The 71545-nt window shown below is 33.9% G+C and overlaps 8 protein-coding genes, 1 long non-coding RNA gene and 1 other non-coding gene across 11 annotated transcripts in view; 6 read left to right on the top strand and 4 right to left on the bottom strand.

Moving 5' to 3' along the window:
- Positions 1-32087: 32087 nt before the first annotated feature.
- On the bottom strand, positions 32088-32560 carry LOC133329822 (uncharacterized). The gene is made up of 2 exons (XR_009754323.1): positions 32265-32560; positions 32088-32225 (listed from the first exon to the last, which is right to left on the bottom strand). It is a non-coding gene; the product is annotated as an uncharacterized LOC133329822 (long non-coding RNA).
- Positions 32561-37338: 4778 nt separating this feature from the next.
- Positions 37339-40936, top strand: LOC133329817 (replication factor C subunit 1). Its single transcript, XM_061538280.1, has 9 exons — positions 37339-37347; positions 37406-38048; positions 38163-38275; positions 38343-38974; positions 39037-39170; positions 39236-39813; positions 39870-40021; positions 40076-40754; positions 40829-40936. Exons 1-9 carry the CDS (start codon positions 37339-37341, stop codon positions 40934-40936), a joined length of 3048 nt encoding a protein of 1015 aa, XP_061394264.1.
- Positions 40937-41113: 177 nt separating this feature from the next.
- LOC133329816 (queuine tRNA-ribosyltransferase catalytic subunit) lies at positions 41114-42414 on the bottom strand. The gene is made up of 2 exons (XM_061538279.1): positions 41825-42414; positions 41114-41766 (listed from the first exon to the last, which is right to left on the bottom strand). The coding sequence occupies exons 1-2, from the start codon at positions 42411-42413 to the stop codon at positions 41114-41116; spliced, it is 1242 nt and encodes a 413-aa protein (XP_061394263.1). The 5' UTR covers position 42414.
- A 649-nt stretch (positions 42415-43063) lies between these two features.
- On the top strand, positions 43064-47258 carry LOC133329811 (protein CLEC16A homolog). The gene is made up of 11 exons (XM_061538275.1): positions 43064-43286; positions 43417-43556; positions 43621-43769; positions 43825-43967; positions 44030-44116; positions 44178-45031; positions 45306-45419; positions 45492-45959; positions 46028-46607; positions 46667-46864; positions 46925-47258. Exons 1-11 carry the CDS (start codon positions 43084-43086, stop codon positions 47256-47258), a joined length of 3270 nt encoding a protein of 1089 aa, XP_061394259.1. The 5' UTR covers positions 43064-43083.
- A 1229-nt stretch (positions 47259-48487) lies between these two features.
- On the top strand, positions 48488-49002 carry LOC133329809 (small ribosomal subunit protein mS33). The gene is made up of 2 exons (XM_061538272.1): positions 48488-48613; positions 48680-49002. Exons 1-2 carry the CDS (start codon positions 48491-48493, stop codon positions 48896-48898), a joined length of 342 nt encoding a protein of 113 aa, XP_061394256.1. The 5' UTR covers positions 48488-48490; the 3' UTR covers positions 48899-49002.
- Positions 48902-50005, bottom strand: LOC133329815 (uncharacterized). Its single transcript, XM_061538278.1, has 3 exons — positions 49897-50005; positions 49663-49830; positions 48902-49353 (listed from the first exon to the last, which is right to left on the bottom strand). Exons 1-3 carry the CDS (start codon positions 50003-50005, stop codon positions 48908-48910), a joined length of 723 nt encoding a protein of 240 aa, XP_061394262.1. The 3' UTR covers positions 48902-48907.
- Positions 50006-51185: 1180 nt separating this feature from the next.
- LOC133329824 (large ribosomal subunit protein uL3) lies at positions 51186-54334 on the top strand. Its single transcript, XM_061538287.1, has 6 exons — positions 51186-51315; positions 51700-51892; positions 52105-52273; positions 52889-53024; positions 53369-53758; positions 53965-54334. The coding sequence occupies exons 1-6, from the start codon at positions 51313-51315 to the stop codon at positions 54310-54312; spliced, it is 1239 nt and encodes a 412-aa protein (XP_061394271.1). The 5' UTR covers positions 51186-51312; the 3' UTR covers positions 54313-54334.
- On the top strand, positions 51948-52028 carry LOC133329830 (small nucleolar RNA U43). The gene has a single exon (XR_009754326.1). It is a non-coding gene; the product is annotated as a small nucleolar RNA U43 (small nucleolar RNA).
- Positions 54335-59284: 4950 nt separating the features above from the next.
- LOC133329810 (HIG1 domain family member 1A, mitochondrial) lies at positions 59285-62846 on the bottom strand. 2 transcript variants are annotated; one of them, XM_061538273.1, is made up of 3 exons: positions 62729-62846; positions 59507-59693; positions 59285-59376 (listed from the first exon to the last, which is right to left on the bottom strand). In XM_061538273.1, exons 1-3 carry the CDS (start codon positions 62814-62816, stop codon positions 59358-59360), a joined length of 294 nt encoding a protein of 97 aa, XP_061394257.1. In that variant the 5' UTR covers positions 62817-62846; the 3' UTR covers positions 59285-59357. The 2 variants fall into 2 exon arrangements, with proteins under 2 accessions (XP_061394257.1, XP_061394258.1); XM_061538274.1 differs by lacking the exon at positions 59285-59376 and having other exon boundaries at positions 59503-59693.
- Positions 62847-64691: 1845 nt separating this feature from the next.
- Positions 64692-71545, top strand: part of LOC133329813 (ATP-dependent DNA helicase 2 subunit 1) — a 13801-nt gene continuing 6947 nt past the window's right edge. The window contains exon 1 of the mRNA XM_061538277.1: positions 64692-66507. Within this exon, the coding sequence (XP_061394261.1) occupies positions 64692-66507 (1816 nt within the window). The remainder of the gene's footprint in view (positions 66508-71545) is intronic.

The raw sequence follows: 71545 nt of genomic DNA, 5'->3' as shown, positions 1-71545 counted from the left end.
CACGCTCACATCAAACAGCACAATAAGACAATCAGCATTGTTCCATAATGAATTTACAATAATACATAAAAAAGAATTGTATCTCAAAAAAAAAAATGAGTAGAAGATGAACAATATTGAGGCACAGAACACCAAAGAAACATTGCGTTATTAATAATGCTGGCGAAACCATTCCTTAATAATTAATCAATAAAATTCAATAGCAATGCCAAAACATTTAGGGTTGTCGATCGAAGATCGCTTAGAAATACTTATGGATATAGAAAACTTCCAAAAGATCTTTTGACTATATAAATTTGGAAAAAGTCTTAAAGAATTTTTTTCCAAAAAAATTTTTTTTCTCTCATAAAACAAAAAGAAAAAAACCTAAAATAAAATAAATATTTATAAAAGATATTCTGTGCAAGCATGGGAACTAGTGCCCTTGTTTACATACATCAATAAACTCGAGTCATTTAATATGACTATATAAACACCTTTATATTTCCTGGTAAAAGCAATAAAAATTACATCCTTTTCGGTTGGAAAGAAATTTTTTCAAAAAAAAATTTTTTTCTCTCATAATTTCCTTAAATGTATGCAAGAATTCAAATACCTGGTATGCTATATTAAGGTCCTTTATGTTGAAAAATTTACTTAAAACCTTTAAAATAACAAAAATTTCGCGGTACCGTCATATGGGATCTACAGCAAAATTTGAACCGATATACAGTGCAAATTTTCAATGATCTATCTTAAGTGTAACAATCTCTAACGCGATTTCAATGGATAGACGGACATAGAATTTATTCTATTATGGGGGAATGACAAATTTAATATACACATCACCTTATGTTGAAGGCTATAAAAACGTATTATGTTCGGCCGGACCGAACTTATTATATTATTATATCAATATGAGGAGCGCATTAAAATTACTTCAAATCTGTGGTTCCTGTATTAGAACTTTATTTTAAATTGTCGTAATGGAGGTTTTTCTGTCCTCTAATAAAATTAAATATCACATTAATAACACCCCTTCATTGGAGACTGTGTAAAAATATGATCTATATTGGCAATTTTTGTATGCATCAGGAACCCGGAATGTTAAATGATAGCGACTAAAATCTTCAAAATACCGAAAATGGTGTGTAACCTTCGTGTGGGTGCTATGTTGAAAAATTTCACTTTTGGTTGTAAAGTGTGACCAAAAATCTACAAAATACCCAAAAAAACACAGGACCTTTATATGGGACCCTTATTAAAATGTGGACTAATATTAATTATGTTGTTGATCTTTCAAGATCCTGAAATGCCGAATTTTATTGTGAATATTGCGGGGTTTATCAAACGGATTAAGAAATCGAATATACAATCCAGCTTCTGTCATAGACGCCTTCTTATAGAAGTCCACAAAAAGAGCCCTTAAGGTTATTTTATTTTTGAATAGAATACTACAGCAACGTACACAGGATTTCATTTCGAGTGGGGGGGGCCGAGACCCCCGGGCCTCCCCCCCTGCGTTCGTCCCTGGAATACCACATACAGGTATTTAATATATAGAAGATAACATAAGGACCTTATATTTTTATAGGACCTCAATTTTTGATAGACGTCTATAAACAATATTTGATAGACGCCTTCTTCATCTAAAAGACTTTAAGAGGTATCCTATTTCTAAAAGATCTCATAAAAGTGATATATCTGCAGAAGTCATCGTAAAGGTCTTCACATGGGTATTCTAACTCTTAAAGAACTAATACAAATATTGTTGTGCAGATCTTTACACGCACTTCTATCTATTCTATTGGATACCCCATTAAAAAAAATCAAATTTTAATATACCCCCAAAATTCCTTCGAACGACATCCCATGTGTTCAACGCAAAAATCCCCATTACATTTCACCAACAAGTTTTGATATTTTACAATTACAATGCAACTCTGTAACTAATACGTTTCACATTGTCATTCATTACAAATGTCAAATTTCGCAAACCTACCGCAGCCGAACATTAATAAAAAATATCTGTCTGTGTGTGTGTTTTTTTATTTCTCTTCCAAAACGTATCCTTTTCAATTGCCTTTTGTATGTCTCTGTTGTTGTTATTGTTTTCATTCTTAAGCTGTCAAAGTTCGGCAGGTTTCAATCAGAAACCCGAGACAAAGAATTGTTTTGTGTTGGTTTTTTGTGCTCTCTCCCTCTCGACCACAATGATCAGACAATTCGAAATGAGTGAATGGCAAAGCAAGTGTAAACTGAGAAAAAAAACCCAAAGATATTGAACAGCATCATTTATATTTTCACGAGATACAACAGCAACAAAAACAGAAAACAAATCAAAACTCAATGTTATAAATGGTTGTAACAACAAAAAATGTGTGTTTGTGAATAATAATAAAAAACACAACTCTCTTTGAAAAGGATTGTTGTATTGATTTGTTTGATGGTTTGTGTTTTGTTCGCATTGAGGAGCCACCATTTATGGCGCTTGAAAAAAAATGAACTCTAACCTAAGAAACGGGTTGAGCATGCGCTCATGTGTGTCTTCAAATCAATTTCAATTCGATCGAAAAACTGAAAAATCATTATTGCCTTTTAATTAGCCAGTACTCTACAAGGGGTCATGGTGATGAGACTCAACATAGGGGTGCCGTCGATGAATACTCCGAGTTCAATAACATTGTCTATATTTTGTATATTTTTATATATTTTTAAATAGAATGAGAACAATTGAAATTCGATTTTAATTGGCTTTCTCTCTTTTCATGTTCATAATCCAAGCCTGGATAATATTTGAAGATACCTCTGCCAACATTTTAGAGTAAAATCCTTTCGTTCTCTACCAATCTTCAAACATCATTACTTCCTTACTCCACAAACATATACTTTGTGATGATCATTACAGTGATGACCATTTGTGTACGCCTGGATTTTATGTTTTGATTTAATTTCAATTCGGCGTGTTTTTTATGTTGTGGTAAGTTTGTCAAGTCGTATTGTTTTTTGTCACCATTCAAGCGACTGACTTCGGTGATATATTGCTAAAAATGTCGTTACCAATGTTGTTTGGTTGTTGGTGGCATACGTTTGTTGAATGACTGACTGACTGGTTGGTTGGCTGGATGGCAGACTTTTGACTACCGGCTTTATCGCTTTATTGTTGAACATTCTGCCAACAGACATGATCAATATTTAATTGCTTCATCAGATGTCGTAGAATTGCCAAAGGAAATCCAAAAGTCCATTTGATGAGAGGATTTGGTGAAGAGTTACCATATTTCTATAAAAGTAAGTGGATCAAATTGGGAAAGTAAAATCTAATGGTCAGGACCTTTATATGAAACCTCTGTCGGGATTAAACACCTATGAAAAATATAAAAGAAACTCCTGTTAACAATTTACTTTGGAACAGCTGCCTGAGATTTATTTGTTCTGCGAGAAAACGAAATTATTGTTTCCGGGGGGGTTATGGCAAAACATTGACCTATTCTGACACATTTCTGCGTAGAAATTTGTCACTTCGGTTAGAAAAAGGTCGAAACGATTTATTCACCAAAAGTTATTATGCCAAACTGCAGCCACTTGGGTTAAAAATTTCATTTATAACAATCAAAAATACAGAGAATGGGGATGAACCGTTAAATTTTGGCCTATACAACAATGTGGACCAGTATACCTAATTTTCAACAGATAAGTAGAAGACTGTGAAGCCTCTGAAGAAGATTATTTTTCGGAATCTCATTTTTCTGGGTAAACATCTTCAATAGGGTTCCTAAGTCAAAAATGTCTGGGAATCTGCTATAATGTTTATGAAATTCACAAGAAATCCCATATTTCTCTCTCATTTGCAAAAACAATGAAGAATGGATGAATACGAATAATAAAACAACACCACCATTCGTTGTTCGGCTGTGTTTTGTTTTGGTATTGCCCTCCCCCTCCACTCATTTAGTGGTAGTTAGTTTTGTTAGACAACCATTTATCTTGTGTTAGTTTTTAGTTTTTCATTCCATTGTTTCCTGCTCTGTGCATTTGTGTTATAAAATTCACATATGCACTTTTCAAATTATTTTGATACAATGTATCAAACAAGCATGTGTATCCTCGATACTGGGTTATTCGATTTTCTTTAATCAAGAATAAATACAATGTTGAATTTCGTGATCGAATTTAGACTTTCTTTATAAGTGTTTGGTTTATCATTTTTTAAGATAGGAAAGTGCCTCCAAATATATTATTCAAATCCCAGTTGATAGCATCAGTCGTTCTAGATAAATGTCGTTTATAAGTTCAACTTCCTATATGTTATTACATTACGAAATCCGTATCCATCTGGCATCATGCGTAGATCACTTCTATTTCTTATTCGTAAAATATAACTTTTGTGTTGCCAGCTAAACGATTAGTACCGCAATCTGGCCATACAAACTCGTTACGCTTCGACCAACGACCAACATATCAAAAAATTACATCTAGTCCAACTGCCGAGCGTAGAGCCGACATAATATGACATATCATTTGGCGTTTCTGACATTCATTGCGTTTGTCGCATGTCTAAGCGTTACTGAATGTGATGTGTGTTTGGTTGGTTGGTTGTTGTTTCTTTTTTTTTCGTGCCTCTGTCCGACGATCGACCCATGCATCCATCAATCCCAACCAGAGCATTGATCAGTTGACCAAGTTTAAAATTGTTGTGTCACACTGGCAATTGGGGGGAGGGGGATCGTGAAGTTGTCGAAGATTTATGCTCTTCATTTGATAATAAATTGTGTTTTCAATTTTGATTTCGTTTTGGTTTTTTTACTTCGTTTTCCTTTATGCTATACAGTGTTCCGCAAAGGGGCGAGCTATCGCAATCGCAGTAGTGCTTTGATTATGTCCTGTCATGTCGTTTCAACGTTGCGATAGCCGGCAGTGTATCTTTTTCTTAAATGCTGGTAAAATGTTTATCAAAAGCCGCCACCGGTGTTTCTTTTCGTCCAATTGGGAGCTGCCACAGTTCGTGTTCTTTTTGCCAAACGACATTTGGCTAATTATGTTTGCGTATTGTTGGTATTCTACTTTCTTAATTAGTTGTTAATTAACACACTTTTTATGAGGTAGCTAAGAATTGTGGCGTACGTGGCGTACAGATCAAAGGTTGTTCGGAATAAGTGTTTTTGTTTTTTAAAGTATCGATGGTGGCGAAGAATTTTAAAAATATGGAATGTTATCACCTTGCTTAACCCCTAATTAGATTATTGCGAAGATAATTTGGATACAACAAAATTATGCACAAAAGAAAAGATTAAAACAAATAAAAAAAATTATTATATTATTTTATAGAGTCCACGTCCATATATCCCATATATCTTGATAAAAAAACACTCATATTTTCTGAAATATGCACACCTACAGCTCCCATAGTTCTTGAAAAGTACTCTGTACAAAATTCAGAATCTGATTGTCCCAAACAGAATGATTTATTTAAAAAAGCCTTAAAAATATTCAAAAAATCACGTCCCGACAAATTTTAGAACTTAAAAACTTTCTATAATAAAAATTTTTCTTAAAAATTCCAAATTTTTCCATAAAAAAATTCCAATTGTTCCAATAAGGTATAATAGTCCTTCAAGTAAATACTTAAAAATCCATGTTTTTAACACCAAATCCTCCGATAAAATATATATTAAAACATAGGCGTTTAATCTCGGATGGCCATAAGACCTGCAAACGTCCTTCGAAAATATGTTTTTGTTAATCCATGCTTATAATTCTAAAAGCTTTAAATCTGTAACAAATTTTAATCTCTGTGAAAAAATAGCAAAGAATATCGTATTCATTTGTGTGGGGAAGGGGTGGTGAATGATGATATGTATCTCATTAGAATTTCCTCGATTTCTCTTTTTTTTTTGACAAACTAATATGACATGTGACCCAATTAGCTCGTCAAGTCATAACATTTTCATATCAAGAAAACAAAATCTTATAAATCTGGAAAAATAAATAACAACATAAATTCTAAAGAAAATCACAATAATAACAAATCCAAATACACACACACAGCCACATACACTGTTGGTAAATTGGGAAACAGAATACAACAGAAATTCTAATCAAGTCATTTACAAAAGATGGATGTTACAGCCAACAATAATATAAGGGAGCAGCAATGAAATGAGGTGTGGTGGGGTAGCACAATGAAGGAGGATATAAAGTCAAAATAATCATAACAATAAAAATAGAAATGTCAGTTGCAAGTATATATATGATGACAAGTACCACCGTTCAAGTTAAGAGCAAAATATGCCAACAACCTACCAACCACCCACCCGCAAATCTTCATTTCAAAATGTGTGTAGGAGAAAATATGCCTAAATGGGGGAGCAAAAATAAATACAACAAGAAAAATAACATTCAAGGAAACAGCGAATAGTAAAAAATTTCAAATAAGTAAACCAATGGGAAATGTGCTACTGACAGCCTGAAATCATTTTTTTTTTTTTTTTTTTGGATGATGAAAGCGACCAGGAAACAAGCCAGGCAACAACACCAAAACTCCCACAGCATTCAACACACTCACATCATGTTTTCGAAAATTATCTCTTACACAAATAGAAACATATATATTTTTTGCAATATGGTCATCGTTGTCATAACTACCTTGGGTTATGCCCGGCAACCTTAGCGACAGCTTCCCAGACCTTTTGGTTTAGTTTCGCACGTTGTCGTTGATTATCATGAGTTATACAGCTGGGGACAAAATAATAATATGAAAATAATATTTTGTCAAGAATTTTTGTTCGATTTTTTTAATACTATTTATTAAAGCGCTATCTGGGCTATAAGCGTGTACATTTAAATGAATATTTTGGAGGGCAATTCGTGATAGATGTGTGGAGTTTAACAGAATATATATTCACTAATTTAGAGCTCTAAGCATGGAGTATTTAAAGAATATTTCCTCACGAACTGAGTGCTTTAAACATGGAGTTTTTAACGAATATTTTCTTTTATCGACTTTGACAGCTATAAGCGTAAATTTTTAAACTACTATTTTCGAAGGACTATTAGACCTATAAGCGTGGATTTTTTTTCTAATATTTTTAAGGACTATTAGAACTATACTTTTAAGCACTATTAGAACTATAAGCATGGATTAAACCAAGGAATATCAGAGCTAGAAGTATATATTTCTTAAGAAAAAAACTGCAAGGACTATCCGAGCTAGAAGCATAGATTTCCAAAGAAAATAAACAAGGACCATCAAAGCTAAAACCGTAGATTAAAAAATAGTAAGAACTATATAATCTTATGCCTTGGGTTTTATAACAAAACTGTCAAGGGCTTTATCAACTATAAGCGGCTGTAAAATTGGATGTTTAAACAATATAAATTCATAGTTACTTTTGATGATATACATGGAATTATATTCTATGTCAACATATGTCGCTAGTTGACCTGTTCACGAAATATTGTAAACAAGTAACAGGTCTCTTAAAATCTGAATGAGATAAAATTTGACTCAACTCGTTTAACTGACCCAAGGACGAGCCCTATTGAAATTGGCGAAAAATCGTTTCAGATTTGTATCTAGTTCACAAAAGTATTTGTTCGATTAAAACGTAATTGTTTCTTTTCAATGACTATCTGAGATATAATCGTGGATTTTTGGACACTATCAGAGCCACAAACGAGGACAATAAAATATTATAGACAAATGTGTGACGGACTTTCTGAGCTATAAGCAAGGACTCTCTGAGCTATCAGATTAATTTCTTTAAAGATAACACTATTGCGGCCTCTCTGAGCTATAAGCTTGAATGTTTAAAGGAAAAATTCAAGGACTAAAAGTGCATTTTTAAGAAAAACAATTTTTGAGGATTCTCTGAGCAACACGCATCGATTTTTAAAGAAAACCAGCTAAGGGTACTCAGAGCTATAAGCGCGGATTTTTAAAGAAAAATCAAGATCTCTCTACTATTTCAAGGATTCTCAGAGATACACTCGTGGATTTTTGAATAAGAGAATTTCTAGGATTATAAGCGTGGATTTTTAAAGAAACAAATTTGAAGGACACTCAGAGCTATAAACGTGGATTTTTAAAGAAACAAATTTGAAGGACACTCTAAGCTATAAACGTGGATTTTTAAAGAACAAAATTTCAACGACTGTAAGCGTGGATTTTTAAAGAAACAATTTTGAAGGACAGCCTGGATTTTTAAAGAAACAATTTTAAAAGACAGCGTGGATTTTTAAAGAAATAATTTTAAAAGACAGCGTGGATTTTTAAAGAAACAATTTCAAAGGACACTCTAAGCTATAGGCGTGGATTTTTAAATAAACCATTTTAAAGGACAGCGTGGATTTTTAAATAAACCATTTTAAAGGACAGCGTGGATTTTTAAAGAAACAATTTCAAAGGACACTCTGAGGTATAAGCGTGGATTTTTAAAGAAACAATTTTAGAGGACACTCTAAGCTATAAGTGTGGATTTTTAAAGAAACAATTTTGAAGGACACTCTAAGCTTTAAGCGTGGATTTTTAAAGAAACAATTTTGAAGGACACTCTAAGCTATAAGCGTGGATTTTTAAAGAAACAATTTTGAAGGACACTCTAAGCTATAAGCGTGGATTTTTAAAGAAACAATTTTGAAGGACAGCGTGGATTTTTAAAGAAACAATTTTAAAGGACAGCGTGGATTTTTAAAGAAACAATTTTAAAGGACACTCTGAGCTATAAGCATGGATTTTTAAAGAAACAATTTTAAAGGACAGCGTGGATTTTTAAAGAAACAATTTTAAAGGACAGCGTGGATTTTTAAAGAAACAATTTTAAAGGACAGCGTGGATTTTTAAAGAAACAATTTTTAAGGACAGCGTGGATTTTTAATGAAACAATTTTGAAGGACAGCGAGGATTTTTAAAGAAACAATTTTAAAGGACACTCTGAGCTATAAGCGTGGATTTTTAAAGAAACAATTTTAAAGGACAGCGTGGATTTTTAAAGAAACAATTTTAAAGGACAGCATGGATTTTTAAAGAAACAATTTTAAAGGACAGCGTGGATTTTTAAAGAAACAATTTTAAAGGACAGCATGGATTTTTAAAGAAACAATTTTAAAGGACAGCGTGGATTTTTAAAGAAACAATTTTAAAGGACACAAAGTCTACCTCAACTATAAAAATATTTCTAATGACTATGAAAAATTGTTTTAAACAAAAGTTTTTTTTAGATATTTTAAAGATTATTTTTAAGGACTATCATAGACCACATATATGACTAGCACAATTTGTATTTATTGAAGCCTGGATTGTTTAAATTATTTATTATCAAGGACTACACAGCTACAAGACTTATGTAAAGGACACTATTATTAAAATACTATAGACTTTAACGTGCAAGTATTACTTTTCAAGATATCTATAAAAAAATAAGACTTCCCCCAGGGGGTAGTCTCATTACTATATAACTACCCACTACTGTATTTCCTTCCTTCGCTCATTTAACCACAATTTGTTTTGTGCTGTTAAAGATCCTTGTTGCAGATAATTTGAAATGCACTTCAGATTAAGATAGTCTGTGTAATCAGTGTGACAACAAAATTAACAATAGTTCAAGTGTTGTTGTTGCTGTTGTTGGAACATGGACAACAACAACCACAACAATAGGTTAAATGATAATTGAAACGATACTTCTGTCCACCACATTGAATCGAAACAAAATACAATACAACTATGACATAAAATTGTTTATTTAATTCGTAGGACAATTGTTGTAAATTTGATCACATAATTATGTTGTTGTTTGTCTGGGTCTGTGTTAATGCTGGCTACTGTAAAAAATAACTCCCAGAGTATTTTCGGTACCGAGTGCAGTTCTTTATCAAACACAAGCTTTCATTGTGTGCATTATCTTCAAATGAATTGTTGGAATTCTAACAATTGTTGCTACACACTCAGAAAAAAATATTACAAATGTTCCTATTTTTCCAATTTCTGAAAAATAAATAGTAGATTATTTCCCGTAGAAAAAATTTCACTTCCAAATTAGTCTCTTATTACTCGAGTGTACTCGCCAAAAAGTCATTGCCAAAATAGACAATGGAGCTTAGCTTTGTGGAACTTAAAATAACTATTCATTGTGATGAATAGTAGTGAACCAAGCTAGTTGTGCTGAAGTCCTCATTGTGTTCCTTTTGTTTGCGTTGCCTGGATTACCTCACATTCAATGAGGTATTGTTGTTGGTATTGAAATTAGTTGAGTGGTTTTTCGCCAGCAAATTATGGCCTTTGTTAACATAATTCACAAATTATTTAATGAAAGGAAAAACTATTGTGGGACACATTGATGTCGGAAGTCGGAGAACGCCTCACAACCTCTTGGTGTTAACAAGGAATCTATTGAATTTCCATGTAGATCAAATGTTTACAAGATGTTTGTAAAGTGGTTTAAGGTTAAGATGGGACACATGGCAAATAGGTTTAGAAAAAAAATCATCCCTATAGAGACCTTAAAACATAATATTCAAAGGAACATATTTACGGGGACGTAAATATGTTCACAATTATAACTGTGGAAGTGCTTAATATTTTTTCAAGACCTATTGGAATTAAAAATAGGATTTATATATATACCAAGTTTATGCACCTAAAAGTCCTTAAAATATTTATAAAAATGCATTTTTAATAATCTGTATATTCTACAGTTCCCGCGTAGTCCTTGTCCTTTCGAAGTCCTTGAATATTATTATTTTAAATAAATCATGTTTATGGCTCTCAAAAGTAGTTTTAATAAATCCACGTTCTTTAAAATATCCACGCTTATAGTTCTCCAAGAGCATCAATTTCTTCAATTGAAGCAAACTAAAAAATAGATCCACTCTTATAGTTCTAAATGTCTTTAATTTTTTAGGTCATTTATAGATCCTCAAAATTGTTTTATAAATCCTGACTGGCAAAAATTCGCTTTTATAGCTCAGATGGTCCTGAAAAAATCTTAAAAAAAGCCAAGCTTATAGATCTTATAATCCCTCAAAAAATCTTTAAAAATCCACTCTTACTTTCTCCAAAAAAGTTCTTTAATCAATGGTGATTTAATAAAAATACGACATACGAAAGAACTCTCATATGTTCCAAAATCTACTCCGATATTCCTTGAAAAAACAAATCTAATGAAGGTAACAGCTTAAGCAAACCTGTGCCAAAACAATTACTGAACTTTTACCACAATCATTCTATCACTAACTTCTGAGACGAAGACGAAGAAAAAAATAGATTAAACTTTCAATTAAAGCAACAATTGCCAAAACATAAATCATAACCGAAAAAGTTTAGCCCGGGCCGAACCCAATGAAACAGAAACGAATTCCATTCACATTTGTGTTTGTGAAACTTCTAAAGCACATGAAAAGTAATATCACGTGGCAAGGATAACCTAAATTGTAACAATCACATGCATGGCCCAAGCAGTTCACTACGCACACACAGATATATCCTTACGACTGCGGTATCGTTATGAAAAATATGCCCATAAACTAATATTCCTTGCAATGGACCATAACTTCCCTTATTGTTTTTTTTTTTTTTTGCCAATGAAGAAGAGGAAAACAGATCTAAATGTAACAAATGTAGTGAAACAACCTTCGTATTCAGTGTACGAAGTGAAGACGCACCGACAGACAAAGGGAAAAAAGGTCGAAAGGAGGTCGTTGTCGGTCGTCTGTTGGTCTACAGCTAACTACTTGGCAAGTGAATGCGTAATAAAGGCGCTAAAGCCCTCTGCTATTATCCTTTCACACGCAGACTACAAAAACAAACAAAGCTACAACAACACCAACACGAGAAAAAGAAAACTTTGCTAAAAGAGCCTGCCTTTAACACTCTGGCAAACACGCAAGTACACCCATGTAAACGCTTACACACGCACACACACACCACCACTGATATAGTTGCTTCCTTTTTTGAGTATGTGGTCATGACATTATGACGTTGGAGGGAATACAATTATTTCAGTTTTTCTTAAAATTTTAGAGCTTTTGTAAAAAAATGGGTAACAAAAAATGCGAATTTTTGAGATTATGGGAGTGAATTAGTTTCTTATTGATTGTAAAACAGCGTGTGTCAAATGACATCCTCTTCTTTTAGAAGTTCACGCATACAACTCTGATTGTCCTTCAAAAATATTTTAACAATTTCAAATTTGTACTTTGATCACCTTAAGAATATATATTATTGCTTTCTTGGCCAGTAAAAGCAATATTTTTGAAATCCACTCGTCTCTGCCGGTCTTTGGACATAATGGAACATTTTTCATCTATCTGTACAACAATTATAATTCCATGACCCAAGACTGTATTTAATGTTAGTAAATAATAAAATCAGCCTACTGAAGATGATTTGCTTTCCGTTTTGTACGGCGTTATTTTCTTTTTTGGAAGTACTACCAATCTAGTCAGTAGTCAGACGGCAAGGGGTGGGAAGTAGTGGAAGTGCGCAAAGGAAAAAGTCAATTAAAAAAGTTAAATAAATCATAACCTTGGCAGTTCAGCACTCACTCACCACGTCCGCTCATTCACTTCATAGATATACTGCCAGGCAAGTCTCCTTGACTTGGTTCATTCAAACGTATGATTTGATTGCGGCGTGTGTAGTTCATATTTTTTAAAAACCAAAAAAAAAAAATTAAAAAAATAATACGCTAAGGTCCAAGAAGTAGAAAAAGAAGAACTTATTTTAGGGGAGGCTATTTTTTTTTTGCCTTGTGGTTTATTTTTTCTTTCTTCCCATGCAGACAATTGTGCGGCAAGTGTTATCATTACATTTTATGCCATGATATTCCATTTAAGAATTTTTAGCCTGGTTTTAGCCAGTAGTGTTCGACATCATAAGGTGGAGTGTATATTAAATTTTACATTCCATTTGCAACACCTCGAACTATTCACCGGAGACCCTATAATTCATATATATTCATGTTCAGAATAAAATTCTGTATCGATTAACGAAAGTCCGTCTGTTTCAATCACGATAAACATCGCAATATTTAAGATAGAGCTCTCTCTACCAGTACTCCTCAGAGTAGCGCCCACATAACGGTACTTCCCAAAACTTAGCATTTGGGGATTTTAAACAGGTTCTTCAATATAATTGGCTGTCATTTGGTATTTGGGTTCATATTGTACCATACCTCTCTTTGGGTATATATGGTACATATGTATCCTTACAATTGCATGTCAATGTTCCATTGAAGGAACATACTCATCTCTTTCTGCAACCAATGATAAATTTAATTTCATTTGGACAGATTTGGAGTCGTCTGCGTACCATGGGGCAAATTTATGGAAAACGATTTATAGGAAAATTGATACATGCTATTCCGTACGCCGAACTGTTTAAAATTTTATTTCAATGAGACACCCGTTCGAAATGCATGTGGAAGCTATGACTGCATCTGCACCAATTTAAACAAAACGCAATAACGTCATTTAAGTCTCGTGTTAATCGGACAAACATTAGGAGTTTGGTGGACCATTTACATAAAATCGGACGAAAATGTATATAGGAGCTATATCTTGATCTGAACCGATTTTTACGAAACTTAACACACATCACTCTAGACTTCATTCAGTACACAATGCCAAATTTCATGCAAATCCAAGGATATATAGGGACTTTAATTCACCATTTACATAAAATCGGACGAAAATATATATGGGAGCTATATCTAAACCGATTTTCACGAAACCTAACACACATCACTCTACACTTCTTTCAGTACGATATGCTAAATTTCATTTAAATCGAAGTATGTAGGGGCTCTGGTGCTCCATTAACATAAAATCGGACGAAAATATATATGGCAACTATATCTATATCTGAACTGATTTTCACGAAACTTCACACACATCATTCTAGGCGTAATTCAATACGCTATGCCAAAATTCGTGCAAATTGAAATATATATAGGGACTTTGGTGTATCATAAAATCGGACGAAAATATATATGGGTGCTATATCTAAATCTGAACCGATTTCCAATAGTGTTTGTCCTTGGGCCAAATAAATGAGCTGCACCAAATTTCATCCAAATCGGATTATAAATGCGACCTGTACGTTGATTACAATTAAACATCAACAGACGGACATGCATAAATCGACTCAGAATGTGATTCTATGCATATTCTCAAAATGAGCCATGCGTCTATCACGATTCTTTTTGCCTGTTACAAACATATGCACAAATACATAATACCCTGTAGTACAGAGTGGTGAAGGGTATAAAAACAATATAGCCCATATTGTTTGCGGTTTTTCCGCCAATCTATTTTTTTTTTCATTGTGCTTACCCTGTACGTTTTACAAAGTTTGTTTTTCGACTCACACAAATTCACACTCACTCTCATTGTTTTAGTAATAATAGCAACAATAGTAGCAGTTAAAGTTTCATTTCCAAAAAAAATACAAAACAAAAATACCAACAACATGCCAAGGATCTCTTCATAATGATTATGGGTTTAACTTCCGTAAGACAAGCAACTTAAACAACCATCAAAGCCAACATCATCATCTGCTGCTGCCACTGCAGCCAAAAATTGGACTAGACAAGATGACATAGGAAGGCACAGTGGTTGGATTTTTTGAGCAAGAAAACAAATATTGAATTCATTTTAGGGAAATTTTTCTTCGTGGCAGAAAACATATTTTTTTCTACGACATATCTTGTTATGAAATATTTTAGCAATATTTTAAGGGATGGATTCCCCGTAATCTACTCCTCCTGAAAGTCCTTTTACAATTATATTAACCCATTCTGGCCCAATGTTGTCTACAGGCAAAAAAAGGTTTTAGAGCTTATATTTAATATGCAGCTAGGTGATACATTTTCTTTTCGACGACACATATCAAAAGAAATATCTAAAAAATTAAATTTTTTCGTAGTCATGAGCTTTTCGGTAACAAGATTTTAGATTAGACTATTTTCCGTAATCAATACTCAGATATGTTATTAATACTAATACACAAAACTATGTTCTGAATTCAGAGGTAAGATCGGTAAGACTTGCTTACCTCTGATCACACGGATTCGACTATTAGAGTATTTAGATGTTCACCAGCTCAGCCACTGCCGATAGTACACATTTTCAAAAAAAAAAAAAAAAAAAAAAAAACTAAACCCACATACCATACCAGTAGTACCAAGAACATCTGCTGTCAGGGTGTTACTGAAAAATTAATACATCGTCAGCTCTGAAATATCGTATGTTTACATATTTCAATTTCTTTTCCTCTTTTTGCAAAAATCTCCCACTGTTCGCCATATTCCCCTTTTGGGAACATTTAATATTTCGGTATGTTTCACGGCTTGTAATCACAGTGTAAATAAAAACACGATGAGGCGTAGGATGGATGGATGGATGGCAACAATTGCAACTTAGCCAGCGCGGTTGCCACTTTCATAGGCCAAAACAACCCCAGTGACAGGAAACGAACTTTTGACTTCATTTCTTTTTCCTGTTCACTTTCAGTGGTGAGTTGCCGGCTATGATGAATTCTAGTGCGGGTGTTTGTGGGTTGGTTGGTTGGTATCATCCGCAACAGATTTAAATCGTAACACTAAAGTAATAATAACAACAATAATAATAACTGTTTCTGTATTCGAACAACACTTCATCATGAGGCATGGTGTACCTTCGTGCCAAACGACGTTCGGTCACGTGCTTTGGGTCTACACACATCCCACAATAGATATAGTACACAGATCAAGCAAGTAAGCCAACCAACCACACCGTAAATGCCATGAATATTTTACAGTATTATCCTGCTCAATAGCTAGTGTCTATGATTTTGACTTTTTCGGAGGGGTGGGGGAGAATGGATTTCATCATCGTAGGTCTAATGGTTTTACGCGCAAACTAAAAGTATGAGATTTAACGGAAAACGCTTTCTTTGACATGATTGTATTTATGATTTTGATTTGTTATTTATAAATATTTAAATAAATATCATCAGTGTGTATTTGTCTGTCTGTGGCTACGAGTGTGTGTGTGGGTGGCGAGTGAGTGAGTGTGGTTGGCAGTGTGAATGTTTAGACCTGTTGTAGAGGCGTAACATACGTCTGGTACTGCAACGATGAATACAGTTTCGAAAAATATGGCTGGCTATAGCTGTTTGGACAATAAATGTTATTCGTGGATAAGAAGGGAGACAACAACGCGTGTGTGTGTGCGTGTGGATGGAAGAAATATGGATGGCGGTTACTGCAATTGATTTGACAAACGTTGTCATCATTGTTCTGCAATATAATTTCTATTTCATATTATCTTGGGAGTCATTTATCATTTTTTATAATTCATTATTAAAAAAATGGAATTTTTGTAAATTATTTTCAGTGGCTGATTTTTTGAAGCAGAAGGAAATGTCTCGGGGGATAGAAAAAAGTAAATATCTGCTTTAAAATTTAACACAATTTAATGTTGGATAATATGTGTGGTACACCAAAACCACTATTGGTTAGCGGTTATGACCCTCTGAGGTCATAAGCAAACTGATTCCAACTATATTTTGTTATCGCGACGTTGTTTTAATCAAAATAGAAAAATCACAAATCCAAAAGGCGTTGAAAGCAAATCAGCTTTAATTTTTTCTCCGTTGGGTGTTTTTTTACCCTCTACGGATTCTTGATAGGAAAAAAATTTCGCACACAATTTTCTATGTAGGTCCACTTTTTGGTTTTGTTTTTATTCTAAAAACATTATTTTCAGGAAAATTTCAATACAAATCCAAGTTTTGACATAGCCCCGATATACAGACGTCATCTTCATTTCAAAGTCTTTAAATTATTTTAGCTGCATTTTAAACCGATAGGTAAAAAACTTAGCCTGGATTTCAGTCCTGTCTAGACTGGCGTCCATCATCTCTTTGAAACATGTTCACACAAATGTTGGCCTACTCCTTTCGTTGATTAATTAAATAGATGAAACACCACTTGGTCTAGGTATACCCATAATCTAAACACATAACTGCACCTCCCCAACCTTTAGTGAAAATCAATAATCGTTATTACAAAATGCAGTTATTTATGTTGGCCATAATGGTTTTAGTCCAGCTCATGAAAATCAATATAAATATTGCAAAAATATACATTTTTTTCTGTCATAAACTACACATCAAATATCAAAGAGCAGCCACAAAATCGGAAATATTATTGACACAACAACAGCAAAAAAAAGGATTCACAATCTACCACTTTATTAACAAATTTAGTGAACAACAACACCACCAACAACAACATCAGCATCAACCACAATAATAATAACAATGATAAACCAAGAGGCCTTGGCGTCAACAGAAAACCGAAAACTATTACAATTTGTAAAGTGTCGTCTGTCCCAATGGCAAACATTTAACGTAAAGGTGATTCGGTTGGTTTTGTTGTGTGACTGATCGTAATGATAATCCTAATAAACGACAATAAAAGATCATGTAAAACATGATCTTCAACATCATTAACAAGCCACCACACAAACACACCGCACAGCCGACACCGTCCTCAGACACGGCATCCATCCGTCCATCCAATTTCCATTCGATTGTCCGTCCATCGAGCCAACACTCATTGATATTCTAAATATCAAACCGAAAAAAATCAGGAGTTGGATGGAAAGCAGACGACAATACAAATTAAAAACCGAGACGACACCATCACCAGCACCACCCGTCCACCATGCGCCACTTTTGAAGATAATCATCTCAAATCAGATAACTCGAAAATAAAAAAAAAAAAAACAAAAAATGAAAAGAATAAAACCGAATGAAGATCAGAAAATATGTTAATGATTCTGGATCGTTTTGAAATAAAAATGCATTCAAATGGGTTTTTGTTGCTGCTGCTGATGTTATTGGTGTTGTTTTGCTGCCGGGAAGCTATATATAGACGAAATAGAAACAGAACAGTGGTTATGAAGAATAATCGTAATAATTTAATGTAATGTTATATTTTGGATTCTCATTGGGTAGGAGGGAGATTCCCTACTAAATATTATATGTTCATTATAGGTCCAAGTTTTGGGATAGTCCCCATATATCGGTATTATTGGGAATTTTAGTCACATTTTTCAATAGAATGGACTCTAATGTTTGAGGATTAATTTGGAGAATTACAAAGTACTTTCCTTAGTAGATGAACAACTACATCATTGAAGATAATCAATATACAGTTTCAATGTTTCTAGATGTTCCCTATACAAATGAGGATTGGCACAAAATTTGGCACAACGTACTGAAGTTAGTATAATCTACTGCGTGAAAATTTTCACTGAAATCGGTTCAGATTTAGATATATCTCCCATATATAGTATCGTCCGATTTTCAGCAAATGGTGCACCAAAATATGACTGATTAACACAACATTTTGCATAACTTACTGAAGTAGGTATAGGCTAACGTATGTCAACTTTTGTAAAAAACGGTTCAGATTGATTGATTTAGGTCGGTTCACATTTAGATAAAGATCACATATTTAGTTCATCCAATTTTATTATAAAAAACTCCATTATAGATCTGCTAGTGCTTGGAAAATATTACTATTATATACAAAATCCATTCTTATAGATTTAAGAGTCCTTCTAAAAATATTCAAAAAATTCCATGATTATTCTTTTTAAAAAACTTTAAAAAACTCTGAAAATAAATTTAAAAAATCATAAAACAATATTTATTTTCCCATAGCACCACAGTGAATAATAGTATTGAAAAAAATACCCATGCACGTGATTTGATGCCATAGAATTGTCTAAAATTGTCATTAATTGGTCTCAGCTATAAAAGCTAAAGAAGAACAGCCGACAGATTTTAATCAAATGATAAGAAACAATTTGAAGATCACCAACATTTGAGATAAGGTTGTAATATAATTATAGGTCATCATAAATTTAATATAATTTTAATGTCAATGTCGTAAGACAAAGCAAAAAAGAAGTTTCGACATATAATGTATGTGTGTGTGTGTGTAATTAAGAAAATGTCTACAGAGTCCCTAAGAACTTGGGTCACCTCCTAGTTTTCATTTCAATTTTTTTTTTTTTTTTTTGTATTTTCAACAGCTTAATTATTTTTTATGAGACAAAAAAAAAAACAAAAGAGTTAAGCTGAAGGTGTTGACTACCAAACAAAAAATCCTCCAAACTTTGCAAGAAAAAATTATTTTGATCTTCTTTTCTTCACAACTCCAATACAACTTTGTCACCTTTACAAATCTCTGTCTAAAGCAAATTACTTTTTTCCCCCAAAAATTAGTTTTGCATCTGAACAACAAAAATACCGCCACAACACAACGAAACAAAAACAAAGTAAATAAAAAAAATATGAATACAAAACGGACTATAAAAAGGAATCGATTTCATAAAATATTCGACATTAATTGACTATCAAAAATTTTGCATGAAAAATGTTTCCACTAACGAAGAAAAGTTGCTGCATTACTCCAACTGGCAACTGGTTGCAGTTTCAGTTGACGTTATGCTCCATGCAAATGTATGCTTCAGTGAAATCTGGATATGGGTTCATGGGAAATGTGGCAGCAGACAACGAGGTGCAGTGGGGAAGTAGAAGTTTCTGAAGTTTTTTAATCTTTGACAAGGTTAAATAAATATTCGACATCAAATTGACAGGATTCAAAGTCTTAGAAGGTGATTCGCTGCAGCAAATTCTGAATAAGATGGCTCGAACAGGAACCTGTCCAATTTAAATCAATGCTCTTTGGAAACAGGTTTACCCTACCACGCAATTTTGAATATAATTCCGAATTAAGTATTATATCGACGAATATAACACATATTTGCCTCACATGATTAGAGCACCTCTTTTTATACCCACAGTGGTGTGGGGTATCAAAAAGTCGGCCCCATCCTACATTAATCTTTTTCTTACTGGTTTTTATATTGGTTAGATATGCCATATTTAAAATTCATTCATTACAATTCCCTTAACTTTCCGCCACATACCTCGTATACAATTTAATATTTGGCATTATTTTGGAATAAGCCATCTTTATATGAATATAAAACTCCCAAATTGTTGTCGTTGTCGTCGTATCGTCGTCATCAGCAATGAATGAAAAATTTCACACGCATTATTTGGGATTGAAGGTGGTATGAGGAGTTGAGGTTCCCTTCTCCACGCTAAGCCATTTTGCCTGAATTGGGATTCCATTGAAAATGAAACGTTTTTTTCGACATTCTGTTCATGTTGCTGTTGTTGTTATTGCCGTCGTCTGTATTCTTTCGTCTTTTGCTCCTAATCCATATCTCCATGGCATGAGCATTATTGTACTGGCGTTACAAGACAACCATAAACAGAGATCCACACAAAAGAAGATCCCAAATGAAAGAAAGAAATAAAAAAACAACTCGAAATTTACCAAATACCCAGCAGAAAGTGAAAGAACACAACAAAGGTGCACTTGTGAAGAGCGGAACTGTTGTTGGGCCAGCAACAGCAGCATGCAACACGTTGCTGATGCCGTGAGGCTTCTTCTCTCCAATGGTAGATGAGTGTGGATGCAGTGGACACCGTCGGACAAAAATGTGTCCCCTTTTGTTGTGGCTCAAGGGTCTTTGTATTTTTTTTTTCATTTTATTTTACAAGGTTCATATGTGTGTGTCCATATGTATTTTGGATATCCACGTGTAGCGTTTTTTGTACCTTACGGTGGGATTCTCTTTCTCGTATTGAAAGGTATACATACCATGTTGCACTGGCTGAGAAAACATCGCCTTGATCTCAATACCAAAGTATTGTGCATTCATTTATTGTGTGTGTGTGTGTTTGTGTGGGGAATAAACGCTCAATCGAAGAAAAGCATCGTCCAGACACCCGTTGTCAAGTTTTGAAGATTAATTGAACAATCAATTTTAAATTTTATAGGTTCTCATTTCTTTTGGCAAAGGTAAAAACTACGATTTACTCCAAATGTTTCCTTGAATCGAGGGTATGGGGCTTTGAATTGTTACCTTTACCTATTCTACAGGTGTTTTACAGAAAATGTTTTTTGAATATTTTATTCGTATATTTAAAAAATAAGTTTGGGAAATATACACCGTTATGTTGTATGATTTGTTGTCATTTTTAAGGCATTTATCTTGCACATAATTGGATGTTACAGTATCGGAACCATAAAAACCATTTACAATTTTAGCCGCTTGGCTTGAATTTTCGCCTTTGTCAAAGAAAAACAGTAAAATGTACCGAATTTTCTCTTTATTCATTTCCATTTTTAACACCCTGTAACTCACAACTAAATGCACAAACAACGAACATAAATCTGAAATGGTTTGATCGATACTTTTCGAGAAATCTATCAGTACAGCCATCTGCCGAAAAAAATAATGGAATTCTTTTTCCCCAACCTAATATTATCTTCAAATCTTATAGTACGTATTTCCAAAATTACCTCCATTTCTCAAAACAACACACCAATTCTCATCGTAACATCTAAATCTAGCTCTATACTAATTTTGCTGGCGTTTTTTTAGCTTTCGTACTCTTGTAGTACTTATTTCCAAAAATAATTCCAACTTAGGTTTACCCAAATATTAATTTTATCAAATTTAGTACGATTTAGTACACATTAATGCAAATCCAATAGAAACCCATATTTCCTAATTTCAAGATTCCAGCCCGATTCTTCACTACATTTTATACCATTTAGAACACATTAGTATGAATTTCCACAACTACATCCATACATCAACCCTACCAAGCCTAGTGTTCTACCTCAATCACTTGACCCAAACACACATTTGGTACTATTTAGTACTTTATAAGTACAAATTTCTAAACATTCCTACGTATCCCAATCGTACACCCCAACAATGATTCTGACTTAAATTCAAATTGTTCAAATAGTACCACTTAGGTCCAATACATCCATGCACCAATCCTACACTCCAACAAGCACCTTATTTCCTAATTTCAGTGTTCTAGCTATATCGGTTCACCCAAATCATATTTGGTACTATTTAGTACACATTAGTACAAATTTCTGAAACTTCCTACATATCCCAATCCAACGCCTTAACAGTGACCCTGACTTCAAACGATTCCAGGATTCCAAATATAGTGCCGTTTAGTATCAACATTAATGATTTGGTGGAACGTAAACGACAAAAAGGTGGGGCCTAAGTACATATTTCCAAAACTACCTACATATCGCCATCCTACACTCAAATCCTGATTTCAAATTTCATCCGTTTTTCTAAATTCAAATAGTACCAAATTTAGTACAATTAGTACTTTTCGCCCCCACATCTCAATCTTGATTCGAATTGAAAATTTCAAGTTTTTTGCTCTACACATTCACATGCTACGAAATTTTACCAAATTAAGTACTTTTCGTATATTTATAGGTCGAATGTCTAGAAACCCTTTCTACAACTATTCTACACTCCATCAATGAACCTCAATCCAAATTTCAGAGTTCTAGCTGCACCGATTTGCCAAACACAAATGGCACCACATTTAGTACTTTTCGTGCCGTTCTAGTACGAATTTCCCTATGGACCAAGAGTGATCATCACCCCAAATTTCAAGATTCTAGCTCCAGCCATTTCGTCTGGGCTTTACTGAATCGTTAAGTCAGTCAATCACTTGACTTAGATAAAGAGATAAATATACGTTTAAAGTACCTGTAAACATATTTTTAAAAATATCCATGTCCTTGAAAAATACGAATTTACAATCCTTCAAAAAATGTTATTAAAAAGTCATTGCTATTGGCCTTGAAGGTGTATTTATTTAAAAAATCATAATTCAAAGACCTACGGCTATATTTCCATCTCTCACAATTGTCGAAATTCCCCAACTATAGTTGCAGCTCGATTTGCATCCCTCCATACGTCTGGCGTGGCGTGGCATGTCTGTCTGCTTGCTATCTGCTATCAGACGTTCTTCTCATAGGGATTAATAATATTTAAGACGATTTCTTGTTGTTGTTGTTATTCTTATTATTATTGAATTCTCTGTATGTCGCATTTGTTGTCTCTGATTTGTAAACGTTTTGTATTGGGAATCGCTTTCTGTCGGACTGTTGTCTGTGTGTGTGTTTTTTTTCATTCCTTTGCTTCATGGTTTTTCTTTCACATTATGATCGCAGCATTGTTGATATTTCAACTCGTATTTGGGCTTTTGATTTTATTAATCGAATTTCATAGGGAGTTATGAGTATGGTCACAATAGCGATATTGTTCCGATAGTTATGAGTTTATGGCCAGTATTTTCCTTTCTTTGAGACAGAGTGTCGATAATTTTTATGAAATGACGTTTTGTTTGTGATTCGTTGTGGTTGTTTGTGTCTTTTTTTATTCATTTTGTAACTCTTTTTTTTTGTGATTATTCGGAAATATGTTTCAAGAACATGTTAATCGTTGCCCCACCTTTTTGTCATTGATGTTCCACCAAGTCATTAATGTTGGGATTTGCTAATTAGTATTATTATTTTATAGAATATGGGACACGGTGGGGTTTTGTTATTCAACCAATTAACCTCAAAGGATTTTATTGCTTTACATAACAAGGGCAACTTTTTTTAGACTGACAACATGGTGTCAGTCTAAATAAGCAGCAATAAAAATTGAATATTCCCAAAAATATGAATTTTTTAATCGTATAATATAGAGAAAACAAAGTTCCTTTTTGAGAAAATATAAACCAAAAATTCTTTAAAAATTCAAAAAAATTTACTTAAAAATTAAATAAAAATTTACCTTCACTATTTTTGCAAAGATATCAGTAAGGCATTAAACCTTCCCCCTCTCACCCCATAGCACTTCACTTGGCATTATTGGCTTGTAATGTTATTTAATTAATGAAAGTAAATTAATTAAATGTGTCTGTAATTGTTTCATTAACCTTTTGTTTCAGCTCGTACCTACGCCCATAGATAAATATTCATAGTTGATTCCCAAACAGAATACGCTTCTCGAATACCTAATGAGTTTTCTCAGTTTGATTTGGAGCAAGGAGAGATAGCTAACAAAAACAGCAACAACTACAATAGAAGCCAAAGGCCATAGACATTGGGCCAACATAATACACAGTACATACATACTTACAAACATATTTGAATTGATGGTTCACTGGGTTTACGGTTGCCCTGGTTGGGTTAGGAAATGGATCGGTTGTTTGCTGGGTGGATGGGTGTCATTGTCTTTTAAATTGATTTTAATTGTCAGTATCACAAACAAAATAATTGGAACGTGGGAGCTTTGCACAAAGATATATTTTTTGTTCTTTTTTGCGGAAAGTAAAATAGAAGAAAAACAAATTCATTTTAAATAAAGATTTTAAATTTTGAAGAATTTTCATCCTAAGAAAATTTGAAAAGAAACAACTTATAAAAAATAAGGTGCTGTTTTGTATACTAACAATTAATATTTCAAACACATTACACAACAACAACAAATTCCTGGAACTATTGGTCATAATAATCAGCTGTTATTCTTTACCAACAATCCCTCTCTGTTGGCCCTTCCTATTCCTTACCATTGTGGGGGCAGTTTCAAAAGTGAAATGATAAATAACATAATTATTCTATTAGTACAACTATTCTCGGGGTTTTGAAGAGGTTCGATGTTATCTCTTGTGTGTGTGTGTGCATCTTTTATTAGTCATTAATTATAAGGATTAAGGAGAACGTTTATGTTATTTAACCAGCGGCCAATAAAAAAGGGTTACACCTTTCTGTCAACCATAAAAAATTAATGTTCATAATTCTTAAATAGGGTATTTGTTTACACAATGGGTATGTGAGAGTGGCTGTGTAATTTGTTTAGAAAATTTATTAAGGTTACAACAATACAATAATTGTAATTTTATTCTAATAAAAAAATGGGGTTAACATATTAAAAGACACCTTATTTGATTAGGATAATAGAAAAAACATGTGATAAGATCATCTCTATTATAGTATGGTAAAATTAAAATAAAATAGCCAAATAAAGGAACACTAAAGGCTCCATTTAAAAACAACAACAAAATCCCTGAATTTTTAAATAAAAATTATGTTTTATGTAATAAAAATTATCATTTTAATTCAACATACACCAATATTGACCATTATTGACCGTATTTAAGTGTTAGTACCATTTAGTTACTTTGTTACCTTATAGTACACATTTCCAAAATTACCTCCATGGCTCAACACAACTCACCAATTATCATCGCAACATACTAATTTTGGTACCATTTATTACCTTTTGCGCTCTTGTAGTCCTTATTTCCAAAACTAATTCCAAATTTCATGATTCGAGCTGTATAGGTTCACCCAAAACTTAATACTAACAAACGATTAAGTGCACATTAATACAAATCCAATATAAACCATATTTCCTAATTTCAACATTCCAGCACAATCATTCACCAAATTTATACCATTTAAGGGAACCGAGTTTGGTTCCCTTAAATTTCCAAAACTTCTTAGATAGCCCCATCCTACACCCCAACAGTGATCCTAAATTCAAATTTCAAGATTCCAGTTCTGTCGGCTCAAATCCACATTTGGTACCATTTAGTACACATTAGTGCAATCTTCCAAAAATTTCTTGCAACTCCCTATGAATTTTTCAAAACTACCTATATCATACATCCAATGAAAATTTTATTTCCCGATTTTAGGATTCAAATATCGATTTTTATTTAAATTGTGCCAAATTTAGTACACATTAGTATGCATTTCCAAAACTTCCTACATATCCCAATTCTACTAACCAAAAATGATCCTAACTCAAAATTTCAGGATCTCAGCACTATAAGTTCACCCAAAATTTAAATTGTACCAAAGTTAATACTAAATGGTACTAACTTTGGTACAATAAGTATAAATTTCCGAAACTACATCCATACACCAATTCTACACTTCAACAGTAATTTCTTAATTTTAGTGTTCTAGCTATATCGGTTCACCTAAATACACATTTACTACTTTTCGTGCATATAAGTAAAAATTTCCAAAACTACCTACATCTCGCTATACTACCCTCCGACGGTAATGTTGATTTAAAATTTCAGGATATTAACTCCATCCGTTTCTCCAAATTCAAATTGTACCAAATTAAGTACAGTTTAGTACTTTTCGTATACATACAATACACGCTTTGAAGACCGCATCCTTATATCGACCCTACTTCTATACCTTAATTCACATTCCAAATTTCAAGCTTATAGCTCTATCCGTTCACGTACTACGAAATTGTATCAAATTTAGTACATTTTAGTACTTTTTGGATACTTATAGCTCGAAAGTCCAAAAAAAAACCCTACATCTATTCAATACTTCATCAGTGACCCTCATTTTAAATTTATGAATTCTTGCTCTACCGATTCGTCAAATACAAAACCACATTTAGTGTTTTTTTGTAGTTTTCTTGCCGTTCTAGTGCGACACCTTTGCACCGAGAGTGACCCTCACCCAAAATTTCAAGTTTCTAGCTTCAGCCTTTTCGTCTGGGCTTTTTTGAATCATTAAGTCAGTCGATCACTTTACGTCTAATAGTCTTTGGCTAAAAAATGTTCCACTTATAATTCGAATAGTCCTTAAAACATATTCTGGAATTTTTCCACGCTTTGAGCGCAGATAGTCCTTGACAAAAAATTATTAAAAAAATTAAATAGTCCTTGGCTAAAAAATGTTCCACTTATAATTCGAATAGTCCTTAAAACATATTCTGGAATTTTTCCACGCTTTGAGCCCAGATAGTCCTTGACAAAAAATTATTAAAAAAATTAAAATTCATTTTCTGATAGTCCTTTAAAAAAGATGTTTCAACTCTCTAATGTCCGAAAAAATCACTGTTACAGCTTCTAATAGTTCTTGATAAAATGTTCTTCGAATTCCAGGCTTATTGATCCAGGCTGATAGCCCTTCAAAAATATACACTTATATCCTCGGAAATTACTTCATACGTGAACATTATTTTGGCAGCATATACTTTAAAAATATAATCTTGCGGAATATCCACAGTACAGGAGTCATATAATTTTCTTCTAAAACACTAAATTAGAAAATCAATACATTCATTTTCTTTTTTAAGGAATACAGTCTGGTCTCGAAGAAAAAAAATAGAGTCTGCGGACGTTTATGAACATACAAATATTCAGAGTAACATAGCTGGTCAGGTTCATTCTCCCATAAACCTGACACAGCAGGCTGTCAAGTTCAAGCAAAAAAGACTACACAATGACGACACAAACTGGCCAAAAGCAATAACTAATTTCTATGTCTTCTTTTGCTGCTGCTGGCGTTGCTGGTGATAGCCGTTTGTTTTGACCACCAACACCACCACAAGTGAATCAACAGAAAAAAATCCATCTTAAGTTTTCGGACTCTTGCTGTTGGTCAAGCCAAGGATATGGGTTAAGAATGTCCATAGTTTGTATTTGTACGAGTATGTCTGCATGGTATTAAAAATCATTACCAACCATCATAAGCCTCGGAAGAAAAAATAACACACACATACGTATATACTCGTATATAGGTATGTAAGTCGACAATTTTGTAGCATTTAAGTCCAAACATGTAAGACAATATGCATTTAAATGTCTTTTACGCCATAACTGAACCACCTAGTATGTTAGTATGCGTGTATGTGTCTGTCTGTGTGTGTGTACTTAAGAAAATCAAGCCAAAGGTGGAGACAATTTTGACCATCCTCTGGTAAATTAAAAACAACCAGAAAACATGAAGACAATACTTCTGATGGTGTTGGTAATTTACTCCAGACGTAAGTAATGACCACACAGACAACACCATCTCCATCTCCATAACCACAGACTTCAATGTTCTTGCCAGTATCCATCCTCGTTTCTGGCCGGCAACTGACCGACCAAATGTTACAAAAACAAAATGAAACAAAATCAATGAAGTTCATTTTACGTCTTCAAAAAATCTCCATTGCTGATTTTTTTAAGGAGGAACAATTTAAACAGTGTTTTATGGATAGAATCGTTTAACAATTCGATAGCATTTTAGAAGGACAGTTCAACTGAAAAAAAAACAGAGACCACATGAGCTATAAGCGTGGATTCGTATACCATTAATTGATTATATCAAATTTTTAATATTGTCATGTATGCCAGATCTAGAACCCATAAAGTATAAATATCAGAATATCAGAATGAAATTCTAGGTCGATGTTGAGCCATGTGTAGCCTGCCTCTTTACATCATTATAGAGATATATTAAAGACAGTTGTTTGAAATTCTGCACATATATTGTTTCAACTCCTAGGATGTTTGATATGAGTCAACTTTTTCCTACACAGAAAAAAAATAATTCGTATATTATATGAATAGTGTTCACAAAATGTGTGTATTTTATGACTGCAATTCATAAACCTTAAAATACTGGTTGATTATTATTATTTTTTGTTTTTTAAGGAATAAATTTTTTAAAGAGAGAGAGAGAGAGAGACAGAGAGAGATTGAAAATGAGCGCAAATAGTGGTAAAGTATGTGCAGTATGGAAAAATTTACTATGATTGAAATTATGAAAATACAAAAGCATTTTGGTGAGAATTTTCCAGAAAAAAGTTATTCATGAAGAATTCTTTATATTTGGTTGGAAAACCACAAGTGGCTATCGTTAGAGCACTACAGCATTTAAAAATGAGGTAAAGCCATTGAAATTCCAAAAAGCAGTTTGTAAACAAACAAAATGATCGTGTTTACTTGCCAAAGAGGTTAGCTGAAAATGGCCACCAAAATTCAATCGCCGGTCATGGTGATAGTGTGGGCCGCTATAACAGCCGATGGTCGCTCTTCGCTCGTATTAATCGACCATGTCATCAGAAAAAATGCCGATTATTATCGCGAAAATATGCTGGAGGGTGCATTAAAGCTTTTGACAAGCAACCATTTTGGCCGCAAATCTTGGACATTCCAACAGGAGTCAACACCATCGAACTCAGCACGCGCCACCCAAGAATGGTTACACAAAAAATCTCCGGATACCAATCCGTTGGACTATTGTGTCTCGAGTATTTTGGAAAGCAAGGTTGGCACTAAATATTCTCAGGCAAGCGCTTCGCCGGCAATGGGCCAAAATACGGCGGAGCAACATTCGGGTAGCGTGTGACAGTTTCATTGGCCGTTTGAAGGCCACAATTCGTACCAAAGGTGACTTTGTTGCAGTTTTTTTATCTCACCCTGTACATTTGTATATCTTGCCTAGACAATATTAAGTGTTCCTTCAAACGACGATTAAAAGATCCTTACAGATGACGACGAGTAAATTGAAGACGAGTAAATTCAACGAAAGATATTCGAGGAAGAAGCCCCCTTACAGACAGAATTGTGGAAGAACTAAATGTACTGTCTAGCTTCTACTCGATGCAGTTGTAACCGTTGAGATCACCACTGAATCGCTTTTAACCCAATGAAAGACTTCTCTTGTTATAGCCCTCATTAAATCGCAAAATTTTTATCGAATGAATATTCCCATTATTATATTTTCGTTTCATCTTAACACACAAAGGAGAACAATGAAAATACAAACTTTTCTTTGCTTTATTCCCCAACAAAATACAACAATATTCGTTATCGTTTTGTATCTTGTCATTTGGGTGAAATTGTTTACATGCAAATGTCACCGAAATTGTCATGTCATGCGCTTTCTGTTGGTTAGGTTTGGTGTGCTGGACTGGGCTGGATGGTTTTTCATTTTGATTCATGTCATTGTTAATTAAATGTCAAATTATGTTAATGTCATTATTATTATGTATAATTAATGTTGTTGCTGATATTTTTTGTATACTTTGTTTGTTGTTTGTTTATGTTGTTGCTGTCACATTAAATGAAATACATAACTGTAAGGTGATAGTGATTAGATCTTGGTTTTACTATTTTTTCTATATATTTTTTGTTTGAGCAGGGTTAGGAGTGACAACATCTAAGAGCACATCTAAGAAAAATATATCATCGATTTTTTGTGTGAACAAGAGTATCTGAGAATTCACCGTATGAAACGACTCAAGAAAAGAGAAGACAGAGAACAAACAATTGATATCTGTCTGTTCATTTCTTAAGAATATATGTGCAGACAGTTACTGTGGTTGAGCACCTTATAAAAAAAATAAATTTATAAAACAATATTTTTGACAATATAATTAGCCCGTCCTGCTGTATGCCCATGGTAAATGGCGACTGATACGTGTGTGGTACTAAAAATATGCACATATTTCTTTTTATGACAATAAAAAAACACAACGAAACTGATCTCGACTGATGTTGGGAATATTTTCATCATTTAACAATTTATGTTATGCCATAAATATAATCAGCTATTAAAAATACATATAAATATTTTGAATCTTTACTAAGGCATCCTAGATATTTATTACACATTCTTGCGATTTTAAATTCACAGATTTAATAAAATTCGGTATTTAGTGTCATTATAAAATTAAATACCAATTACAATAACACTTTGTAAAATTTAGACAAGTCATGAACAAAGGGTGTTTCCTTTAGAATTTATTGCAATGTATGCCGAAGATGAAAAGCGAATGTTTGAAATGTCGTTGGAAATTATGTTTTAATTAAAGGTGATTTATTCATAAATTAATTTAAAATATATATATATATATATATATATATCATTAAAAACACTAAATGTCGCCAAAAAGTCATTTGTAATTACCTGATTTTGTTATAACCATCCCCATTTTTTACGATCATGTTGACATATGTAAACGATTACCTTTAATTACACATCTAAACTCTTCTTTTATTAAATGGCGCCTAAAATTTAACGATTCAACCATATTTTTTATGGGATAATATTCAAAATTATGTACGCCACAAGTAATAACATGGGATCCACATACACGCACACACACACACCTACACAAATTGTCATTTGTTGCAAGATAATTTTCTTCTTATTGTTATTGCAATGATACGAAATAGTAAAAAAGTTTATGGGAATACATTTCAGTCCGGCAATTACAAGCACAATAGACTCCTCTGTTACCACAGTTAATAGCTGGCGCCAAATATTAAATAGTATTATTATGACTTGCAAATTTCCCTTAAATAACCATTATTTTCTATTATTAACATAATTAGTATTAGAAAACATAAAAGTTATGTTTATTAAATAGATATTTTAGATGGAAATTTTGTGTGATAGGCGGGATTAAATCGAAATGTCATAAAAGCCATAAGAAGTTGATTTTTTTAAATGTGCGGGATAGAATAACAAATATACATGCCAATATATGGTGAAAAAATAGTAAAATATACAAAAATAGTAGATTTTAGTACACATTAGAATATGTTCAAGATATTCGATTGGCTGTGGCAGGTCGTTCAACTAAAAAAGGTTTCTTGAAAGTATTCCATCTAAATGAGATATAGGGTGAGATAAAAAAACTGCAACAAAGTCAAACGCAATAATGTTTGCCTTTTTTTAATTTTATTGAATGAAAGCAAAAAATGTCGGAAATAGCATCAAATTTTAGAAGGCACGATTAACGGCCTTCAAACAGCCAATAAAGTCACACCCTGCCCGAAATGTATTTTGGCCCATTCCCTGCGAAGCTCTTGCTTGAGGTGATCAACATATTGGTATTTGTTAGTACCAACCTTGCTTTCCAAAATACTTCAGACACAATAGGCCACCGGATTGGTATCCAAAGATTTTGGTGGCCATTGTGCACTGAAAATGAATCGAGGAACCTCATTTTGTAACCATTCTTGGGTAGCGCGAGCTGAGTGCGATGGTGCTGAGTCCTGTTGGAATGTCCAAGGTTTTAATACACCTGAATATTTTCGCGATACTATTCGGCATTTATTCTGATGCCAACACGGTCGATTAATATGAGCGGAGAGCGACTATCGGCTGTTATGACGGCCCACACCATCACCAAATTTGCTCATGTGCACATTTTCAGCTAACATCTTTGGGAAGTAAACACGATCATTTTGTTTGTTTACAAACTGCTGGAAAACCAAATTCGGCAGTTCACCAATTTCGGCCAAGCGAAGCAACTCTTTAGCTCTTTTGAGTCTATTTTATTTCTGTTGCGGTGTAAGTTCTTGCACTTTTTGGAATTTCAATGGCTTTACCCCGATCTCAATATTTGCCGAATAGAATATTGCGATATGTTCAGCTCACGAGTCAGTTTTCGGCCACTGTGACGCGGGTTTCGATCAAGTCGTTTCTTTACTTTTCGAACCATTTCTGCTGATGTTGCTGTTTTCTTCCGTTCACCTCCTTGAAGTCAGGCTACGCTACCAGTATCACGATAACGAGCGATGGTACGAGACACAAAAGATTTATTCACCATTAAATGCTGGAGTGCTCTAACGATAGCGAGTTGTGGTTTTCCAGCCGAATATAAAGAAATTAGACTATGACGCTTGAATTCCATCGCGAATATTTTTTTCCTTTAAAATTCTCACCAAAATGCTTTTGTACGCTTGTAAACAATATAATAAGCTGTCTCTGGAATAATTTTAACAGCTGTCGGACGAGTGGCTTAGAAATGAAAGCAGTCTGAAGTTTGTTGCATTTTTTTCATCTCACCCTGTATGTCAAATAAATCCACATATCCGTTTTAATATTTTGAAGTTCCGTGCTTCTATAATCAATATATTAAGTCCTGAGAAAAATGTGGAGTTTAAATAAATGGAATTTTTCATTTTATTTGAAATTGATATATGAATAACATATTAAAAAGGGTTGCCATTATCAATTTCTCAAATAAGACTACCATCTATAATTGTGCCATGAGGGAAATCTTTACAAATATACATAATACCTTTTGATTCTTGTGTATAAGCCCTTTTTTAATTCTACCATTTGTAAAGACTCCTGTCAATTTTTTTTGCGGGAAAAAATTTTACCATCCAAATAGATTGATTAGAAATATATATCCTAATTTAATAAAGACATTCACAGTTTCATAGTTAAATAGATTTAGCGATTAGTTTGCATAACATTTTTTATGCAAAATTCCTCAATGTTTTTGGCATATTCAAAATATTTCATTTGTTTTCCTATAGGTATTAATCGCATACAATATTATTTACATTTTTGTGTAAACCCTTTATTAAAAGTTCATGACATTTAAGCATGTAATCGGTTTTTTTAACAAAATTCCTATTACACTAAGCTCCCTTTTTAACTTTCACACCAAAATATGCAAACTCAAATGATTCTAAATCTCATTTGCCTTGAAATGTGATTGTTTCTGTTCTATTGCATTTTGACTTCCCAAAAATATCCTTTTGTTGTTGCTGTTTGATTTCTCCAAAGAGCTCATAAATACGAAAGTCAAATATTTGCAATTTCCCTTCTCGTTTTGGCTGTCGTTGTTGTTGTGTCATGGCTTGTTTACCATGGGAATATAAACATGTGGTTGATAATGTTGTTGCTACTGCTGCTGCTGCAGCAAAGCAACCCCCTTTTCTGTGATATTTATTTGGATTCACTCGTTACTCAAGCCTTGATCCCCAGAGATAGTGGAATCGAAAATTGTGTTTCATTATTTTCTGTTGTTTGTTTGTCGCTTTGATTGTGTCAACAATCTGGCTAATGAGTCTTAAATAGATTTTTATTTTTATGGGATTTTGGGCGGTGTGCGGCCGGGTTGGGCAGCCGTATCGCTCTGATGGTGTAACGAATTGCATAAATATTGCATGAAAGTGTTGCAATGTGTGATTTAATAATCCCTGGCAAGTGTACACGTGTTACAAAGTCAAAATGTTATGGCCGGACCATAATTGGAAAGGTTGACACCAAAAGGGACGATTATAATCAAACGATGGGAAAAATCTATAATATTCATTAATTTTTTATGCGAATATATAAGCAAAAGAAATTTAATGGCCACAAAAGGATTATTTAAATGTAAGAAAAGAATATTGTTTTTTTTTTAACCTCTCTGCAGAAAACAACGTTTCTGTGCAGCTTTTGAAATCATATGTATAAAAATTATATAAAATATTTAATTATCATTATTGTCATTTATTTTTATAATTTTATTTTTTATTATTTATTATATTATATTATATTATATTATGGTTGTATGCTACATTTAATGCTAACAAAAATTAAAAATATTAATTAAAATGTGCATGAGGAGGGATGTTGGACTACTAAAAATAAAATATTACTACACAAAATATAAGTAATAAAAATATAATATATATGATTAATTTGATAATGATTACTCAAGGATCAAGTGGATCCCACAGATCCCACAGATATAGAAATAAAAAATAGTTTGAAATTAAACCTAATTAAGAGTATTTATATTAAATTGAAAATTAGGTATTTGTTTAAATCCTATTTGTTGATTATGCGACCAATCTTATTTGACATGTAGATTTCACTATCAAAATAATTTAATTAAATATCTACGATCTAAACTAAATTCTCCCGAAAAAAACAAAAACTTGGTAATAAATTAAATGCTTGGTTAATGCCACTGGCATGTTTACATTAGAAATAGGACAGAAGTGTCACATTTATGTCAAACACCACATTAACATATATACACATTGAATTAATTAAACATGCTAAGCCCATACAATTGTGTTTTTTTTTATTTTTGAAGACGCATTTTTCTGGGAAACTAATAATAACAACATTAGACATAAATTAAAATAAGCAAAACACATCACAACAAATGTCCTATATAAGATTAATTCAATACATATTTTTTTTACATATATACACGTTAGGTCAATTTGGGGACCATTTTTAGCAAAAAATAATATGTTACCCAACATTGGAAGGAATACATAGTCCATTTAAAAATCTCTTAATATTCCCCAATAATAAATGAGTGAACAACACATTATAAAATTCATACAATGTGTAAAAAAATACTAGAAAAAAGTTAGCATAAAAACATTTCTTTCGTCCTTACATAAGGGTTACGTTTTATACAGCGTCTATCTACTACAGCTCTACTCGAGAAAAATACAAAAATCACCACCTCACCACCCTTCGACGACTAATCCCACATTAAATCATCATGAACGATATTTATGTTTGGTTGTGTGCTACGTAAAAAACAACAACAAATCAAATATTCCAATAATCCTTGCAAGAAAGAAAGAAAAAAGGATAACAACAAACAAGTGCATATGTTTCTACTTGTAATGCCAAAGAATGGGGGAGGAACGATTTTAATACTCGTCGATTGGGTGATAAAATATTCTTCTATGGTGGTGACTCGGTATTATAAGGACGGGTGGTAGAGATAGCCAAGCTGAAAGTCAAAGTTGTAATGATTTAATAAAATGTCACTGTGTTGATGTTAATAATGATCGATGTTGTTACAGAACCGCATACAAATTAGATTTTAAATTCGAAAATCATGAAAATTGGAATTAATTGCGAAATAAAAGAGTTTTATGGAGTTTTAGAGTTGACATTGTTTTCCTAATATGGCAATTTTTCACTGTAGTGGAAATTTGTTACATTAAATTGGGGGGCGAGATTCAAAACAATCTATCACAGCTTAGATATTTAATAAAAGTCAGCTAATTTTGATGTCAACAAAATTTTACAAATCGGATTATCTGGGAAAAAAAACCCAAATCATGAATATTCACTAACAGATGTTCAGAAAATTGTGTCAATTAAATGTTACACGTTTTAATGCGATCCCATATATCGACGCCTCCGAACCATTGTATGCTAAGTCAACTTAGCATGTTTTAAAGTTCTTTACGTTTATAGATACTACTGTCCTTAATTTAAATTCACTGGAATTTTGGTAATCATCGGCCAATCCAAACCAAAGTTATAAGCAAAAATGTACTTATCATGGCACATAAGATTACAGAAACTTCCATACTTTGAAAGCTTCTACTGAAAAACTCACTTTTCAGACTTAGCATACTATGGTTCGGATGCGTCGATAGATAAGTCGATTTTAATTGGAATTAAAAAATTAACCATAACATGCGTAAAAAATCTTCAATTTTTACAACTTCGATATAAAATATTAAAAAACCAAAAGTTGTTGTAGTAATTTAAAACAAATTTAATTAAAAAAAAATAATTTATAAAAACTAATTACATTTTTATAATATATGTACAACATTTAAGTTAACTGAAATAATACTGTTTAAAAACACTAAAAATTATTTTTTGAGTAATACTACTGTAATTCCGGTTATAAAAATTTAAAAACTTTAATATTAACCATTCCATTATTATTCTCTTATCTGACCGACAAGTCATTCAACAATTCTTAAAATCGAAAAATCATTAAGAAATCACCGCCAAAGAAACGAAAGAGACACAGCGACGACGTATTATATGAGTAGCTACACAGATTACAAACATACATGCATAGACACACACACACACTATAGTGATTAAATGATTGATTAAAGTATTTTAGTTGAACTCTATTGTTCTACGATTTATAAATTTGTACGCATTAAAAAGCGTTATATTCTTCATTTGCAGCCAATGAGACGTCAGCTAATCGACGGATGAGTACATCGGAATTTCTTTTGACTTTCACATCCGAATAATATAAAATTAAACGCCATACTGGATGGGACGTTAATTTTCGGATTTTGTTGTTTCTATTTCTCTTTTCATTGCCGCCGATATGGAAAAACTTTAAAATAATCGCAATCGAAACAACTTGTGTGTCCATGGAAAAGTGTGAAATAATTTTAACATTAATCAAAAATTGATCTATCGAAGACTGATAGACATAATGTCTGGCCCATGAAATCAAATACAAACGGAATTAAAATTAATTAATTTCGTAACTTACCAAAATTTGATACATATCTTAACCTATTATCTATCAAATTTTGGCGAAGTCTCAATGATGTTTGCTTATAAATACATTTCTGAGAATTTATTTTTTATATATATTTTCCAATTAATTAAGGGATACTCTTTCTCCCGCTCAATCACTTTTAATAATCATCTAAAATTTAAATTAATAAATCAAATGAAAAACGAGTATAAGGACATCTGTACGTGATTTTATAAACATAGTCAAGCCACTAGCCTCTGTACTGCTTGTTTACGTTATTATCACACAGAAGTTAAGGACAACTGCATTACCTCATTCGCAGTTTTCCTATGTTCGTCTTCCTTACTATTCTTTTTGTCCGATTTTCGACCTTGAGATCCCTATAAATTGATTAGAGTTTTGTTTTGATTCCTAATAACAACTGGAACGTTTTTTATTTAGTGGTCCTCAAACAGATGGAACGTTTTTATTTGTAATCGGTAAAAAAGCGCGCAAAGGAAGGCTTCACACACTCATCAAAAAATCATTGGAGGATTCAAAGAAGAAGAACAAAATTGGCAAAATCTGAAAAATCAATAGAAAACAATGCAGCCGGTGAGATTTTTGACGTTTTTTTTTATCAAATTCAGCTATTAATTCACTCTTTTCGCAGACTATTGCTTCTTTTTTCCAAAAATCCTCGTCGAATAATGCAAGCAAGCCAAAAGAAGATGAGCCAAAGAAACGGAAAGCTCGAGTTATATCCAGCGACGAGGACGATGAAGTTGTACCGGCATCCCCACATGTTTCCAAAACAAAGCACAGCAAAAAAGCCAAAACCGAAAGTAATGGCTCGGGCACATCCAAATCATCTCCCACATCGCCAAAGAAATTAAAATTGGACAAACTGAAAACCAAGTCTCCCAAAAAAGATGCCGCAGTAAAGCCGGTTGATCCAATGTCTTTGTTTGGTGGGGAGACAAAGCGCATTGAAGCTAAGAAGCCACCCAAGCCCAAGGATAAGGCTTTACAAGAACTTGAGGATGATGACATTGATAAGAGTTTAATGGAAATCGATTTGGAGGAAAGTGTTTTGGAAACAACAAAGGACAAAGAGGTTGATATCTCTAAAAAGGAAAAGAAAGAAAAGTCCGAAGAAGAAAAAAACACACCCACTAATCAGAAAATAAAAGAAGAAAAACGAACACCCAACAGCGAGAAAATTAAAGAAGAAAAAGCCACACCAACTAATGTCAAAGTCAAAGAAGAAAAAACACCAAGAAGTAAAAAACATTCCCCGGGTGATCAAGATGAGGGTGAAAAACCAAAATCAGCAAGAAAATCCAAGGCAGATTTAGATTCCAGTGAGACAGAAATTAATTATATAGTGAAAAATAAACTCCATTATTTTCATATGTAACGTTTTTTAGGCATTTTAACCGATGAAGAACGTCATGAACGCAAGCGCATGACTGCGATTTTGTATCAAAAATATAAAAATCGTTCATCTGTCCTCAATCCTGGATGTAAAGAAGTTCCCAAGGTAAATGAGAAACTTGCTTTGATTTGCCTATGAATCATTAAATTGTTTCCAATGCTCATACACACAGGGTAAACCAAATTGTTTGGCTGGATTGACGTTCCTAGTAACCGGCGTATTGGAATCGCTGGAACGAGATGAAGCATGTTCTATTATAAAAGAGTATGGGGGCAAAGTTATGACCACTGTGGGTAAACGATTAAACTATCTCATAGCCGGCGAAGATTCTGGTCCCAAGAAGCTAGCCCAGGCCGAAGAGTTTAATGTAAAAATTATAACGGAAGATGATTTCCTTAACCTAATAAGAGAAAAATCGGGCATTAAAGTAGAAAATTGTGTTAAGGAAGAAGAGGAAAAGCCCACTACTAGCCCCAAGAAGAAGGAGGACATTAAAATCAAAAAAGAAAAGGAAAGTACTCCTCCAGAAAAGAAAAACAAAATGGATGAAATCAAAATTAAGAAAGAGAAATTAGACTCACCGCCTGAGAAAAAGCCAAAAATAGAAGAATTAAATAACAACTTATCAGAAAATAAAATCAAGAAGGAACTTAAGGAGGACTCGCAGGCAAAGCAGTCAATCAAAGAGGAATTCCCCAGACCTCCACCTGTAACAGAGGATATGATGGCTTGGGTGGACAAATATAAACCAACATCCGTTAAAGACATCATTGGTCAACAGGGTCCGGCCAGTAATGTGGCTAAGTAAGAATTGTCTTCCTAGCGGTATTATAATATATAAATAATTCAATATATCTTATCATTAGGCTTACAAACTGGCTTTCGAAATGGTACATCAATCACGACGGAAAAAAGAAATTACAAAAGCCCAATCCTTGGGCTAAAAACGATGATGGTAGTTTTTATAAAGCGGCTTTGCTTTCCGGACCACCTGGAATAGGTAATGCTTAAACTCATTCAGTAAGTTAGAAACTGAGATTTACTTTAAATGCATCACTTCTTCAGGGAAAACTACGACTGCAACATTGGTATGCAAAGAACTGGGCTTTGACACGGTGGAATTTAATGCTTCGGATACCCGAAGCAAACGACTGCTGAAGGAAGAAGTGTCCGAATTACTTTCGAATAAATCTCTTTATGGCTACTTCCATGGCAATGCACAGGCGGTTACCAAGAAACATGTTCTCATTATGGACGAAGTTGATGGTATGGCTGGCAACGAGGATCGCGGAGGTATTCAGGAATTAATTGGACTCATTAAGGAGTCATCGGTTCCCATAATTTGTATGTGTAATGATCGCAACCATCAAAAGATGCGATCACTTGTTAACTATTGCTATGATCTGCGTTTCAATCGACCACAATTGAAACAAATTAAAGGTCGAATATTAAGTATTTGTGCCAAGGAGAATATTAAACTTGACTCCACAAAATTGGATGAGATTATATCGGCCACTAATAATGATATCCGACAGTCTATTAACCACATTTCATTGCTTAGTGCGGGCAAGGAATTAAACTTGACTTCGGATAATAAGTTGTCCAAAGAGGATGAGAAAACGGCCCAAAAGGATTTGAAAATGGTAATTTGATTAACATACCGTTTCTATACGGACAATTTATTTATTTCAATTTTTAGGGACCGTGGGATGTTGTACGTAAAGTATTTTCGGCGGATGAGCATAAAAACATGACATTTTACGATAAATGTGATCTCTTCTTCCACGACTACAGTCTCGCCCCTCTGTTTGTTCAACAGAATTATTTGATAGTTAGTCCAGCCGGACCGAAGTAAGTTTACTAATACGCGTTAATATTTTCATAACTAAGAAAGTAATCTTACAGATCGGAAGTCATACGCAAAGTTGCCAACACAGCAGACTCCTTGAGTTTGGGTGACCTGGTAGATAAAAAGATTCGTTCCAATTCTGCTTGGGCATTGTTGCCTACACAAGCTATTTTCAGTTCAGTTATGCCAGGAGAATATATGAGTGGACATTTTGCAGGTCAAATAAATTTTCCCGGCTGGCTGGGAAAAAATTCACGTTCTACCAAGCGCAGTCGTTTGGCCCAGGAAATTCATGATCATACACGTGTAAAAACCTCGGGATCGCGCCTTTCCATTCGATTAGATTATGCACCATTTTTATTGAATAAGATAGTGAAGCCTTTGGTCGATAAAGGCGCAGATGGTGTGGAAGAATCTCTGGAAACTTTAAAGGAATATCATTTGCTCCGAGAAGATATTGAAAGTTTAATCGAACTTACGACCTGGCCGGGTAAAAAGAGTCCAATGGATGCTGTAGATGGCAAGGTAAAAGCTGCGCTCACGAGGGCTTACAATAAAGAAGTTATGGCCTACTCGTATTCAGCAACAGCTGGTGTAAAGAAGAAGCGTGCTGAGGCATCAGATGATTTTGATGCTTTGGGCGGTGGAATGGAAGAAGGTGAAGAAGGAACAACCAATGTCGTCGAATCCGAAGATGAGAATGATGATAATTTGGAAAATGATGGATTAATAAAGGTTGGTATTGAAATCAGCAGGCTAGTATTATACGTGGCTGTTACTAATTTGACATTTTATTTACTTTAAAATAGGCTAAAAAGAAAACAGCAGTATCTACAAAGGCTTCCACGTCAAAAGCATCGACATCTAAGAAAACAACTGCTGCAAAACCAAAGGCAGCAGCCAAATCAAAGAAATAATTTATTTTGCAACTGCATGTTTGAATATTGTTAAATGTTTGTGATTATTTGTCATTGAAATAAATTTATGTACATTTAAATACTTAAGAAAATCTCTTAAATATGTGAATGTTATTCGGTGGTGTGGTTGGTAATTTATGTGGGTTGGCTAAACATATTGTCACTGGTGTCGGATCATTATTGGGACTCGGAAACCCTTTTTGGTGTCTTGTCTTCGATATGTTTGGCGTCATCTGGCAATTGTATATTAACAGCATCCAAAGCTTCTCGTATCCATTTTGGTATAGGTTCGTCCACAAAATGTTTACTCATGAAATCTTTCACAAATGCCGGGAACTGGTCTTGTTCAATAGCTTTGCGCATTGACCGCATTAAACGCAGTTGGAAAGCTATATTGTGTACACTTAAAAGACTGCACGATACACTTTCTATTGTCACAACATGATGGAGATATGATCTAGTATAGAGTTTGCATGTACTACATTCACAGTCTTCATCAATTGGTCTCATATCCAGGGCATATTTCTTATTCTTCAAATTCAATTGTCCCTCCATGACCAACGCGCTACCAAATCGTGCTGTTCTGGTGGGGAAAACACAGTCAAACATATCTATGCCCAGGGCTACGCATACAACCAAATCTGCTGCAAAGCCTACTCCCATCAAATAACGAGGTTTATCCTTCGGCAGCAGATCTGTGCATGTGTGAACTGTTCGCCAAAATTCGTCTTTACTTTCTCCTCCACTCAAACCACCAACTGCATAACCTCTTACCTTTCTTTCCATGAGGCCGCTTACGCACTTCTTGCGAAGTTCCGGATCTAAACCACCTATAACATGGAAGATTAGTTTAAGATATATTTGACAAAACACATTTTTTTATCTTGCCTTGGACTATGGGAAATAAGCTCTGATCATCATCGCGGGCATGAGCTTTTATGCATCTGTCTACCCATCTGATGGTGCGATGCATGGCCTCCTCAACCCTTGGACCTGTTGTAGTTGTTTTCACAACATCATCCAACTGCATCATAATATCAGCACCAATAGCATTTTGTATTTCAATGGAATGTTCCGGAGTCAACATGCATTCGGAATTATCAAAGGGTGATCGAAAATTAACGCCTTCTTCAGTGATTTCAGCCAATTGCAGTAGCGATACCATTTGAAAGCCACCGGAATCGGTTAAAATGGCCCTAGGCCAGCTCATAAATTTGTGCAAACCACCAGCTTTTTTAAGTACATCAATGCCAGGTCTCATGCCCAAATGATAGGTATTGGACAAAAGAATTTGACAATTCAAATCAATTAGCTGATCTGGAAGAACACCTTTCATGGTGCCTTGTGTTCCAACTGGCATAAAAACAGGAGTATTGACTTCGCTGTGCCTCACAACCATTATTCCTGCCCTGGCTTTTGAAGCAGAACATTCTGCAATAACTTTATACGTAAGCGGAGGAACTTTATTCGCAGCCATGACGAGTTTTTAATACAGATTTTTTTCTATTTAAGGTTCCTCCCGGTGCTATCGGTGCTATGGACCCTCGCTATCTTCGTCACGACAAGATTGGCATGGTACCCAAAGAGATTATGATTACTCGGTATTCAATGTCATCATGGCTATAATAACAAATGAGTTGGCAGCACTATGGGATTGACATTTGAGATCGAGTGGCACATCGGCACCAGGCCGATGAACGTTTATTTATCGGCGGCTCAGACAAATAACAACAATTACAAACAGGAACAGCTGTGTTTAGGTACTCGGTTCGTTTGTTTTCACCTCGTTCGTAAACACGCGAGTCGTCCTCATCTCGTTTGCTTTCAACTTCATTCGCCAGGTTGATTTTCGTCTCGTTTGCTTTCATCTCAGTTTACAGGGTTGCAATTGGCTGTAACTCGTAATCTTCTCTTCTGGGGGCTTACTGGCTGGACTGGAATCACACACCACACAGAGGGAGAAAGAAAAGAAAGTTTAGTTCTGTAATTACCTTACCTTTCATACCTTTCGTAATATCGTCGTCAATATAAACAAATTGAATACAAGCAATATACAAGAATTAATGAACGATTAGCAGTAGAAATTATTTGCGTCGCATCGCTCCAATTGACATTGAAAACTTGGAAAGGAAAGGAATTCAGTAGAAATGTTTCGCAGTCGCAGTTGGTTTGGTGGTGGTTGGAATAAACCCAAAAACCGTCTATCGTTGGATCACCTGAAGTATTTGTACAGTGTTTTGGAAAAGAACACAACAGTGTCGGAAAATAATAGAGGCTTACTTGTGGAATCTTTGCGAAGTATAGCTGAGATATTGATATGGGGTGATCAGCACGATTCATCAGTATTTGAGTAAGTGTTGGATGGCAATCGTGGCAACCATGGTACTCAGTTAGAGTCTTCCATACCCACAGATAGATATTCTAATTGCCTGCCATTCTATAAATATGCACTGTTCTTATCTCTAAACTTATTATTGTAGTTTCTTCTTGGAGAAGAATATGCTGTCCTACTTTCTTCATATTATGCGCCAGAAAAGTGGAGGCTCCAGTTTTGTGTGTGTTCAACTATTGCAGACATTAAATATTCTATTCGAAAACATTCGTAATGAAACTTCTTTGTGTAAGTCACACACTATGCAAATATGATGGGGATTGTATCTGAGACGTTCTCTTTCTTTTTTTAGATTACCTTCTAAGTAATAATCATGTCAACTCGATTATTGTACATAAATTCGACTTTTCCGACGAGGATGTCATGGGATACTATATATTATTCCTGAAAACATTAAGTTTGAAATTGAACACCCATACCATTCACTTCTTCTACAATGAGGTAAATGCTTATTGACGTAACTGCGATTGTCGCTTGATTTTCATTTGGTTTTCAGCATACAAACGATTTCCCTCTGTATACGGAAGCAATTAAATTCTTCAATCATCCGGAGAGTATGGTGCGAATAGCAGTTCGTACAATTTCCTTGAATGTTTACAAAGTACAAAACGCCAGCATGTTACGTTTTATAAGAGACAAGTGAGTAGACCTAAATTGGTAATCGAGCAATCGAGTCTTTCATAATCTTCGTTTTCCATTACAACGGCTGCCCCATACTTTAGTAACTTGGTGTGGTTCATTGGTAAACATATTTTGGAATTGGACAACTGTGTGCGCACCGATATAGAGTAAGTAATTAGCTACATTGTGACAATATCAAGATCATGACATGTTTTCTCTACATTTCAGCCATCAATCGAATCAAAAACTCTCTAATTTGGTTGCGGAACATTTGGATCACCTGCATTATTTGAACGACATACTTTTATTAGAGATCAACGACTTGAATGCTGTCCTAACGGAACACTTGCTGCATAAACTTTTTGTACCCCTTTATATATTTTCACTAACACCGGCACCACCTCCGCCATCCTTGGCCCTGGTTACACAAAATTTAGCTGCAGTTTTGAATCGCAATGTCGACATTGATATTCAGGAAATGCAGAATCCCAGAGTCTCGTCAATAGTGGCTTTGTATTTACTGTCATTGGTATTTTTGGTGGTGACACATTCCCCATTGGTTCATGCCTTGGCATGGGTTATATTGAATGGAGATAATAGCGTATTCAAAGAAGGGGCTACCTCAGTTCTCTACGAGGAACATCGCCAAGCTGTGGTTCCTAGTTTCACCGAACCACGTGAGAGTTTGGAACAGGCATTGGATACAGCAGCTAATTTTTCCGGTTACTCATATGGAGAAGAAACCACCGAGGACAGTTTGGTGACTGGTCATAACAATGATTCACCCACAACTACCAACAACCAACCTGTTGAAGAAACAGAAATCCATACTTCTACTGAAGCCTTAGAAAATGTTGTCTCTTCCACCTTGTCCAATGCAGCCAAATTGGCAAATATCACCGATGAAGAAAAGGAGAAATTACAACAATTAACATCTCCAACAACAACGACGACGACAGTGATACATCCTACATTAAACAGACCATTTTTGGATACAGTTCTATCGGCTTTGGACTGTTCGGAGAACGACTATTTGGCTTTATTGGCACTTTGTTTAATCTATGCCATGACATTTAACAAAGGTTGTATTTTTGTAATCACTAACCACATATTAGAATATTCATATTTCCTTTTTCGAATCTTACTATTCATGCTGCTCGCTATTTCTAACTTAAAATTATTACGTTTGAGTAGATGGTATGTAAATGATCACCTATTTCCTGAGCTATTCAGCTGCTTACTCTAAAACTTTTCTTCAAATATTCAACTAGTGCTATACATTCGAATCTTACATGAATTTATATGAATTATATCTAAGGAAAATCTCATTAATACCTATTTATACAAATCTCTTAGGAGTCAAGAATGATTGGTTTCACCAGGTGCTATCGAAATCCAATGGAACTCTAAGTTATAAATCTGAAATAATTGAACGTTTATTAAATATTATAACGTTGTCCAATCAACCGTGTAAGTAATTAATGACACATACATAGTATCCATACAGGTATTGATGTGTTGATTTCTTCCTTTCCAATACAGCATGTCGCATTCGACTTATCACCATTGAAATAGCTTTACATCTTCTGGTGACCTTCACAAAACCCACAGAAGATTCGTCTACCGCCACCTGTATAACAGAAGCCCAACAAGATCTACTGTTTGCAGCCCGTAATCAATCTATGTCTGTCTTGCGAAATTTCTATAAATCGGAAGATATATTCCTTGACTTATTCGAAGATGAATACAATGAGATGCGCAAAACAAATTTGAACGTCGAATTTCTATGCATGGACTCTGCGATTCTGTTGCCACCCACCGGTACTCCACTGACGGGTATACCATTTACTCGACGTCTTCCCTGTGGAGAAGTCGAAAAGGCAAGGAGAGCTATACGAGTATTTTTCTTATTACGAAAAACGTGCCAACAGTATCTAAACGAAAAGGAAACTATGTTGCCTCTGACGAACGCGGTTAACCTGGTGCAAATAGACAATGTCTTGGATTTAAGTAACTAATATGAGGATTTCAATGTGGAGAAAGAATGTATACTTTACCGATTATTATGTTTGTTTCAGACAACAGCGACCTGATAGCATGTACGGTAATTGCCAAGGACAACATTAAACAGCGTCGATTCCTGGTCATTGATTCATTGCAGCTGATCTTAGTAGAACCAGATGCCAAACTACTGGGTTGGGGTGTTGCCAAATTTGTTGGATTCCTACAGGATGTCGAAGTTGTTGGAGACAAAGATGATAGCAGATGTTTGCATATAACTGTACATCGCGGCGGTGCCAGTCACAACCGCACACCCTTAATATCTGCCAAGTTTTTATTCGATGATCACATTAGGTGTATGGCTGCAAAGCAAAGGTTGACAAAGGGCCGTAGTAAGGCACGTCAAAAGAAAATGTACCAAATAGCACAGATGATTGAAATACCCGGCCAGGTGATTGATTCTCCTGTTTATGCTGTAGCTGGCTTGAGATCTGCCAGTGGGCCCAGTAGTAGTAGCAGTTCGAGATCTTCGCGTGATCACAGACCAATTTTTTCTACTAATAATCGTGTGCCCGGTTTCGCTGCTGCTTTACGGAGGGAAAATGTATCGGGTGGCGTAAGTCGTATTCAAATGGCTCAAAATCGATCTATTGAAGGGTAATTATGGTGGCATATTACATATTTTTATAATTAAAAATAATTGAATTTTTGTACAGTATACGCAATGAGGGCTCAGGCCGTTCTCGCAGACGCAGTCCAACTTCCAGCGCTGGTGCAAGTAATGGAGATACCGGTTCTTCGCAACGTGAACATTCTCATTCTCCCAGTATAGGTGCCAAAAGTTCTTCTCAATCAAGAGACAATTCATTACAAAGAACATCGCGTGAGGGTAGTCCTCTCACACAAAGACCAAGGTATTTCAGTCCTAATTCTATTTTTGTTGCACCTAATATCCATATTGCATGTAATTACAGGTCTGAGGAAATTCCCTTGGAAGATTTTCAACATTCTCGGAATAACAGTCCGCATGGAAGAACACCTTCATCTTCCTCTAATGCCGGTTCACGTTCTCATACGCCATCAAGAGCGTTAAATTTTGATCAAATATCAGTACACAATGCCTCGCCCCGTAGAGATAATGCAATATCAAATCAGGTCAATGGAGTTTCAAGCAGTAAGGATAATGTATTACATACTCAAAAGTCGTCGGAAGAAACCTCGTTCATAGCTACAGAAGAGACAAACTCTTCCAATAGCACAGCTGGTTCTAGTGCTGCAAGACGCAAAGGAACCATAGAAACTGTTTAAAAAAGCAGTTCGGTTGAAAATAAATATACAAATATATTTTATAAATTAGTATAACTTTAAATAATTGTTGCACGGTAATGGTGATTTGTTTTAATAGTTGATAATAGATTTATTTAAAAAACAAGATTTTATTTGACCGCACTTACAAACAAATGTTAACTAAAACCATATATTTATATATTCTACATTTAATTGATTGTAAATAACAAATATTTAGAATACAATTGTATGTTATTTTAATACTAAACTAGAAATACAAACAAATAATATACGTAACCGAATCGTGGGAAATATTTAAAATTAAAATAACAGTTAACAAAGAAAAAATAATATAATAATAAAGATGTTTTATGACATTATCTAATGTGTTTTGGTATGTAATGCAACTGCTGTAATGTTGGGTGCAATCTATTTAAATTCAATATTGTCAATATATTTGACTTTCCATACACTTGTGTGTGGTTTTCGAAAGTGTAGGTCATTCTGTACATTTCAGTGTGTGTATTCGGATTAATTTTTGAAACACTTGTTCTACAGAGAATATGTAATATTTTACCCGGAAAGAAATGTTTTTACGAAATAAACTTTTTTTTGAAGCTTGAATAAAACATAGAAAAAAATCTAAATTACACGTTGCAAATACACTGCAATTTTAAAAAAAAAAGGAAAAACCATATGTTGGAAATTGTTTACGTATCAATTGTCGTATCTTTACACTTTTATGTCTTTGTAGAATCCTCCAGTAGTGCAGTTCTGTAACACTGTTTTTCGTTACCAACAAATATCGATAAAATGTTGGAAATTGTTTACGTATCAATTGTCGTATCATTACACTTTTATGTCTTTGTAGAATCCTCCAGTAGTGCAGTTCTGTAACACTGTTTTTCGTTACCACAAATATCGATAAAATTAAAAGACTATTTTTTTAAGTTAAAATAAGAATTTATGATAACATTTTCTATGTGTCTGCTACTTTATTCGTTTACTTACCGGGTATTTTCGTTAATTAACTAAATTATAAGCAAATGAAAATTTTGTATTCTGTTTTTTCTGTTATAGTCGATAATTCTGCCGTTATAGTTACACACCACTGATCTGAAATGGGTTAATTGTATTTTGCGGAACGCTTTTCGCTTAGGTGCGCACACAGCTAGTCTTGTCATAAGTGACATAACAAAAATTCATTCCGACCGATTTAAGGCACTGGAGGAGGAAGTCAGAAATTCTTGGAAATGTCTGCGAAGAAGTATACGGATTTGGTTAAATTGGGTACACAATATGCCCGAAGGATGAACTATTTGTCCAATCGCATTTTCGGCGAAGTGGCTCGCACGACAAATGAAAAATCAATGAAGGTTTGTTCAGTGGATTCTTCTGCCCTGTTGTTTTTGTTTACAATGTGCTTATGTTGTGTTATTTAGGTGGTGCGAATGTTCAGCGAAGAGCCGGTGGACAAGCGGGACTACGTTGTAAATTGGTATCCTCGTCATGTCGAGACACATGTACTAATGATGAACCTTAGAGATTATGGCCTATTCAGAGACGAACATCAAGATTTCAAAGAGGAAATGAAACGTATGCGTAAATTGAGAGGCAAAGCTCCACCTAAAAAAGGCGAGGGCAAACGATCAAAGAAATAGATATAAATTTTATTTTGTTAATTTATTATTGGAAATCAGTAGCTTAGCTAGTCCCTGAAATACAATGTTATTCTCTTGTCTACATTCATAAGTAATTGTGGAAATTTTACGTTCGTTTCGTGTTTCTATTAGAAATTCACATTCGATATTTATTCGACATGGTTTGGGAAATTTAAAATTCTGTTCCAAAACAATTGTTCCTGGCGGAAAGTGAGTACCAATGAGACCAGCAACAACTGCGTTTAGAAAGGCTCCATGCACCATACGGGTTTCAGCTGGTAAACTAGTGCTATGGATTGGATTAGGATCGCCGGTTAGCTGCGAAAACTTGTCAAGATCATCCTGAGTAAACGTCTTAACCAATTTTAGTTGTCTTTGCTGTGCTGTTGGCGTTGAATTAAGGCATCTTTTAATAGCCATATTACTTAGCTGGCTCCTCAATAAATTCATATCGTCTACAGAAATCCAATAGCAGCAAGTCAGTAATGTTGGCTAGTCTTTTGTTGCTTTTAAATTGGGAATTTAGGTGTTGAATGCGTTTTACTGTATCCCCGGATAGCATGTCTTTCTTCTCTCCTTCCTGACTACTCAATAGTTGATATATTACGGTACAACAGTTCAGCAGAATTTCAACATTCAGTGTATTTGTAAGCAATTGCTGTATAAGTTTTAAATTGTCAGGTTTCCTTAGAAACTGAGATATATCGAGATCTGAAATAAGGATAAGTCTTTATTCTTCGAAGAAACCTCCTTCATCTACATACCCAAACAGATGTTACACAATCCAGCGATTCCATGCAACTTTAGTGTTTCGTTGCTGGTCGCCAACAGCTCTAGGAACACTTGAATTGCTTCCTTCTTTTTCAAATACTCCCAGTTGATGGGATCATAAGCGAAATTGGCAAGATTAGCGGTAACCTGTTCTTGTGCTTCTGCAAAACGGTGAATTCCGTTTAATTAGAAAATTAAGGTAAATGATATTTTACCCCATTGCATACCTACATTAGTAGTGGTGTAGTATTCCTCCACCAGGTGTTCTATAAATTCCTCACGATTAATTCCCGGACACGGAGTTTTTCTTTTCAGTCCCTTGTGGGAACTGAACATGCTGCTTCCTTGTGGGAAGTCTGCTCAATTTGGAAATGGCATCACTGTAAACTGAGGTGGAAGCAAACGAGCCGAGGAGCCATGTTTACGAATGGGGAGAAAGCGAACGATATGAGGACCTAAACAGCTGTTATTGTTGTTAGTTTTCTGCGCCGTTAAATAAACGTCCATCGGCTTGTTTCCTTGAACTAGTTCAACTAGGGTTGCTCGCAGTTCAATCGTTAATACGCCTTTTTAAAATTAATTTAAATTATATATATTTCATTATTAACTGATTGACAACATAGGCAGAATTAAAAAGACAACAAAATGTCAGATCATCATCGTGGCATGAAAATAGTAAATAAAAACAAATGCAACAGAATAAATAAAAACAAATGCAACAAGTCGTTATGTTCCTCTAAGATATTTTTACCAAAAACGCAAATAATAAATGGAATGTAAAGTTTTCTAATCAAATTCGAGTTGGGAATAAGATTTGAGTATTGATTTATTCACAAATCATAAATTTCTTCTTACCAATGTTTTAAAATTCATCTTGAATGAAATTCTATCAAATTTATTTTTCTATCGCTTCCACATCTTTCCTATAATTGAGCCATTGCTACTAATATGGGAAACACATATGAAAATGCAGAGAATTGCCAGTTATTCCATGAAGAAAGATTTGCTTCCTCAAACTTTCCCAGCAGGCAGATTGAGTAAATTGAATACGGGAGCACATTTAATAAGGAACAATTTCAAATTGTATGCGCTCCCAATTTTCCTGTTGGGTGATTTTTAAAAACATAATTTGTCAAATTCATATTGACACCAGTATTACGCTGGAATCAAATCAGCTGGGATTTGCTGTTACCTTTTATAATTGTACCATCCAATTACGCAAAGATATTTGTATTGCTTTGAAAACATTTGCTAGTCCCTGTACACAATAAAGTAAATTCATGATGTAATATACATGAAAATAGGCATTCTTAGATCAAGTTCCCCATTACAATAATTAAAAAAAAATTGTTTATCTGAGGAAGTCGATCTTAGAACTCATAATTTCTTGTAATTTGTTTCATGAAATCACATTAGTGTGACTTTCCTTTTGCCGAATTTATCTGAAGAAATTTCCCAACAAAATATAGCGCACTCTATTTAGGGTAGTTTGTACTCAATTTCATAGTATTAATGTTTTGTATACATAATCGGCAATACAACTCTGGTCTTCAACTGCACCTCACTTAAGCTCAATTCCGGTAACCAACTTTCTTTTTGTCTTCGCCGTCTGAGAAGAACAGTCGGTATATAGAACCTGAGAAATGGTAAGATAATATATTTTTAAAAGTATTTTTATTTGTTAAAAAATACTGAACAATAACTAATGTGGTTCAATAAATTGTTAAAATTGTGATCATGAAGACGCACATCTATACATACACACAATTCGTTTGAAAAGTGTACATATTCGCCATCTTTATAAAATGAAAAGTAAACATGTGGTTACCAAAAATTATTTTAGTAAACAATAAATATTTATAGTAAAGTCGTTTTTAACAAACGGAAAAGAAAAATAAAATTATTTTGTTGTTCTGTTGCCCTTGTGTAATATTTGCCACGTTTTAACAATTCATAACCTCAATCTTTGTTCATGACACTATTCCTGATTTGCTTGCAACCATTCTAACATTTTTTTTTCTCTCTTACAGTCTCACCGTAAATTCTCGGCTCCTCGCCATGGTTCCATGGCCTTCTACCCCAAGAAGCGCTCTGCCCGTCATCGTGGTAAGGTGAAGGCTTTCCCCAAGGATGACCCCAGCAAGCCCGTCCATTTGACTTGCTTCCTTGGCTACAAGGCTGGTATGACTCACATTGTTCGTGAAGCTGACCGTCCTGGCTCAAGTAAGTGCACCCAAATCGTTGAATTCTTCGGAAAAACTCCTTTAATTATCTTTCCATGATGAGAAACAGTTAATTTTTTATGGTTAGAACAAAAATGATTTCCATGATTATAATTTAACTAGGGCGGACTGATATCTCATATTTGGAAAGAATATTGTTCATTGAATTTGTCACATTCCTAACATGTTGTTCTTTGCTTCCTTATATTCTAGAGATTAACAAGAAGGAGGTCGTTGAAGCCGTTACTGTTTTGGAAACTCCACCAATGATTGTTGTTGGTGCCGTTGGCTACATCGAAACTCCCTTCGGTTTGCGTGCCTTGGTTAATGTCTGGGCTCAGCATTTGTCCGAAGAATGCCGTCGTCGCTTCTACAAGAACTGGTATGTATCTAATGACAAGACGCCATTTTCTTTTACCGTCAACGAACGAACACCACGTGTTTCTCCAAACACATTTATGTGTTGGTCACTTTGTTAAATGATGATAGATGGTATCTGAGAGCTCTTATGAGGATATTTAAATGTATTACCATCTCTGCCTGCCTTCCTTCTGATCGACAATGTAATCAACACTTATCTTTACTGGAGAAACAGTGGAATATGAGATAAAATTGTTGTTGTTGTTATACATTACTTAATATAAAAATCAATATAAAGTTCTTGGATCAGTGTTACACTGAGAGGGCTTTTAAAATACACAGTGTCTGGATGAGCTATGAAATTTGACAATTTGTATGAATTGGATAAAATTTCATTGTGGCGAGCCCGGACTGGAAGATGCAATCTCCGCTCACTTGCACGTGATGAGGTTCGCTTCCGTTTTGTTTATTTTGAAAACAGCTACGATATTGCGTTTCTTTTAAAACCAATGGAGCTGCCCAGCAAGAGGATAACTGGATCGTGATCTCACGTTGACATTGCTTTAAGGCGACGACAGTAAACTGCCGCCATATTTGTCACCAAAAGCTAACGATTGATTTCATTGATTGTAACCAGGTACAAATCCAAGAAGAAGGCTTTCACCAAGGCCGGCAAGAAGTGGAGCGATGATTTGGGCAAGAAGAGCATTGAAAACGATTTCCGCAAGATGCTCCGTTACTGCAAAGTCATCCGTGTTATTGCTCACACTCAGGTAATTATTGTAACAATTGAATTCGTATTAATATAACACACGCGACGTCCTTGGTCATTAACGCGCTGTGCTGTAGCCGAGCCTTCGGGCGAAGTGGCGGCGCGGCGTGTAGATGTTCCTAAAAGGCGGTCTGGCTGTGATGCTCAATGCGCAGTAATTAACCGCAACGTCGCAGATCAAATTGCCCTTCGGGTGGCGATTTGTGATATATTCCACTAACTGTTGGTAGCCGCTGAGGTCATGACCATACAGTTAAACCATATCACAAACAGTCCCACCAAATCAAGTTTATACTTGTTTATTCTATAGTTCGATTCTAATGGAGATCTTCATTACATTTACAGATCCGCTTGATCAAGCAACGCCAAAAGAAGGCCCATGTTATGGAAATCCAATTGAACGGTGGTTCCATTGAAGATAAGGTTAAATGGGTTAAGGAACACTTGGAAAAGCCCATCCCAGTCAGCAATGTCTTCGGTCAAGATGAAATGATCGATTGCATTGGTGTCACCAAGGGTAAGGGTTTCAAGGGTGTCACTTCCCGTTGGCACACCAAGAAATTGCCCCGCAAGACCCACAAGGGTTTGCGCAAGGTTGCCTGTATTGGTGCCTGGCATCCTTCCCGTGTGTCGACCACCGTCGCTCGCGCTGGTCAAAAGGGTTACCATCACCGTACCGAAATCAACAAGAAGATCTACCGCATTGGTGCCGGTATCCACACCAAGGATGGCAAGGTAAATATATTTCCAATATTTAATACATATTACCTAAGTATATTGCTCTGTGATGATAAACTCATAAAGTTCCGACATCAAACATAAAACTTATATATTTGATTAACCACATGATATTTAAATGATAGGACTGATTAACTAATCTAATTTATATTTAAAATGTAATTCGACTTTTTAGTAATTTATTTGTTATTTTCTCTTTGTAGGTTATCAAGAACAATGCTTCCACTGAATACGATTTGACCGACAAATCCATCACCCCCATGGGTGGTTTCCCTCACTATGGTGAAGTTACCAACGACTTCGTCATGATCAAGGGTTGCTGCATCGGTTCCAAGAAACGTGTCCTTACCTTGCGTAAGACTTTGTTGAAGCATACCAAGCGCTCTGCTTTGGAACAAATCAAGCTCAAGTTCATCGATACCTCCTCCAAAATGGGTCATGGTCGTTTCCAAACCCCTGCCGACAAATTGGCCTTCATGGGTCCCCTCAAGAAGGATCGTATCAAGGAAGAGCAAGCTGCTACCGCTACTGCTACCACCACTTCTGCTTAAATTTAATATTATACATATATTATGTATATACATTTCCCAGCACAGTATGGTTTACCATATATAACAATACCTATGTATGGTAGAGAATAAAGGATGTTGATATAAAATAATACCGAATTTTTATTTATATGTAATTGGGGATATTGCAGTTGGGGTGGTTTTTACTTAATTCTTTAAATAATTAAAAATGGAGAAAAATTTACAAAGCGACTTGACTGATTCTGGGTCTAAATTAGGGAAGTTCACTTTTTTCCAAATTTGTTTTTGTTTTAAACCAAATAATTTTCCATAATCAATTATCTGCTAACAGGTTAGTTGGGTCTATGTAAAAGCAATAGGGTTGGTACAACAATAACTGGATTTCGAAAAAAGAAATTCAGGAAATGCATCTAAATTTTAATTTCGTATGAAGTGAAGTGGAAATCCATCTACATTTTAATTTCTTATAAAGTGAAATGGATAACAAGTTTGAAGAGGTCGCGGCAGTGCACCGCGTTCACAGCATTTAAAATAAAAAATTGTTTTCATTCCTTCGGAAAATGCATTTTAAAAGGAAAAATAATAATTGGAATGATTTTGTTCATGTTGTTTTTAAATTATATTGCAGAAAATATCGTAAATCTTGTTGTAATTGATTTTGAATAGAAATAGCTCACGAATTTCGGAAAAGATGAGTTTTTTGATTTAATTTTATGGCTGCAGCGAGGAGTAACGAAAAAATGTGCTCAAATAAATCTATTCCTAAAATATTATTACAGTTTTTGGATTTTATTGTTTTGAAACATCACAATTATAGCTATGTAAATGCAAATGCAGGCATTGGGTTTAAATAGTAAAAATACTTTAGATAATTTAATTGTTTATCCAACTAAAATTTGAGTATTTTCAAAAACATGTTTTTTTATTTTATAAACAAAAATAATATTTTATCATCGTATACGATTATTCTGGATAATAATATTTATTTCAGTAAAAAAGCTTGAATTACCCGATTCTCACTACCAAAAACAACAGACTATGGAATATAACAATTAGCAATCCCTATATCAAGGTTCAAGATTGTACCTCTATTCGTCCATATTATGGCGCAAAAGAGTCAAAACCCCTATATTACATTTGTGAATACTAATGAAGACCCATAAAATGGTCAAATAGAATCCCCGTTAGAATACATGAAAGCACTTACCTTTTAAACTCGTATTGCGTTGCTAAAAATCATTTTATTAGGTCATATATTCGAACTTATATTTTTAAATTTTTTATATAATTTAAAAAACTGAATATCGAATACTAATTTTTTGTTACTAAATTATTTGTGCTTTTTATACACTTTTAACAAGAAAACACAAAAGCATCTGTAGAAGCGTTTGAAATAAGCCTATTCGGCTGATACACACAAACAAAACAAAGGCACAAATAAATAAATAATACTCATTAATCGGAAAGCGGATAGTAAACGGTGCATTCTTTATTGCAAAGGGATCACATTTTTATTATTAAAAATCTTTTTGAAGCCGAACGCGCACAGATTTCATCGCACAAACAGAACAAAACATAGCTGATACATACACGAACACTGACACAAGCATTTTAGCAATAGATTTTGCAGAACATTTTATTAAACGATATAAACGAATTTCGCAATATTTTGTGAATATTATTATTTTCTGATATGTTTTAAAAATTTGACAACAACATAAACAGATCACAACAAAGGACATCTACACTTTATGAACGCGACGAAAGAACTAAATGAAGGGGCATTTCTAGAACTTACTCTTACTGATATGGTGAATAAGAGCGACTTAACGTAGGAACGTTGAAACAGAGACATAACATTGGTTTCCTTTAATTATTAGGACAGTGCATTCAAAATAGAGATCGTCTAATGGAAACGGAATATGAAGTCGGTTTTTTAACCTTACGCGCAAACAGTCTTATAGCCTAGACAGACGACAGCCTTAATTTGCATTAGCAGTCTTAATTCAAATAACTTGTACATTATCCTCATTTTTATGTATCGTAAATGCACAAAATCAAACTGAATTTATACTGAATTAAACAATTCCAATATGGCAATGCTGTAGAAAATAAATTATTTGTTGTCAAATTTGTTTACGTTTATGAAAAAAAATATTAGAAATAAAGGCAAATATCAAAATTTTTTCCAATCGGGAGCTGTTTTACTACCATTTTAGTTGTTATTCTTCCGTTCTGTCATGTATCTATTTCATAAAGATGAAGTCCCAAAAAATATTGGAAACAATTGTGAAAATGTTTATCCTACACACGGACAAACAATAGTTTTGAAACAAAAAACTGGTTCATAAATGCAGAAACTCTCGTCTGTCAGGGGTAAATATTAATTCAAATTAGGAACTTTTTAATGCAAATTAAGGCTGTCGTCTGTCTATGGTATTACCGTTGGGAATTTTAAAAAAGTTGCACAAATAGTCGTTCCCTTGAAAAAAAAGTCGCACCGAAAAGTAAAATCGTCAATACAACCGTTCCTAGAATATGTCACATACCCTTGGAGTTCAAAAACTCAACTTAAAAAGTTGCAAACAGAGTTACAGGGCATCAAAAAGGTTGCAAATTGCGACTTTAGTCGCACAAAGGTAACCCTGTGCGCAAACATACATCTCAATGATGAAAGGAGCACCTCAGGTTTCATATTGACAAGAAGAGGACAGATATTTCAAAAGAAAACTTTTATTATTTTTTATGGAACCTAATGCTTATATTACATTAGTATAAGTCAATGGAGAGCATATCCAAATTTAAGAGAGTTTAAAAACCAGTGATTTTAATTAAATGCTTGACTAATTTCATCTTTTAAAAAATAAAAATAAAAAATACAATCTAACACGCATTGAAAACAAATTATAAGAAAAACATTTAAAATTTTTATTTTATTCTTAGTAAACGAAAAAGTAAAAATAATGCCAAAAAATAAGCTAAAATCCATTACTAGTTTATGTCCTTTGTAATTGCCTTTATATGTCCGTTTCCGTTAGATCATGTCTCAGTGCAGTATCTTCGTTTTAATGTTCCTTCGTTAAGTCTCTCTTATTCCCCATACCGGTAAAAGTAAGTTCTAGAAATGCCCAATTAGTTCTTTCGTCGCGTTCATAAGATGTCGACGTCCATTGCAGTGATCGTTTAATTTTGTTGTCAAATTATTTAAAAAAAACGAGAAAATAATAAAATGTTTTTGAAATAATTTTTAAAATTTAAATACAACACAAAATAGTGCTACATTCGTTCATATCGTGCAATATTCCTTTATCTATTACGACGGTGTTTATGTTCGTGTGTGTGTGGTATCAGATTTACTCGATTCTGTTGTTCCATGAAATCTATGCGTGTTTGGATACAAAAAGATTTTTAAAACAAAAGTATTGATCCCTTTTCAACAACGTTTCCGTGTTAAAGAGAGTAAAAGCTCCACCTCTCTTCGTTTTTTTTCCGTTATCCACGTAACGAGTGTTAGTTATTTTTCCCTGCATCCGGTTTACTATAAAAGCTTCTTTAGATAAATTTGTGCTTTCGTTTTTAAAAGTATTTATCAGTTAGTGCGGGTTTCAACCATAAAAAGTGGATCCATTTTCGCTGTCGTAGATAAGCATGTGTATTCGAAATTCAGTATTATTAAAAAAAGGATTAAAAATTTAAAAAAAAAATTAATAAAAAATTCCTTTAATATAATACGAGTTTATACCCAATGAATTGTTTCAAGCAGCGCAATAGGAGTTTTATAGGTAAGTGTTTTTATGTTGTTATTACTTTTCACAAATATAATATAGGGTTCGCGACTTAGCTAGATGGGTTACTGCAATCAACAATGGTGAATTAATTTATAAAGATCAAATAATTTGTGGTGGTACTATTTTATATTTGTTCTGGGTATATGCCGGAGGTACTCCTAAAGTTTTCATTTTCTATTTATAGGCAAATTTCTGTTTTAAATATTTTCGAACCAACTCATCATTTTACCTCAAAATTTTGATCCCTATTCAGATCTCTATCTACCTGAAGTACAAATGATACCAAATTTCTAACATTTTCTAGAATTAAAAAAAGAAAACACCTGATTACCTCTAAATAGAAATTTATAATTAATTCACCACCTTGGTCTCATCGATTCGTTTACCAAACAGTTAAAGAATTTCTGAAGCCATCTACTTATCTCATCCCTTGATCACAATTTAATCTAAACGACTAACTCATCTCAAACTCAGATAACACTTTAGAATTTTGTGTATACATATTTGGGTTACACATATTCATATTTCTATTCAAACATATTCCTTATCTCAATCCTATACAATAACAGACATACCAAGTTTGAAACCGTCTTAATATAATATATTTCAAGATTCTATGTTTATTCGTTCATCCAATACCAATATAGTAATTGGTATGGTAATTTTTGGTAATAGTTTCAGCAACACCTTTGGCACCTCCACTCCATTAGGAACTCGTATTCCAAAATTTCAAAACCCAATCTGTTCAAACAAAATATTAATGACACAATTTTTAGTACTTTTCGGTACCCTTATAGTACGATTTTCCACAAATCCACACCTATACTAACCGCAATACTAACCAACACATTATTATTAGAAGAAAAAATAAATAGACATAGTGCATACTTATAATTGTGTAAACTCATAAAATATTATTTATTCATTTATTTAATAAAAAACATCATTTATTTATGTAAAGTATGTACATTGTTTCTTTTCCTTTATTTGTTTTTAAATACTTTTCTCTATTTGTGTTTCGTGTTAAGTTTCAGTAAATAAAAAGGTATGATATAAATAGTTGGTTAGTTAAACATAAAAATCTAATTAAACGTACAGCATCTTCTTCATGCACACATAGGTAAAAGGTTCATCATCAATGCTATATCACAGTGCAATACAATTCTCCTGAGAAATGGGGTACGTTTCTTTTCATCATTTCGATACAATTTTATGAGTTTTGTGTTGATGTTAAGTTAAACAATTTTCTAAAGCTAAACACAAATTTGGCAAACTATTTCAACTGGATAATTTAGTACTGCAAAAAAGAACCAAAAAACAAAATAAAATAAATAACATGAAATGAAATGAGAAGGTGAAAACTTAAAATAGGAGACAATTAAAATTAGTTCGTAATGTAGAATGACTAGGAATTAATGGGACATTACTCTTCTTTAGGTTTCTGTACAACGTATTGGTTGTACATGGTGTATGCTAGACCTAATGTCAGACATCCAACGACTGTTCCTTGGGCCGCCACACGCAATTGCATTAGAAATACACTCGTGCTCATCGTTCCACGATGTTTATATTTGTAGGCACCAATAAGACCAGCGGCAACAAAACCAGCCAAACCTGTAATAAAAAAATATTGTTTTAAAATAGTTGTTTATTGTTTAATTCATGAGATAAACCACATGGCTTTGTTGTAAAATGTATAACATATTTTTTCAAGTAAGAGCTGTACAATTCTTAATATGATTTTGGTTCTTATGGTTTAAATGCGTATAAATTCAAATAAAATGAACAGTTCTCTACAAAGTTTTTAAAAAATAGTTAAGGAGGAAGTCTTTTTTCTAAAAAACATTAATACATGAAAGTACACAAGTATTGTATTTGTGTTAAAACCTCTGTTATATCAAACTATTGGAAAACGTTTTCGGATTATTTTTGTTTTGGTTCTAAAATGAAATATTAGATTTAATAAAACAAACTTCTGATATTGTATGGATTCAAAAAATATATTTTGTGGATTAAGCCAAGTATGTATTTTGTTCTAAATGTAGAAAAATTAAAAAAATATCTTCGGTATAATTCCATAATATTTATCCAAATAATTTTATAGAAGAATATTATAAAATTATTCTAATTATCGTTTTCATCAAATACGCATGTTGGAGCCACATCGACTATTTTGTTTTCTTCTAGGTGGAGCTGTCTATGTATACTCAAAAAAAAAAAAAAAAAAAAAAAAAAAAAATTTAAACCAGTAGCTATGAAGTCATTCTGAGAGAGCTCAAGAATTGTAGAGAAGATAATTTGAATGTCATGACTTTATTACTAAACCATTAATTGTATACCACCAATTAACATTTCAAAAATATACACATTCTGTCATTCAGGTTTCGTGTGACTTATGAAATAATAAAAATTTAATGAAGGTACAATATACGAAATTCTAAGTGGAACATTACATACACAATTTGTATGTATGCATTGCGCCATTCATATATGAATTTGTTTTCAAAAAATTTCCAACTCCAAATTTCAATGGAAAATTACATATCTTCAATTCTTCAATGCCCATTGTGTTACTCATATAAATATGTGAGTCTTAAAACTATATTAATCAAAAATATAATCCCCTATAACTTTAAAACACTCTTATTTTTAGATAGTAAAAACGAGTGAAAGAAAATTGATAGTAGGCCAGCCAATATGGACTTTTAATTTCACAAATGAAAATTTATATATTATGTACTGAATACAGTTTATTTCAGTTTCTATTTATATTTCATTTAATTAATAATGAATGAATTTAATAATACATATTGTTAAATCATTCAAAGCAGTTAACTCGAATTCCAATTATGTATGGAGGTAGAATAATTTGATGCTATGTTTGTATGTATTTTCACCAAGTGTTGTGAAATTGCATAAAAATAAAAACATGTGAAAATTAAGATCTCGCATAAAAATGAAATCACGTCGAAACTATTAAACATTTGAATACAAATTATTGGAAAGTAATAATTGCGTGTTATATCTAAATTGTTAATATTACGCTTGTACAATGAATATTTCCATACCGCTTTTAAGGTATATATGTATATTTTCATAAAACTCCTTGCAAAACAATACACTGGGATTGCGCCTGACTATTTTCCAAGACCAAAATACAAATGGTATCCCAAATAACCCGCCAACACCACTGAGAATTTTAATTTGCTGTTTTTATTGCCAGCCATTAATTAGGTTCCAATAAACATTTACAAAGATATCACTTCGATATTCTGATTTCGTGTAGATATGCAGAATAAAAAATAATGACGACACAGTAAAAGAAATTCTAAACATCAATGTTATAAATGGAAAATTACACATCTCATTTGTATGTATGTATGGCGTTACTCATATGTGAAAGCCATTATTATCGTGGATCATGTGTACCAACAAATATATCTTTCCATTTATTAAACATCAAATCTTAAATGGAAAATTACAAATGTCCACTGGTCATTGCGCTATTCAAATACGTATATTGCTGAATGTTATAAACTGGAAAATTACATATCCCCACGGGTTATTTATTACTCATATGCGAAAATGTTACAATGTTATAACAGGAAAATTACATATCTACAATGTCTTTAATACGTATTGTTCAAAAAGTAAATCCCCTGCTAATTTTAAACACAATTATTATTTGAAGGTAAAGCACGGGAAATTACATCGGTTGAGATCTGATAGCAAAAACACTTAAGCTGTGTTAGTTAAAAAATGTAATTATTTGTGTACAAAATACAAAAACTATTATGCCATAAATGTAAATCCCAAAAATATACACGCACAGATATGCGAATGCACACTGGACTGAATAAAAATGATTTTTTTAACTATACTATGACGAAATGATTGTCCTTAGATTCGATAGTTAATATAAATCGTTAAATATTTTGTTAGCAAATAACAATCAAGAGCTATAATACAATTTATGTATTGAAGTTGAATAATGTAATTCTATGTTTGTTCGAATAGCATAATTTCACAACAGCTGGTGGAATTACATACCTACAAACATAAAATGAATTTAATAACAACACAAAAACAAAATTATTTACAAATATCTCTATTATATATAGCTGCAATACGTTTTAGGAATTCTCCGAAACGCATATCTTCAATTCCTTTATGGAATCTATTTGCAATTAATAACAAATTTTATTTGTTTTGGAATTACATCATACGCCACACACACAAATTATGGCTTTTCCGTTCGTCGAAAGAGATTAGTAGCGTCAGCGAGAGACATACAAACAACACTTGGTTAGATAACACAAGACTGCAAGTCCTAAGTCAAATGCTGCGTATATCGCCTATTCCTGATCAAGGTTCTATCTAAAATGACACATGTACCGCATCAAGGTCACGGCCGTAATGTGTTCATCAACACCTCACCATGATAGTACAATTTTTTTTTGTAAATTTCCATTGGACATCATTTCACAAAAAAGAAGAGAATTCTCACAACGAAATAACAAATACATAGGCACATATATGACGACGTCACAAAAAGTATTCACACTTTGTGCTTTTTGATTACGGAAACAAATTCTGCAGATATTTTGGCATCATGTGGTTTGTTAGCACTTGGCAACGGAACAACTTACCCACAACCATGAATGGTGAATCCTTGGCCTTCTTTGACAATTTGCCACCTTCATCTCCAGGTTCTTCGAAATATGATTTGGAACTCATGACGTTGGCAGGTACTTAACCGTTTCGTTAATTTAACAACTTGTATAAAAGACTCGGAATAACTTTCCCGTTCTACTCCCGCATTAGGTTATAACTAACTTATATTTGGGAATAGTTTGCAAAAACAAAACCAAATAGAGAGATTTCTAACAATAGGGATGGGAAAAATTTGCTAAAATCAGAGAGTTTCCCCAATTGATTATTGTTATCGATAAATTTACTTATCTGTGTTATCGCTGTATTTACACATGGCATAACATATACACAAAAACTAATGCGAAAAAAGTAATAAAATACAATTGAAGAAAACAATAAATTTTTATTTAACGATTAAAAATAGTAATGTAAACATCAGATTTGCTGTTGTGTTGATTCTGAAAGATTATCATTTTATTTGTTACTCATTTTTTCTTCTCCCACATTTGTAGCTGTTGGAACGTTTTTAATTTTTTTCAGTCGATAGAGTTTGCAGTCAAGTTCAGGTAACGGATCGATCTTTCTCGTTCCTATTTTAAAAAGGAACTAGTTCCGTCATGTAGTTCCTTTATTCCATATAGTTCATTTACTCCATACAGTTCCTTTGCTCTATATAGTTCCGACTCCTAGATAGTTCCTTTGAATCTCTCTCTTTCATTGTTCCTTTTATTTTTTTGTTTCGCTCACATAGTTCCGTGTTGATTTGTTAATAGATAAAAAAATTGAAAATTGTGCAAAAATTTAAAAAAAAAAATTATTTAAAAATAGTCTATATTTAGTAAAATATTTAGAAGCTACAGAATTCAAACGCAGGACGATAAGTACACAATAGTTCCGTTTCAGAACCTAAAAGAATCTACTAATTTTACATGTTTTGCAACTTTTTACTCGAAAACCGTTCCTCAACCTACAAAACTGTTAAAACATTGACTCAAATTTAGGAGAGCACAAAACAAAATGACGTTCTCTTTAAAAACTTGTTACTCGAGAAATTTGGTCGAGTATAAATGGTAAAAAGGAATGCCTACTTATGATTGGCTGTTATGTTGATTTTGAAGTATTGCCATCTAATTTTGGCATATTTACTAGATTTGCGTTCCCGAACTTTTAAAATTCTGTTGTACTCTGAGAAATTTTGAAATGTTCCCCTTTTACTAGATTTACTATTAAAAAAGTACTGGAACATACCATATATTTTTTAATAAATAAATATCCATTTGTTAGCCGATTTTTTAATTTTTTCTCATTTTCGAAATCTTATTTAATTTTCTTCTCCGTAATATAATAAAACTTATTCGGCTTAATATCATAATTTCATCGTACAGTCCGAAGAAAAATTTATTTTGCGTTTTTATCGGTATTTTTCATATTTCTAAACTCAGCCAATCCTCTACCAAATATATATCTTGTTTGAAAGGAAAAATTCTACTCTTCGAAAGAAAAAATAATAATATAAATACGTTAGAAATAAAAGAAATTATTAGCGTTTCAAATGGAAAATCTATGAAACCACGTTTTTCTCTACATTTACCGTTATAAAACTAATTTTCGAAGTACACCTAAAAAAACCAAAGGTTTTTTGTAGTCTAGGGACTCCAACTAAACAGAATTGGTACATTAATCGACATGTACATTAGAACTTTGTACAGGGGTTAACCTTCTTTATGAGGATTTATTTGACATATATTCAAAGGAATTGACAATTGAAACCCACTGGATTAACGAAATCCGTTTAAATGTAAACGTACTATTAGAACCCCTGAATGATTTTTGTTGTTGTTGGTTTGTAGCACAGTGTAATTAAAGAGCTGGAACTAGTTCCGATCGTTTCTTTCTCGGAATAGTTCCGGTGATGAAATAGAATTGAATTGCAAATCAAAGTGGGAAAGCGCGGCTAAAATGAGCTCCTGGCATCCAGAAGACGAAATATCCATATCCGATTCTGAAGACGAGGATGACAGTTTGAAAAAAGTATATCATGGTCGTGACGCCATTATCTTTGTGGTCGATGCATACCTGTACCATCAACCGGAGTTTTTAATGGCTGCCTTCTCCTTGATACGAGAAGCTTTCCTGTCGGGACTGCTAGTTAATGACAAAGACCTTATGGCCCTAGTATTGACTAATACCAAAGAGTGCCCCGAACCGAATGAAGCCAATTGTTTGGATGCCATTGTAATGCCGGAAAATTGTGCTGTTTTCCTGCCACCACGTCAATTGAATACGGCCATTGTTAAACATTACCTGGAATTTCTCGAAACCGTTTCCGAAGATTTTGAAGAGGTGTATGGTGTGTGTGAAAGTGATGGCGCCAACTTTTCTCACGTCTTACGCTTGTGTTTGGACTTGGTGGATCAGTGCACATACTCAGTGGACAATACCACTATTGTCTACTTGACAGACAAAGAAACTCCACACCCGGTTAATTCCGATGCATATGGACACGCCTTACAAAAAGCCTCCGACATAAGTGGAAAGGAGGTGGAATTTCACATCATACCAATGGTGGATGAATTCAACTATGATGTATTTTACAAGGAATTTATATGTCTGGTACATAATATCGAATTAGATTCGTTTGAACCCATGAACCCACAGCGTTCAAGAGAAATGTTAGCTGATCGCAAATTTAAACAGCATTTTGTTAGACGTTCCTTGGGACATTTCAAATTCACTCTCGGCCCCGATTTAACGCTTTCTGCTCAATACTTCAATTTCTACCAAAAAGCTAAAGGACCGCGAAAGGTGTTAATACGTCGTACCGACAATGCCGTGCTACAGAGAAAGCGTCTTACAAAGGTATTCAGAAAGGATCCCGAAACGGAAGAGTTGACCGATGGACGCTTGATTAACATAACCGATGCTTGGTATGAAATCAATTTAGGCAATTCACCTATACGGCTATCATACGAGCAAGTTAATCGTGTCCGTAACCTACATGAGCCCGGAATGATGTTATTGGGATTTCAACCACGTTCATGCCTCGACAGTTTTTCATTTTCGAAGACGTGTAACTTCATGTATCCCGATGATAGTCATATTGTTGGATCTAAACGTTTGTTTCGTGCGCTCTGGGAGCGTTGTAAGGCCAGAGATAAAGTAGCCATATGTTTGTTTATGAGCAAACGAAAATCCATGCCTCGCTATGTGGCACTGGTGCCAGAGTCCAGGGAAGATGCAGAAGCAGAGTCACATTATTCTCTAATAACAAATGATGGCTTTAAAATAGTATATATCCCATGTTCATCGTATGTACGCCAGATAGACCCGTCTGACTGGAACTCCATAGAAAATACTGCATCTACTGAACAAGTTGATGTTTGTAAGAGCATTATAAAGAAGCTTCGTCTCGGATATGATCCGACTATGTTTTGTGATCCGGAGTTAGATCAGCTGCAGACAAAATTATTGGGATTGGCTTTTAATGTTACAAATGAGTCGACAGGGAGTCATTATTTTCCCGATGCCGAAAGACAAGATAAACGTATCGAAGCTATTATACCGAAATTTCAAGAGCTCTTTGGTGAAGATGAGGAACCGGCTAAAAAACGTCCCGCTACAAGTAGTAAGGCCGATGGATCAAATGCGCCAAAGGTTCCAAAATTAACGGCCGATAATTTGAACGATAAGAATTACGTTTTGGATATGGCCAACAAAAAGGCATTGGATCCTTGTACCAAAGAGCAGTTGTTGCAAATTTTGGAACATCATTACGGTAGAAAAGTTGCCAAGTCAACTAAAAAACAAGATCTTTTAGAGATAATTTATAATTATTGATGAATACCAATTAAATAACAGTGAATTTATTTACAATTTTCTAAAAGAAAAAATAAATTGTTTTATTTTGGTGGTCCATAAACAATACTAATTGTCAGCTAGATCGCATGGAAATGTTTAAGATGAGTTCAGTTGGAAATGAAGTACTTATGTTTGCGAATAAAAATTGAATTGATGAAAAAATCAAAAATCATATTCAGAAGTGGTAAACATTTATAAAAAGAATAAAAAATTATAAAATGCGTATTAATAGTGAGGGAAATATTTAAATTGCATAGAGTAACTTCGGGTAATGTGGACTATGCCTCTAATTGTCATATTTAAATGCTTTAAATATGACAACGCTGCCTTGATATATGTTTTCTTAATAAGTGAAAACAAAGATCTAACATGATTTTGATCTAACAAAAATCTAACATGATTTTAAATGGGAGATATTTCTAAACAGGAACCCATATATTTGTCCATTCATTCTTACCCAAGATTGGAATAAATATAAATTTATTGCAATCACACAACCTACCTTTTAACTTTGGGTATATTCTACATATGGGAATTCTTAATTTTCTTTTAAAATTCCATTATATAATTTGATTTTATGTGATCTTTATCAATAAATGAATCGACTAACATCAATCCATACACATACCTTTCTGCAACCTATGCTAAATTTCAATGAGACAAATTTGTGTAAATAAGACAGCATCTGCACCCATTACAAAAAAAAAGCCATCATTCTAGTTTCAATTTTGTGTCAATCGGACAAACATTAGGTGCATCATTTACCATAAATGGGGTTCGTCCTTGGGCCAAATAAATAAACTGTGCCAAATTTCATCCAATTCGACCCGTACTATGTTTGCAATTTAACATGGACAGACAGACGGACGGACATGCATAAATCGACTCAGAAAGTGATTCTATGTATATTCTCAAATGGAACCATGTGTCTATCTCGTTTCCTTTTGCCTGTTACAAACATATGCACAAAGATATAATACACTGTACCATAGTGTGGTGAAGGGTATAAAAAGTGACATTGTGCAAAATTATGTAAGATTGACACGACTATAATAACCCATATTGGAACGGATGTTGTTCATACAATTATTATGAAACTAAAGACCTCGAATGGTGATTTGATATCAATTAAAAACTGCCGTTTCCCTGTTCAAGAGAAACAATTTTTGTTTCATGGTTGTTTGTTCACAACTCTGTGGATGCTACAGAAAAATCTGCATTCACCTTTCGAATAATTGTGAACATTTTAATTGCTACCTTATTGCAGTAATTTGTCATTCATTTATGGTCATTCCATGCTGAGTATATAATTACATACCTTTTCTGTAGAGTTATTCCTGTTTCATGGTCTCTCATACTTGTATTTAATAACTCGCTGAAGTCTTAAGGCACTTAACCACACATCCTTTTTTACAATCCAACATACATACGAACGTATGAGCATGATTAAAAAAATAATAGCATTACATTGAAAACATATGTATGTGTCTGTGTGTATAATAATAGCGTTTAACTGAGTTTCTGGATGGGCTTGTGGGTAATTTAAGTAATTAACACTCACTTGTGAGCGAGCGTCGCACGATTAAACTTTATTCGTTTTTTTTTTTAACGATGTTCCTTGTTATTTTGTGCGTACAAGTGTACACCCTTTTGTTGGTGAAGCTGTTGTAATTGTTGAAAATTCTTTTATGTGTTATTATGTTGCTATGGATTATACGGAAGTGGACACTAATACATAAACAAAATACGATGTAATCAAACTAAAAACTTGTAGTTCGTGACAATATAAACAATTAGCAATTATAAATATGGATAGTATATATAGAACCGAATTATTGACACCAAATTATATTTATCTTTGCCTCCTATGCACTTTTTGGTGAATATTTACACTAACAAAATATATACAAATTACTATATATTTTTAATTGTGTTTAATTGCCAACAATGTTAATATTCAACCATTTCATTTCTAAATATTGTATTTCTTTCATTTATGTGCAAATTGCCAACTCATAGAAGTCATAAAGTACTTATCAAATAAAGCACGCTTACAATCAATTTCAATTCAAAGTTGTTTTCACTTTGAAATTGCAACAAAGTCCGGCTGACTTGTTAGCCAAAGTACTTAATAACAATTATCTGGCCATTTATAAAATGAGGTGTTTCTTTTTTTTCAAATTGCCACTACATAACTTGGTGTCGTGTTGGCCGGCAGTGGCATAAAAGACAACCTCCCTCCATCCATTCATATGTCATATTTAGCTTTGCTATGTCTATTTTAATTTCTTCTGTGTGAGTATGTATTTTCTTGTTTCATATAAATAAAACGGAAATTACACTTAAATATTCATTTCCTGTTTAATTTACATTCACACATTCATGCATACCCACCTAAAGGAAAGGAACGTGCATATTTTACCGCATGCTAAGAAGCTAAGACATGTTACATACGTGTATTATATATTGTTGGTTTGTTTGACATATGTTTGCGTGTGTGTGTGAATGTGGGTTTTGGTGCAATTTTTCACAATCGCCTATAAATGAATGAGGTATTGCTCTACCTACATACATGTACAATGGGTATATACATATGGATGTTTATGAGTGTGGCTTCCAAATACCCCCATGACTTGGGCTATGACGTTGTGTGTGTGTGTGTTGAAAGGAATTGACCAAAACAATAAGACTTATGCATGAATAGGCCTACGTACAGCCAACAAGAACATTCTGTTATACCTGACATACGACATTGGCTTGTTGAGTTATTTATGCATATGTTGCTATAACATGCTGTGAAAAGCATTCAATGTCATAGACATGCCAATAGGAAATCGTTGGAGAATTTAAGAAAAAAAAGGCAAAGAATTGTATACTAGAGATACTACACCCTACAAAATATTTTTACCATAGATCAAAAAGCTTGAAGCATGAGAATGGAGTATCTCTTCAAGCAGAATGTTTTCTATAGGTGGAAGAGCAGATTTTCGGCAGATATAATAATAGTTTTTCTATATAAAGAAGAATAGTTTTTCTATAGACATAAGAGTATCATCTATATAGAGAAGAGTAACAATTCTATAGTAGAGTGAAGCTAATGAGTGTATCTTCTATATGAGTACATATATCTTCTCATGTCAAAAAACTCTTTTTATTTAAACAGTTTAACCCAAACGCAATAAATTATTGATTTTTTCATTTATTTATGAAATTCAATTAAATTTCATTACTAAACTTTGGTGTAGGGCTTACTCATCATCAACCGTTATCCTGTAGCAAATCCAAAGATTAAACCATTCGAACCGAAATCGTTTTCTTTTAAAAACAAAAACACCTACTACCCTTTTAATTTTTGAATCGTTGGTGGGTTTACCAATTAATCAAAACTATCGTAAAGGAAAGCAAAACAAAAAAACGGGTTTGATTTAAATTTGTGATAGGGACATGCGGAAAAACAGGAGCATATGTCAAATCTGGTCATTTGTCAAGTATCTTCGGAATAAGCTAGCAATGTGTTCGCACACGTACGCACTGGCAACTACACACACGCATACTCCTACGCCTACATGCAGGCGAACGTAGGATACGTCCATGTGCTCTGCAGGAAAAAGGACGCTGCCAAAATTTAACAACTTGATTTGGTGTCATACTCATGACCATAAACCATATGAAAATTCTGTGACGAGAACTTTATCTGGATATTTTGTATAAGGCAACCGCTCTGGTTGCTGTTGCTGTTTTCGGTTTTGTTTCATTGATGGAAGGCAGGGGTGAACGTGTGGTGCTGTCTGTCTGCCTGCCATGACAATGTGTGTAGGTGAAGTTTTACTCACGTTCATTTAACAATAGTTTTTACCACAAAAGTTATCGGCATTTGAACAAACCACTCGTTAAACCATAAATGTATTATGTCTATTCGTCTCGTCTGATATCCTTCCCACACTCCCATCAACACCACAACACCAAAATATAACTGACGACGAAAACACCAAAACTTTTGAACTGCCAACAGGCAATAACCAACCAAAAACCGTTAGTTAACTGTTTAATATGCATAAGATGTGATTTGCGTACGAATGGGGTGAGGGTGTGGGGGGTGTTTTGCAAGGTGTGTGGCGTGGGGTACAAGTGTTTGTCGCCGGTGTTCGACGGCGAGTGCCGTCTCTTCCTTTTTGTGAATAATTTTATGTGTTTGTTGGCATTTGTTTGCCAGGATATCTTAGTTTGTGCGAAATGGAAATGAAGGTCTGTGTGTGTGTGTGTGTTTGTGGCATTTGTAACCACGTCAACATGCTTGCATGCGATTGTGTGTATGGCCGTGCGTGTGTGTGTGTTTACAATGTTAGTCTATTGGTGACTTATTGTTGTTATTGTAGTTGCCGGTTGGTTGATAGTGGTGGTAAAGCTTTATTTGTATTTGCGGTTTATTTAGCAAATTCGCCACTATTGGTGAGGTTGTTGTTGTTGCTGTTGTGCTATTTAACTGGTTCACTTGGTTTTTGGTTGTATTTATAACCATTTCCTAACACATTTGCATTTCAGTGTCAGGGATGGACCGCAAGAGGGGGCCTTGGGAAGTGGGTTTACTTATGAAAAACTAAATTAAAAAGATTTGTGATATTTCAAAAACTCTGGCAATTTATGGGGAGTTACATATTAGAAAGAATATTTGGGTCAATATGTGGATCCAGACATCTGGACGGACATTTGAAAACGAATAAATATTGTCTGAAGTGGATTTGTTAAAATGGTATTTGGGGTATAAAACTGTTATCTCGATGGCATACATATTTTCGATCATATCAAATTGTATTCGACCTCAGTTATCTGAAAGTCAATTACAATAAATATAAGTTCTTAGGAAGATCACGAACCTATACAAAGGAAACTGTCACGAGAATCCTTAAGGACGGTAATGACAAGTGCAGCCAAAGGCTACGTTCCAAAGCCTGAGT

Source organism: Musca vetustissima, unplaced genomic scaffold (genome assembly GCF_032173495.1).
Source record: "Musca vetustissima isolate MV318-11 ecotype Yass unplaced genomic scaffold, APGP_CSIRO_Mvet_v1 utg8130, whole genome shotgun sequence".
Taxonomy (NCBI): Eukaryota; Metazoa; Arthropoda; class Insecta; order Diptera; family Muscidae; genus Musca; species Musca vetustissima.
The sequence above is the reverse complement of the archived record's forward strand: the minus strand, read 5'-3'. Positions and strand labels throughout refer to the sequence as shown.

Excerpts from the sequence above, each read along its gene's own strand:
- LOC133329815 (XM_061538278.1), bottom strand. The coding sequence starts at position 50,005 with ATGTTCAGTTCCCACAAGGGACTGAAAAGAAAAACTCCGTGTCCGGGA. Across the intron at positions 49,831-49,896 it reads CTACACCACTACTAATGTAG|AAGCACAAGAACAGGTTACC; the intron begins GTATGCAATGGG and ends ACCGTTTTGCAG. Across the intron at positions 49,354-49,662 it reads ATTGTGTAACATCTGTTTGG|ACGATATGAATTTATTGAGG; the intron begins GTATGTAGATGA and ends GGATTTCTGTAG.
- LOC133329816 (XM_061538279.1), bottom strand. The coding sequence starts at position 42,413 with ATGGCTGCGAATAAAGTTCCTCCGCTTACGTATAAAGTTATTGCAGAA. Across the intron at positions 41,767-41,824 it reads CTTATTTCCCATAGTCCAAG|GTGGTTTAGATCCGGAACTT; the intron begins GCAAGATAAAAA and ends TCCATGTTATAG.
- LOC133329811 (XM_061538275.1), top strand. The coding sequence starts at position 43,084 with ATGTTTCGCAGTCGCAGTTGGTTTGGTGGTGGTTGGAATAAACCCAAA. Across the intron at positions 43,968-44,029 it reads TTACGTTTTATAAGAGACAA|AACGGCTGCCCCATACTTTA; the intron begins GTGAGTAGACCT and ends GTTTTCCATTAC. Across the intron at positions 45,420-45,491 it reads AACGTTGTCCAATCAACCGT|CATGTCGCATTCGACTTATC; the intron begins GTAAGTAATTAA and ends TTTCCAATACAG.
- LOC133329810 (XM_061538273.1), bottom strand. The coding sequence starts at position 62,816 with ATGAGTTCCAAATCATATTTCGAAGAACCTGGAGATGAAGGTGGCAAA. Across the intron at positions 59,694-62,728 it reads TTCACCATTCATGGTTGTGG|GTTTGGCTGGTTTTGTTGCC; the intron begins GTAAGTTGTTCC and ends TTTTTATTACAG.
- LOC133329817 (XM_061538280.1), top strand. Across the intron at positions 38,049-38,162 it reads CCCGGGTGATCAAGATGAGG|GCATTTTAACCGATGAAGAA; the intron begins GTGAAAAACCAA and ends AACGTTTTTTAG. Across the intron at positions 38,276-38,342 it reads GATGTAAAGAAGTTCCCAAG|GGTAAACCAAATTGTTTGGC; the intron begins GTAAATGAGAAA and ends TCATACACACAG.
- LOC133329824 (XM_061538287.1), top strand. Across the intron at positions 52,274-52,888 it reads CGTCGCTTCTACAAGAACTG|GTACAAATCCAAGAAGAAGG; the intron begins GTATGTATCTAA and ends GATTGTAACCAG. Across the intron at positions 53,759-53,964 it reads TCCACACCAAGGATGGCAAG|GTTATCAAGAACAATGCTTC; the intron begins GTAAATATATTT and ends TTCTCTTTGTAG.
- LOC133329809 (XM_061538272.1), top strand. The coding sequence starts at position 48,491 with ATGTCTGCGAAGAAGTATACGGATTTGGTTAAATTGGGTACACAATAT. Across the intron at positions 48,614-48,679 it reads CAAATGAAAAATCAATGAAG|GTGGTGCGAATGTTCAGCGA; the intron begins GTTTGTTCAGTG and ends TGTGTTATTTAG.